This window comes from Dermacentor andersoni, chromosome 2 (genome assembly GCF_023375885.2).
Source record: "Dermacentor andersoni chromosome 2, qqDerAnde1_hic_scaffold, whole genome shotgun sequence".
Classification (NCBI taxonomy): Eukaryota; Metazoa; Arthropoda; class Arachnida; order Ixodida; family Ixodidae; genus Dermacentor; species Dermacentor andersoni.
Genome location: NC_092815.1, coordinates 109,275,891 through 109,347,979, shown reverse-complemented (window position 1 = coordinate 109,347,979; position 72,089 = coordinate 109,275,891). Strand labels below are relative to the sequence as shown.

Sequence of the window (72,089 nt, the reverse complement as noted above, 5' to 3'; positions counted from 1 at the left end):
CTGGCCCCATCTTCGACGTGCTTTTGAACCGGGACGTTGCTGTTCCGCATGCGCTGGTCACGGTTACTAATAACAACGTCGTTCAACCGCTTCTGAATTTCAGCCTGTGCCCTCAAGTAATTCTGGCCGGCATGTCCTGGGTCAGCGTTTCAAGTGGTTCCGGATTTGACAATGAGAGTCTGATGCCGAGAGTGGTTTATTAGCGCCAATTGCAGCTCACAGTTCTGATTCCTTAACGGATGTCTTCGCGAAAATGATTGAACCAGTTCTCACCTCTGCACAACCCATGGACATACGTCTCCTGCTCGAATCCTACAGTGACATCATTGATTTCGGCGACAGGCCTTTAGACCAAACATGTGTTGTTCGGCACCGTATAAACACTGGAGACAGAAATCCTATTCGTCGGCGTTCCTATGGTGTATCGCATGCTGAACGTCGACTCATCGAACCAGAAGTGGACAAAATGCTCCGCAAAGGGGTCATCGAGCCATCAGCCAGCCCTTGGGCTTCGCTTATCGTCCTTGTGAAAAGGAAAGATGGTACCTGGCGGGGGGCTTTGGCGGCGATTATCGTGACTTAAACAAGATCACGCGAAAAGACGACTACCCACTACGGCGCATCGATGACGCCTTGGACTACTTGCACGGAGTTAAATAGTTCTCGTCCATCGAACTCCCATCCGCCTACTGGAAGATTTCAGTTGATGAAATGGACCGAGAGAAGACGGCCTTCACCACGCCGAATGGCTTATATCACTTCAAAATGATGCCATTTTGCCTATGTAATGCTCCTGCGACATTTGAACACATGATGGACTCTCTTCTGCGAGTCTACAAATGGACCACCTCGCTTTGTTATCTTGACGACGTTATTGTTTTTTTCTCCCAAGTTCGGCAGCCACCTTACAAGACTCGCTGCAATTATTGCGGTCTTCCAAAAAGCCGGCCTGCAACGGAGCTCCACGAAATGTCAATTCGGGCGCCGTTAGATTACCGTGTTGGGACGATTCACTGACGTATTGGTGTCCAACCAGATCTGGAAATATTAGCGTAGTACACAGTTTCCCTGTGCCTCGTTCTGCTTCTGACGTGCGCTGTTTCGTCGGCCTTTGTTCTTACTTCCGCCGTTTCGTGAAAAACTTCGCCGACGTTGCTCGGCCTATAACAGATCTTCTAAAGAAGAACAGGCCATTCTCATGGGGCTCGGAACAGGCTCACGCGTTCGCCGCTCTCATCGTGTTTATTAGCCCCCTTCTCATACTTGCCCATTTTGATCCATCTGCACTGACCGAAGTCCACACTGATGCAAGTGGTCATGACATCGGCACTGATCTCGCGCAACAGAATGGTACCGAATGCGTGATAGATTACGCCAGCCGCCTGCTGTCACCTGCCGAGAGAAATTACTCCACCCCGAGTGGGAGCGCTTGGCTTTAGTTTGGGCTGGCACCAAGTTCTTGACGTATTTGTACCGCGGCACGTTTTCGGTCGTTACAGAACACCACGTACTATGCTGGCTGTTTTACCTCGGGGACCCGACAGGGCAGCTTGGTCGCTAGGCTTTGCGGCTCCAAGAATTTTCATTTATCGTCAATTACAAGACTGGACGCCTACACAAAGACGCCGACTGCCTCTCGCCTCACCCCGCCGATCCCCCTGATCGTGCTGCGCATGATCCGGTGACCTGCGTAATGGCTATTACTCACAACCGACATGACCGGTATGCGCACTGAACAATAACGCGACGAATCTTTACAATCCATCATCGCGAGGGTGCAATCTAGCAGCACTGACAGCACGTGCCGCATGTTCGTGCTGCACGACGGCATCCTCTACCGCCGCAAGATCAATCCTGACGGCCCTGAGTTGCTCCTTGTCCTTCCTCGTCATCTGCGATCCGTCGCTCTCGAACAACTTCCCGATGCATCGACGGCGGGACACCTTGGAGTTTTGCGTACATACGAGCGCGTACGACGCCGGTTATTCTGGCCGGGTCTCTAACGCTCTGTGCGTCGCTATGTCACAACTTACGAATTGTGTCAACGGCGGAAGAAACCTTTCCTGGCACCGGTAGGACGACTCCATCCAATTGAAGTTCCCTCTGAACCGTTGTTTCGCGTAGGCCTTGACCTGCTTGGCCCTTTTCCGACGATGACTAGAAGGAATAAGTGGATCGCCGTCGCTACTGATTACGCGACACGCTACGCGATAACAAAGGCGTTGCCGACTAGTTGTGCAGCAGACGTCGCCGATTTTCTCATCCACGACGTCATTCTCAGGAACGGTGCACATTGACAGTTACTTACAGACTGTGGCCGCTCGTTTTTGTCTCGAGTTTTCGATGACTTCCTCCGCTCTCTTGCCACTGAGCACAAAATGTCCATCGCCTACCACCCACAAACAAACGGTCTTAAGGAACGTCTCAACCGAACTATCACAGAGATGTTGTCGATGTGCGTCTCCAACGATCACCGCGACTGGGACGCCAGGCTGGCCCAAGTGACGTTCGCGTTTAACTCGTCCCGACATGACACCGCAGGATATTCACCCTTTTATCTTTTGTATGGTCGTGACCCTACATTGCCGTTTGGCACCATCCTCCCTTCTGTGCCACTTGTTGGAACTGAGTACGCTCGTGAAGTCATCGCTCGCGCTCACATGACACGTCAAGTCGCCCGATCTCGTTTATTAGCCTCGCAGCATATACAAACAAAGAGGTATGACCGGTGCCATCACGATGTTAAGTTCGCGCCAGGTGCTTGGGTTCTCCTTTGATCCCCATGTCGTCGGGTTGGCCTCTCCCAGAAGCTTCTCTCTCGCTACACAGGGCTTTATGAAGTCCTACGTCAAGTTAACGACGGAAATTACGAGATTTCCCCCCTATATACAGTTTGATGCATCCTCAAGGCCGACGCCTGTTGACGTCGTGCAGGTTTCGCGGTTGAAGCCATACTTCGCATGCAATTCTTCGCCTACCATGCGCCGAGATGGCGCTTCACCACCCGGGGCTGCTGTTACAGAAGGGAACTACTCTGCCTAATCTTATATATATATATATATATATATATATATATATATATATATATATATATATATATATATATTGCCGATTTGAAGCAACTGGGACACAGAGAAAACGCAAGCGATGGCGTCCGCATCAGCCGGTTTGTCGACGGGGTAGCGGGACAAACAATCGCCATCCTGGTGCAAGCGTCCCGTCTTATATACCGCGGAGAAGGTATATTCTTGCAGGCCTAACGCCCAGCGAGCGAGTCGTCCCGTGGGGTCCTTGAGCGAGGATAGCCAGCAGAGAGCGTGGTGATCAGTGATGACACAGAAGGGGCGTCCGTACAAGTATGGACGAAATTTCGCAACAGCCCACACATGAGCGAGGCACTCGCGCTCTGTGATTGAATATTTGCGCTCGGCGGGTGATAGAAGTCGGCTAGCGTAGGCTATAACGCGATCATGTCCACGCTGGCGCTGTGCTAAAACTGCTCCTATGCCGTGACCACTGGCATCAGTTCGAACTTCCGTTGAGGCAGACGGGTCAAAGTGGGCCAAAATTGGAGGCGTGGTAAGGAGAGTAGTCAGCTGCGAGAAAGATGAGGCATGGTCAGGACCCCAAGAAAAAGGGGCGTCTTTCTTCAAGAGGTCGGTAAGGGGACGTGGGATGGTCGCAAAATCCTTCACAAAGCGTCGGAAATAAGAGCACAGCCCTACGAAACTACGAACGTCCTTGGTAGACTTCGGAACAGGAAAATTCGTAACGGCGCGAATTTCGTCCGGATCGGGTCGCACGCCTCTGGCGTCTGCAAGGTGTCCAAGGACGGCGATTTGGCGGCGAGCGAAATGACATTTTGACGAGTTCAACTGGAGGCCGGCTCGGCGGAACACGTCAAGAATCGCTGAAAGACGGTCTAGATGCGTGTCGAATGTGGGCGAATAAACTATAACGTCGTCCAGATAGCGCAAACAGGTGGACCACTTGAACCCCTGAAGCAGAGTCCATCTTTCGTTCGAAGGTGGCGGGCGCGTTACAGAGACCGAAAGGCATCACCTTGAACTGATAAAGGCCGTCAGGGGTAACAAATGCAGTCTTCTCTCGGTCCATGTCATCGACGGATATCTGCCAGTAGCCGGACGGTAAGTAGATAGAAGAAAAATAGGTGGCACCGTACAGGCAGTCGAGAGCGTCATCAATACGTGGCAAAGGGTACACGTCTTTTTTGTGATTTTTGTTCAGGTGGCGATAATCTACACAAAAGCGCCACGTTCCATCCTTCTTTTTGACAAGTACGACGGGAGATGCCCAGGGACTACAGGAAGGCTCGATAAGGTCCTTTGCAAGCATCTTTGTGACTTCCTGTTGGATAACAGCTCGTTCTGACGCAGAAACACGGTATGGACGTCGGTGAATAGGGTTCGCATCGCCAATATTTATGCGATGAGTCACGACAGACGTTTGACCTAAGGGTCTGTTGTCAAAGTCAAAAATGTCGCGATAGCCTTCAAGAACGCGGCAAAGAGCTTCAGCTTGAGCAGGTGTAAGGTCAGAGGAGACCATCTTCTTAATGTCGACATCAGTACCGTGCGATGACGTCACGGTATGGGCTGAGCTGTAACGATCTTCCACTGTGAATGGCTCGACCTCATCATCCTGCAAAGCGCGAATTATAGCCAAGGAAATCCCCTGAGGCAGAACTTGCGCGGTTAGCGCGAAATTGACAAGTGGAAGGCAGGTGCGGTTGCCAGTCATTTTCAGCACAGTGTGCGGCACGGTAACACCATGTGTAAGCATAACGGCCGGAATTGGTGCGGCCACGTAATTGCCGTCAGGTACAGCTGGAGAGGACAACAAGTCGTCGTGGGTCACAGAGTGAGGTGGTAGGCGAATAAAATCTATGCAGCTCAGATGGTTTGGAGGCGGGTCCACAGGGTCGGCAAGGAGAGGCAAGTCAAGGCGAAGTGAGCCGGCGGAACAGTCAATGAGGGCAGAATGATGGGCAAGAAAATCCAGACCGAGAATGAGTTAGGGAGGGCAATGCTCGATGACGGTGAAGAGAACGACGGTGTGTCTCTCAGCAATGGTGAGTCGGGCAGAACACATGCCAACAATAGCGACAGTCCCTCCGTCGGCGACTTGTACAACTCGGTTCGGGGCAGGAGCCAGAACTTTCTTGAGCCGAAGGCGAAGAGCAGCACTCATAATGGACACATGCGCCCCGGTGTCAATCAACGCGCACACAGGCACATTGTCGACGAGAACGTCCAAAAGATTATTGTGCGTGGGTAAGGTGCAGCGAGCATTTTGTGCCAATGTCGTCAATGCAGCTTCACCTCCAGAAGCTGCACTGTCTAGTTTTCCGGTCGGGGGTGCGGCGAGTAGGTCGGAGAAGGAGCATGGCGTGACGGGGGCGAGCGAGATTGGCGGCGGGAGGGAGAAGGCGAGCGGGAGTAGCGGGGTCGTGGCAAGGGTGTCGCAGGGTCAGATGATGGAGCGGGCATAGAAGGGGGCGAAGGAAAAGGATGCGGTATAGGGGCGAGGGGGATAATCAGGATAATAGCGCGTCGGAGAAGTCCAGCGGCTGCGGCAGTGGCGAGCGACATGTCTAATGCGTCGGCAGTTAAAACAAATCGGCTTGTCGTCCACGGTTCGCCATTCCGAGGGGTTGCGCTGTCTATAAGAGGAGTAAGAAGAACGCGGTGGGGACGTGCGTGGAGACAAAGCTCCGAGCGTACGGGACGAATGGATTGCACGCCGACGTTGGACAACTCTTGATGGACGACGGCCTGGATCAAGGAGATTGTCACCGGAGAATGTTCAGGTAACGGGAATGAAGGGGCCGCCGGTTGTGCCGCTTCGACCTCACGACGAATGATACGGGTCAAGTTGTCACATCGCGACGGCTGGTGGAAGAGGTCGTCACAGGATGACGTAGCAGCTGTGTTGGGAAGTCGCGTGATGTGCTGGCATACCCGGCGGCTTTTAGCATGCTCGAGACGGCGGCACTCCTTGAGGATGGTATCGATGCTGGTGACGTTCGTAAACACCAGTAAATTGAAGGCGTCGTCAGCAATGCCTTTGAGGACGTGATTAACCTTATCCTCCTCAGTCATGTTCGGGTCAGCCTTGGCACAAAGGGCCAACACGTCGAGAATGTACGACACGTAGGACTCGGTCGACGTCTCCACACGTGTGGCAAGGGCTTTCTTGACTTTGACTTGTGGACCAAACGGATTGCTTGAAAGGTCGCGTAGCTTGTCTTTGAAGAGATCCCAGCTCGAGATCTCCTCTTCGTGAGTCTGGAACCACGCCAATGGAGCTCCGTCGAGGTAGAAAAGTACGTTGGCAAGCATAACAGTCGGATCCCACCTGTGACTGGTGCTGACACGTTCGTATAAGCGGAGCCAGTCGTCAACATCAGGACTGCCGACTCCGTTGAAAACACCAGCATCCCGAGGGGGGAAACGGCGACGTAGGTCGGGGCTGCAGGCGGAGACGCTTGCGCAGATGAAGTGCCGCCAGCAGGAGCCGAAGTTGCATTGTCGCCGTTGCGACCGCTGCGAAGCTCCATGACGGGTACGGGGAACGTCCACGTCCACCAAATTAATGTTACGTGAAGCTGAAGCCGAATACTATTTACAATTTATTTACAGGTAAGCTCACGGAGGCCAAAATGGCGACGTTATATCAAACCGGCACACACGTCGTCTTCATCCTCCTCAGTGCAGCCACACTGTGGCGGCTGTTTCGTAGCAATAACAGATATATATATATATATATATATATATATATATATATATATATATATATATATATATATATATATATATATATATATATATATATATATATATATATATATTGTATTTACAGTCTTTCTATACTCCCAACATCCCCGTAACCATATATTGCCTTCATTTCTCCATATACCAAGGTATTTATATTGCCGCGACGCCATCTTTGCCCGACCCCGCTGACAACAAAGACGTCGACTTAGTGTGTGCATGAGAGGTGCTAGAGAACAAGGAGGCTGAACCCTTGTCCTAATTCTCTCTGTTAAAGACCGCTATCTGCTCTTGTCTCCAGTAAGCCGTGACAATATTCTTTTACGAGGTATTTCCTGGCCCAGTATAGTCACTGTTTATTAGCTATTTTCATTGAATACCATAACACCTAATTTTAAATGCTAAATTTCAGACCTACCTTATCGCCTTCCTGTGCACAGATATAGGCCAGACGTTGCATATCATTTTTGCTTGTTATCTAGCAACACAATGTCGTCCGCATAAAACAAACCTGGAAGCTACTGCTCTACTACTGTACCCACATGTTTGCAGGAGAGGTTAAACCCGATATTACTTCCCTCTAGCGCCTTTTCCGTCCTCACCATGTACATCATAAAAAAGTAGTGTGGATAAAAGGCACCCCTGCCTCAGCCCCTTGTTGATTTCAACTTTCTCCTCGCTCCTCATCCCGTCCCATTCAACGCAAACGGTATTTTCTAGGTAAATCTCTCTCAAGAGCTGTAGACAATCGTCGCCTAATCCTTTCCTTTACAGAATATACCGCAAAACATTGCGGCCTACGTTGTCATACGCTGCTCTAATGTCCAAAAAGGCCACATATTACGGTCTCCTTTCTACTCTCGATATTTCTATACACTGAGTAAGTAAAAATAAGTTATCATCGAAACGCTACCTACTCCGAAGCAATTCTGAAGCTCTCCCAAGATGCCATTATTCTCTGCCCATGCTTGAAGCTTTAATTTGATTGCCTGCATTGCTAGCCTGTATATTACAGATGTAATGGTCAACGTTCTATACGAATGAATTCTATCATTCTCCCCCTTACCTTTATAAATTAAATTATTTTACTTTGTCGCCCACTGCCTGGTATTCCTCTGTCTTTCAGAGTTTTTTCTACTGCTTTCAATAGAGCTTCCGTACGTTTTGTTCTAGTTTATTAATCAGCCTAACTGGAGCCTCGATAAGCCCTGTGCCTGTGCGCTTCGAAATTTTCTCATCGGCTTTGTTCCAGTTTGAGTTTGTCAGCACCAGCTCCTTTTCCATCTGGTTCTCGTTCTCGCTTCTTTTTTCTGCAACTGAAACCTCGGCATTGCCGTTGAAAGATTCGACTGCTTTTTTTCGGATATAATTAATGCTGCGTCTGCTTCCAGCTTGGTTCCAACTTCGTCTAGGATATGTTGTTGTATTGTTCCAGACTTGCTGCCTAATAATTTTATGCGGTTCCAAAATTTCTGGGTGCGGCCTTCTCTTCCTCACGTATTTCTGACAACCAACGTTTACTTTCACGTCTTATTTTGCTTACACCAGTATTTAAATAAATATATTTTTTCTCCTGGTATATTTTTTATTTCCCATTTTCTGGTTACTTCATCCTGGGGCAACTGCGCTTTTTTTGCCTGCCTGTGCTCTCGGCATGTTTTCTGTCGATCGGCAATCCTTCTTGTGTCTCCCTGTTCACCAGTTCTCGGTCACATTTTTCCTTTCCAACGAACATATGGCTTCTCTTTCCGTATTTCTGTCGGTATTACATTTAGAAACTCAGTATATTCCCACTCTTTCCTTGGCCATTTGCCAAGTTATTTCTCGACTCTTGCGAATATATGAGTAATTAGTTCAATGTTCAAATTTGGATTGGCCATCTTGCGTTTCTTGCTCTCTTTCCCAACTGCATATCCGGTTTTCAAAATGAATCGTTTATGGTCACTCCGTATGCTGCTATACCATTCCTCATCAACGACTATTTCTCTCAACTCAGCATGAATTCCTTCAGTCATAAGACAGTAATCAATGGTCGTTTGTTCCCACGTGGTCTGCCCATCACACTTAGGTCTTGTATTCACGATAACGATGTTATGTTGCGCACAAAGATCTAGCATTGCCTTGCTGTTGTTGAGGGTATAGCCATCAAGATCCTGTATATTGACATTCAAGTCACCTGATAAGACAATTTCGGCATCATTAGAGACACCCTTAATAAGAACACTTAAGCATTCCACTAACTCTTGATTATTCCCTGTCTAATTATTTCCGGTCCACAAGTTCCCTGAATACTCTAAATTTTTTCTAATTTTGCAATTTCATAGGCCTCAAAAATTAGAAGAAAGGTGCGTGAACAACCCATCAGTGTCGCTATCTGAAAAATAAATATGATTCGTCGGTTTATCGTTTTAACTATTCCAGTGTATGTTTTTTTTAAATATGGCGTTTTTCGTGCCAAAACCACTTTCTAATTATGAGGCACGCCGTAGTGGAGGACTCCGGAAGTTTCGACCACCTGAGGTTCTTTAACGTGCACCTAAATCTAAGTACACGGGTGCTTTCGCATTTCGCCCCCATCGAAATGTGGCCGCCGTGGCCGGGATTCCATCCCGCGACCTCGTGCTCAGCTGCCTAACTCCATAGCCACTGAGCAACCACGGCGGGTGTGTATGTTTTGATCATGCTATGGACACTAGTACGCTTCATCGACATGCAGTACGGAATGTTCTTTCTTGTCTTGTTTGTTTCTGTCGTTCGGTATATATTTATCGATGCGTGCGGAAATAAAATGAATAGTTGCAAGTAGCGCTATCTCTGTGTATCTGTTTCCTTATACGTCCTCGTTCAGGGGCGCTTAAAAAGCATATGATCAATTCAAACCAACTAGCCCACCAACGTGTTTTAACGTGGTTCGTAATATCTTATATAGCCGGTTGTTTCCGTTTGTCGAGCCCCATCCTTAATTTTTGAATCCCCTAACGTAATAGACTGAGCCTCGCCCCTGCAAATTGTTTTAATTTTCATCTCGGATATTAAACTCAAGTTGTTTCTTTATAAAGCTGACCGCGGATTAAAACTGAACCGAACATAAAAGTGTCTTATTTGCATAGTCAAATTGTCGATGTACATATATTGTGGTCTTTAGAAAAAAAAACAGCGCAGTTTATAGTCACTGCTGAAGCAGGAACTCTGGCCAAGATTTGCGTAAAGTATATATTGGCCAATATTTGCGCAAAACATATACTATATATATACTATAACTATAACTATACATAATTTGTGTACCGAGCACCTTCGTATAATTAAACACCCACAAGTTTTGCACTACTACCCGATATTTTTAATTCAAACTTCGGCCACTTTTCAATATTGAGAAAATACAGTAAGATATGCGGTTCAGTTTAGCTTTGGTTCACTAAGCGTACTGTATATTCTTACAAATATGGCCATGTCTCTCTTGCCTCCTTTTGCTCATTATTTTACATTCCTGTAGTTTGTGTGCGCTGTTTACTGAGAGTACGAAATGTTGCTGTTAGTTCTGCAGGTATTTCGTAACTGGCAAATGTTGTCTAACTTGTGTAACTGGAACCAAGCTACTGTGTTCAAATCACTGTCTACAAAGGGATTATTTTGTGAAATCAACACTGCTGCTGTTACGCCTAGCCGAAGCGAAACCACGTGAGAAAATTTTTTTCGTGACCCCCTAACGTATGCCAGTCACGCTAGAAATTGCTCCGAGGGGGTCACCTTTTTGCTTAGGAGCAACGCGGCTCGAGTAATTGTCCAGGCCGTAACGCGGTGTTCCCTAAGTGTTGTTAAGATGCATGTATGGCGCTTTACACTCGCTTCATTCCTTTACCGCATTGTTGTCCACAAAAAAAAAAAAAAAAAACACTGTGCAACTATTTTTCTTGCCCAAACATACACAGGCTCATTGAGCGTGCATCCGCGGGGCGTCGCTTGCATGCACTCACGTGTCCTCGACCAACAATCCTCGATCCTCGATATGGAAGAGCTTCATCAGGTGACACAGGCGGTACATCGGCGTGGCGGTCATACGCAAAACGTTCATTTCAATCTCACGGCAGGCGTGGTTGGCATCGCCATACGTGGTGACAGGAATCGGGTTCACTATGTGGCAGTAGCTGGCCATAGGCCACGTCGTAAAGTACACTGCAAGAAAATTTACACCCATACATGCGTATTCGTGAGAAAAGCAGGCTTTTATTAACCCACTCTTCTCATAAGAAATTAGGTAGGGTAGATAACTTGTTAAACACCTTTTCTATATAGTCTTCCGAAATCACGCGAGCGTGAGGGAAAGTTGAAGTAGTCGACCCTTTCAGCACGCAGTCGTCTTAGGCTGCTGCTGAGGCCATGCTATAGGGGCGCGCATTCAGTGACCAGAGCGAGTGATACATACACGCGTGCTTCGATAAAACAGCCGCCAGATGCTGTCGCCATGGTCCCCCTAGCCGAATAAGATTTTCATAAGATATCGCTTCATTTTTAACCAGAATTCATCGGCGTCTTTAGAGTCATGCCTGAATGAATACTAAACACGGTCCCATATTCGCCTAACACTGGACCGAAGTGCGCGATCTTTATGCGTTTCGCATAGACGACAGATATACCCGGCAAATGCCAGCCACGGCCTCGCCTTCACAGCAACAAACTCACCGCCAACCGGTTCCTCCCATTGCATATTTTTTTGCTTCGGTATTTTTACTCACACGTACCCTGGCTGTGATGTCATGGTCTGTCTTCTCACAGATGTAAAAGTGTTAGCCTGAATCGTACGGGTAGAACTTGCGGCGTTGTGGAGAATATCATGAGTAAAAGTTAAGTGTAGTAAAGGCGAGCCCACGCGCCAAATCTTAGGGGTCGCCATGTCATCCCTGCGCCACCATTTCCCTTGAAATAAAACGACTCAATTTAAGACAAAGATTATCCGTATGCAAACATGAAGAACACTTCCCCTTCTGTATGTACTGTTCCTTCTGCTATATTATTCGTCGGAGCAGTTACTAAACACTCATTTGCTAACCTAGCGTTATGTCGTGGGGCTTCTTTCCTGTTGTCCATGTCACTGTTTTCGCCTGATAATAATGTGTGATAACTGTAGGCTAAAGCGTATATCGTGTTACACTTCCTCTCTTTTACGACAGACGAATACTACCACCAACATAAATGATGCACCACCGTAAGATATGCACCTTTGTGATTCTTTGCGTCTATATGGATAAATGCCTTATATTTTCTTTCGTCTGCATGTCGCATCTTCGCATTATTCTGTTTGGATGTCTGTGAAATGTTATCTGGCATATTGGTCCACCTTGTATGGACAGGCTTACTGGTCATACAAGAGTTCTGGTCATAATAACAGGCTTACTGTTCACACTAAGACTCACACCTGAACAACAGCCAGCAATGGGGATTCAGTAGCGACTTCTAGCGCAGTTTATACGGGTCATTTGCAAGGCACTTCATGAGTGCATGCGAGGAAGCTAACATAGTATTTCACTGTACTTACTGGTAATTATGGATAGAGTGAGATATGCATGGTCCTCATATGCGTTCCTGGATCCCCGTAAAACACTTGTAAACGGACACACAACTTGTCCCCAACCACCCAGGCCTGTACGCCGACATGTGGTTCTTTGTGATTTCAGGCTACGAGCCGTGATTCCTAAAAGGAATCTTTAAGGTGTTGCGAAAATGTCTCCACAATCTCTTTCTCTCTCGAACTTTCTTACATGTAAGGCACATACAAATCTTAGAGCCACTCGCGACAGGTGTTCTGCGGGCTGAATAGACATTTTACGTAAGGGGCAAGCACAGCTCAATCTTATGCACCGACGCCAGCGCTTGTATTTATCCTAGGCAAGGCGCGCTGACGGGTGTGATTTGAACTTTGCTTCGCGTTCTATATAGCTCTATCGTGGTTGCGTTACACGGGGCAACTTCTTTGCTCAGTTTAGCAGCCGGCCTCTCTCTCTCTTTATTTCACAAGAAATGGCAAAGTAGAGTTGAGACAATAGATATCCATAAAAACAGCGTTTCGGCAATGCGACTTGTATTCTTCGCCACGACTTCTCGACGTACCATCATGGAGCAGCACTGCTGCACCTACATTGGAGCAGTGACGTTTACCTTTTGACCAGCCCAATCTGTCCGCATTGCTTCCGTGGGGTACTGCGGAGTGGCTCATGGGCGCGCACTCCAGCCTTCGACATCTATCTTGTGGCATTGTGGTCTGCAGGGCTTCGACGGGAAAGGAAAATGGCAGTCGCCTTCCAAGGTGGTGCTCGCGGAGCTTGAGACGACGCGCATTACACGAATCGGTTTATAAGTAAAGCCATCTGTGCTACCGCTACGCGTGTGCTGTTTAACGACACTGTTCTCTGCACGATTACGCGATGAAACAACCTCACTTAAATATCATCACTGTAATGGTTTGGCTTCGTTAGGCTCACCATTCCTTTAATCAAACGAATATCTATCTAAGGCGTGTTCGGGTATTCGCTTACGTTGAAAATGAGATCGATGGTTTCTTGACAGTTGCTATTAATATTAGTATTTCGACGAGTGGCTCCTATAATTTGAGGAGCAATATTTCAGCGTTTGAAGAAGCCCGGTAAGGCTGCAGAAACAGAGGTTCGTGGTAAAAGTGCATAATTGAAATATGAAGAAATAAACATTTACACTTACAGCATTTCACCCTCGGTTTTGGAAAATAATGTGCGCGCCCTGAAATGAGGAACGATAGCGCGCCAGGTGTAAGTCACCGCCGTGCAAAAAAAGAAAAAATTATGAGCAACATCTTAGGCGTTATTTGTTGTTCAAGCACGGGTGAAGACTAGCGAGAGATTTTTTTGCATGTAGTGAAGTCGCTGTACGCGAATCTCAGTGCCCGGCGTTTGTAACCTCTGGCACGCTCTGCGCAACCTATCACGCCGGGTGCATATTCAAGAGCTGCAAGTCGCCACACCATTTCAAAGATTGATTGGTTGAATGATTGATTGATTGATTGGTTTCGTCAATAATACGTAATAAGAATGTCTGGCGGGAACCATCTCAGGTCGACGTTAATGCGACGAGCTTTGAAGCAATGTAGCTCCCCAGCGTATTATCCCCGCCGAATCGCGTCATGCATGAGGCGTGCACTGCAGCCGGACTCCTCTCTCGCGCTTCCTTTTAGACTCGCTGCGCCATCTACGCAGCAGTGGCGCCACGACATCCGCGTGTGGCGCGGGCCTGAACACGTGACGCCACCTCGAATTCCCCAGCACAGCGCAATTCCTTTTTTCATTGAATACGCAGTCACACGTACCGAGTTACCCAAGTTGGCGTGAATAAGTTCAAACGCAGACAGACATGCAGACATACCGCAAACACAGTCAGCTCAATGCGTGCACAGGGGCGCATTACAATTAGATAACAGGATACCGCAGCGATGATTCGCACCGATACGGCTTCCAGCAGTGACGTACCTTCCAGTTCAGAGGCAACATTCCTCCGAAGGAGTGTTCTCTGGTGCGCATTCGCCTCGGTGGTGTCGAACAGGCATAGCGACGCTACTGCGCACAGCATGAAAGCCAAGCTGAGCGAGACTCGAGGACCTCTGAATCGCAGAAGCGGGGACGAAGAAACCAGACGAACTGAGCCGATGAGTGCATTTAGAGCATGCATGTCTTCCTTGAATCGGCCTCGACTGCTGTTGGCCTACGCACGAAAACGCCTTCGCATTCTTCTTCTTTTTTCAAAATTATAACACGTACCCACGAGGAGGGCATTGGCCATGGTTCTCAATGGAGACTTGTTCTTGCTCTTGTTCCCTAGTGAAATGGTGCAACTCAATCTGAGGGATTGGCCATGAATAGGAAACTTGATCCGATGGAGTCTTGTCTTCTTCAGCGCTCGTGTAATCTGCGATTCGCACTTCATGTAATTGACTATCCGGTGCTGCTGATTTTCGTAGCTTCTGTGCTTGGACGCTGACACAGGGATGTATGCAAGCCATAGAGAAATTCTTTTATAAACCTAATCGACTTCATCGTCAATGGTATTAATCATTTCATTCTTCTCTAGTTATCTCACTTATACACACATATATATATACCCATTTCCTTTGTTTTTCTGTGCTCTATCAGAATGACTGTTTACTAAACAGTCTTTTACTTCGCTCGCTTTAATTTCTACGTCAAAAGTATTGATTTCCAAGTTTATTCCTTTAACACATACAAAAATATGTGCCCGACTCCTTGCGAATCCCCCTCAATGGGTATGTGCCAATGACTTTAGGCTCATCACCATCAACATGCCTTTCTTGTCGTTGTTCGCAAAAAAGAAAAAAAATTAGACATATGCACAATGATGCATAGGCCAAGAATTGGCTTGTAGTAAAGGTAATAGGCAAAAGACGTGCACTAAGACTGCCAGAACAATCTCCCCATTTGTGGTTGCTAAATATCTCACCGATATGAAAAAAATCTCCAAGCGACAGCAAACATTAACATGGTTCTGTCCAGCTACGTGACATTTGCATGTATTTTGAAAAGTTCGGTGCTCCATGGATGTCGACGTTGATCGGATTAGCATTAAAGCAGCATAGTGGCGCACCATACTGCCCAATTGCTGCGCGACTGGCCGCTCGAGCCACTTTGCGTGTGTTGGCGGGCCTCTTTCACGCTCGGAAAAAAAAAAAAACCCTTTTATGTAGTACGTATCGGGCAACAAAAAGCTCTATCGGGAGTTTTTTTTTATATGTTGCTCTACAGTTTTCTCGTTGACGCTTTTAATCTAATCGTAATATGTGAGATGTTGAATAAATAATTAAGACTAATCGTACAATTGGGCGGAATGCAAAAAAAGAATACTCTCAGTATCTCCATGAGACGGCAAACTCAATTATCGTGATTCTGTCCAACTCTGGGCGACCCAGCAGGCCTACGATGCGGCGAAGAGGCAAGACCTCGACGTCCCATCATGGGATCTCGAGGCCTAGGCCCAGCCGACTAAACTGCTGGTGCTCATTAAAGTTCACTCTCTCTCTCTCAGTATCTCCAAGCAACGGCAAACAACATTACCATGATTCTGTCCAGCTATCGTGACATTTGCTTGTTTTTTTTTAAAGTTCGGTGCATGATAGCTGGGACACCCTGTATATTCAAACAATGTTGCCTGAATGCAATACATGCACATGGGTTACGCGCGCGCTAAACGGTGGCGGCGCGCGATGGCGCAACCTGTTCAGAGGGAAATAAGAGAAAGGAGTCCAGGCCGCATAAAGGCCTCACACTAAACATACCAGCATCCATCCCGTCCATAACGAGGGCAGACGCAAGGCCAGAGCAGCAGCCATCCTCAAACAGATCAAGCAACTCGACATTAGAGCAAGCTTCCTCGACGCCCGGAGTACAGCGACGGGAAGACCTTTGCCGTCGTTGTGGTCAACTCGAGCGGCAAGATTTCCAATAGCGCCTCGATTCGCACTTCAGACCCCGGAGTCGTCGAACAAGTCGCCATCGCCCTCGCCCTGCTAGACGTTCGTGGGTCCGAAATCTATAGTGATTGCAAAATGGCAGTTAGGGCTTCTCAGAAGGGTTGCATCGCCAAGGAAGCTGTTCGTCTTCTTAGCGGCTCGAGTCCATATGCTCTCACAAACCATCCAATTCACTGGTTTCCCGCTCACGTAGGGTCGGTCGAGGGTGCTCCCCCGAACCTCAGCGAGTCTGCTCACGAGGCTGCGCGTGACCTCACCGACCGCGCTTTCTCTGTAAGGAGCACTGACACCCCTCCTCTCTACGGTCACAGGGACGCTCCCGCTAATCACAACGAGAATATTAAATATTTCTACATGTCCAGAAGGGTCTCTCCACCCCCTCACCCCAAGTTGAATAGGGCGCAAGCCGTTTCGCTTAGGCTTCTACAGACCAGCACATATCCGTGTCTGTCCGCTCTCCACGAGGCTTACCCCGACGTGTATCGCGACGACGCCTGCCCGTCCTGCTGGCAGACCTCCACTCCACCTCACATGCTCTGGGAGTGCGGGTCGACATACCCCAAGTTCATCAAGGAGGAGTGGGACTTGCTTCTGCGTAGCCCCGCTCTAGAAAAGCAAATCCTGGCCATCCGGCGTGCCCGCGACCGGGCCGGTGGGCTAGACCTGCCGGTCCCGACGTGGGACTAGCCGGGTGCGCGACGAGTTCGCGTCCTCGCCGGACCTGCAATAAAGTTTCTTCACTCACTCACTCCATCCATCCACCTATGAGGTGAGGCAAGCATTTGACCCCCCCCCCCCCCCGCCCACACCACCCCCATTCACCTCTGAAAGAGAATTCCGAGTGCTCAACTCTGCTTGCTCTGTTAATGTAAATGAAAGACTCAAGGGAAAGCAAAAGCTCGTCGTTCCTGGCGAAGCTCATAATTATGTAGGGATCCCGTATCAAATGCTGCCGTCAAACGAGTGTGTCCGCGCGTAGAGATCAGGGAAGGTTACGTCAGCTACACGTGTAGAGGGTTTTCTTGCGCTTCGCGAAAGAGGCCAGATACCCGCGTGAAAAAATAAAAATCTGAAAGTATGCTTTGCAATAAAATCATGAGAAGTTTCGAATACAAACAACAAATGAGATGATAATAATAGATGATAACCAGAACTCATCTCACCATGAATGTCGACGTTAATGCGATGAGCGCAGAAACAATGTAGCGGCGCACCAGATTGAAAACGTAGACGCTCACGTCACGCGCGGAGAGGAGATGGCTTTCCATATGTGAAGCCGTGCTCACGAGCACTTATAATGGAGGAAAGCAAGCGCTTTCTTCTCACGCCATGAAAGTCTGTTCACAAATACTCTCAGCGCAGACACTTGTCTGCGTATCTGTCTGTCACTGGTTTTTGAGGATGAAGTCTGAATGCCTCGTCGAAATTGACGGGAAATCACGATATGAGTGGCTCAGCCAGAACTATGAGTTTAGCCAGGAACGACAAGCTTTTCTTTTTCCATTGAGTCTGGCATTCACATTGACAGAGCAAGCAGACTTCAGCTCTTGGAATTCTCTGTCAGAGATGAATGGGGGTGGCGGGTCAAATGCTCGCTTCACCTCATATATGTATATGAATGGATGGATGATGATATGTTTTGTGTGAGCCTTGTATGCGGCCTGCGCTACTTTCTCTCGTTTCCCTCTGAACAGGTTGCGCTATCGAGCGCCCCCACCGTTTAGTGCACGCGCATCCTGTGCGCATGTATTGCATTCAGGCAACATTGTTAGAATATACAGGGTGCCCCAACTATCATGCACCGAACCTAAAAAAAAAAAAAAGCGAGCAAATGCCACGTAGCTGCACAGAATCACGGTAATGTTGTTTGCCGTCGCTTGGAGATACTGATAGTATCTTTTTTTTGCCTTCCGCCTAATTATAGGACTAGTGTCAATTAATTATTCAACGTCTCACATATTATGATTAGATGAAAAGCTTCAACGAGAAAATTGTAGAGCAACATAAAGAAAAATTCCCGATACAGCTTTCTGTTGCTCGATACGGGCTACAAGAAAGCGTTTTTTTTTTTTTTTCCGAACGTAAAAGAAGCCCGCAAATACACGCAAAGTGGCTCAAGCGGCCACTTTGCGGCCACTTCGCGTGAACGGGCAATTCGGTGCACCGCGGCGCTGCTTTATTGCTAATCGGATTAACATCGACATCCATGTTGTACCGAACTTAAAAAAACAAAAAAAAAACATGCAAACGCCACGTAGCTGGACAGAACCAAGGTAATGTTGTTTGCCATCGCTTGGGGATTTTTTAACATGGGTGAGACAATGTGCAACCAAAAATAGCGAGCTTGTTCCGGCGGTCTTAATGCACTCATTTTTTTTTCTTTTGCCTTTACTACAAACCTATTCTTGGCCTATGCATCATTGTGCATTTGTCTGATTTCTTTTTTGTTTTGCGGACAACGACAGGCTAGGCATGTTGATGGTGATGAGCCTAAAGTCATTGGCGCATACTGTTAGAAACTGACCTTTTTCCCCGACCACATCCAAACGCCGCCGCATTCCAATTATGGTGCGCCGGGGCGCGTCTACCACGTTATCGGACCCGACAGTCAGGTTGGCGAAGCCTAACCCATGCGCCGCACGTCGAGCTATTGGCTCCCCCATCCCCCCTCCCCTGCTTGACTCTTCCTGAAAGTGCAGCTGCAGGCTGGCACGGTTCCAGGTAGTCGATCTTGGTCCGGAGTAAAGAGGTTTTGCCGGCAGTCTTCTTATTTAATATTCTCGTTGTGATTAGCGGGAGCGTCCCTGTGACCGTAGAGAGGAGGGGAGTCACTGCTCCTTACAGAGGAAGCGCGGTCGGTGAGGCCACGCGCAGCCTCGTGAGCAGACTCACTGAGGTTCGGGGGAGCACCCTCGTCCGACCCTACGTGAGCGGGAAACCAGTGAATAAAGCTGTTTTGCCGGAAGGTCGTTCGAGAACAAACCGTCTCGTCCAGCTGAGCGCTTCCAGGCGGGGAGGCAACGCCGGAGGCAAGTGAACCATCGGACAATGGAGCCATGGCCCCATTGGCCGAATGTGACGGCACTTTCACGGGCGCCTACCACTGGAGGCGAGTGATGTCACCTGAGCTGAATCGACGATTGGCCGAAAATGACGTGTTCCCAAGAGACTGAATGGGTTAAAAGCGAGAGACAGGGAGAAGAGTTTTTCGTTATTCTTGCCACCGCATTCCGATGGGGGCGAAATGCGAAAACACTTGTGTACTTAGATTTAGGTGCACGTTAAAGGAGTACTGACACAAAAATTTGAAGTCGAGATAACTTGTGAGATCGGTTTACTTGGTCACACACACATCGTCTATTAGATATTAGCGGCGAATATCGCTTAGAACATATTCAATATCAATTTTAAAGTACGTGCGCGCAGCCTACCGCAAAACAGCACCTCGCGACATTGACATCAACCGTGATTGTAAATAGTCTAGAAAACGCTACGTCATGTGGCTACGTCAAGAATTTTCGTTGGCTGCCATGCGGCTTACATGTGCTCTTCTCCTCTGTTATTGCTTGTTCTAGCTGTTGTACTTGTAGTGGGACGCTCTCCGTGTCGCTGCAACTGCAGTTTTTGTCATGTCCATCCGGATATTTCCCACACTATCAGCTTGACTGCGCTGCCACAACGTTCAACGCCGATTTGTTGTATCTTACCATTGATCGTGGCCGATGCGAGGGTTTTGTTGAGGTTCGTCCTCGCCATCGCTGGCCGCAATATCTGAGTCGCTAAGTGATTGGCCACGTCTAAAGCGCGGGACACATGGTGCGATTTTCCGTGCGATCTGTCGTACGGCGCGTCGTGTGCGACTTGCCGCATGCGGCGATTCGGGACACATGGTACGGATGAGCGAGCGGCGGGTAGCTCCGCCCAGAACCGGCGCCCCTGCGTGGAAGTTCGGAATGCTGCGTAACTTCGAACAGAAAGTTAAAGCGACCGTATTTGCACAGCTATCTTCTTTGAAACAAACGGTGACAATATAAACACGTCTATGCGAGCACTGTAGACGTGTTTCGATCACTGTAGACGTGATCCGCGTTAGCAGCATCGGATCCGTTGACAGCCGCCGATGGCCAGGAGCCGGCTGGCATAGCTCGCTGGGCCATCGAATCCGATATCGGTTGCACTTGTGACTCCATCGCTTGCAGCTCGTATAACGAAGCGCCTATGTTAGTCGGCACAACGTGTACACAGTTGTGTCACGCTTAAATTGCAGCACATTTGATTTCATTGGCGCCGACAGAAGCGAACGAGCATGCCACGCGAGTTTGCAATCGCTGGGAGATAATGTAGGCCTAGCTCGCAGGCCGTCTATCCGGGACCGAGGGTCCTTGCGATGCGTCGGCAGCTCGTAATAAAGCGCCTAAATTCGTGCGCACAATCAATGCCTGAACATTTATGTTTCTCTTAAGTGAAAATACAGTTAGTTTTCCAGGTGCCGTTAGTAGCGATGAGTAAACACGCCGCTCAAGCGAGCCGCTTCGTATACAGACGATTGCTGGCGCGTCTGCGCTTACCGCGTCCGAGTAGAAATTACGCCAACGATTTACTATTTCGCACAACATTTTATAACTCGCACTCTTTCGAGGTCACTTTATTCTAGTAGTTATTTCGTGTCAGAAACAAAGTGTAGCCGATTTATGTGCCGCTGTCAGCGGTGAAAGAGGCCCGCGTTTCGACCAGGGAGAGCAAGAGCGGCGAGGCGCCCGCTCGCCGGCCCCGCCCCGCCGGGTCTACCACGTGGCCATGACGTTCACGCTATCGGCGCTGTCATTGGCTGCGGTTGTCCGACCGATGCGGCAGTCGCACGACAATATTCAGTAAGTTTGTCGCGCAAGCTGGCTGCGCGTCAGAGGATACGTCATGGATTTTTGCGAACACGTGACCACTTTGTTTACATTCCCGTTTCTCCCGTCTCGTTGCTCTCTGGAACCGAAACTTCGACTGGTCGCTACAAAAAAAGACTGCAAATAAATTACCTGTCGCGCTCTGAAGTAAATGAGGTTTCGTGCCGTGATTACTGGGTCATTAACTGATTATTAAAGCAGAAAAACCACGTAGATTTCTTTTTGTGTCAGTATGCCTTCAAAGAACCCCAGGCGGTCGAAATTTCCGCAGTCCTCCACTACGGCGTGCCTCATAATCAGAAAGTGGTTTTGGCACGTAAAACCCTATAATTTAATCTTTAATGCAAAGAAACCGTCAGTTCTCGAAATCCTCCTCAACGCCGGCCAACTCCGGCACTCAACGTCAAGATATAGCCACCGAAGGGGATGTGCCTGGCGTCGGGCACGTTTTTTATATGTGTTAAGGGAATAAACTTAGAAATCAGTAATTTTGATGACTAAATTAAAGCGGGTGGAGTAAAAGACGGTTTAGTAAACAGTCATTATGATAGAGCACAGAGCAACGAAGGATGTAGGTATATATATTTATAAGTGAGAGAATGAGGGAAGAATGAAATGATTAATACCATTGACATTGAAATCGATTAGGTTTACATTATACAACGCCATAAAGAAATTGGTGATGTATACATACCTGTGTGATTGTCCAAGAATAGAAGCTACGATAATAAGCAGCACCGGAGAGTTAATTACATGTAGTGGGAATCGCAGATTACACGGGCGCTGAAGAAGACGAGACTTCGTCGTATTGTTTCCGATTAATGGCCGAAACTTAATTCTTCAGCGCTCGTGTAATCTGTGACTCCCGTTACATGTAATTGACTCTCTGGTGCTGATAATCATCATCATCATGGCCGATCCCAAAGAGTAGGTTGCGCCATTTTACTATGGAACAAAAACAAGAACAAGAGAGTGAGAGAAGTTTAATGATGCGAAATGCAGAGAGGTCGCCCAGAGGTATATTCCTCTAGCCAGCTACTATGCGTGGTGAGAAGGGGAATAGGGGAAGAAAGAGAACAGAAAGAGGCGCATGATGGGTGACGATGACGAGAGAAGGAGGATGCCAAACATATGGCAAGCAATTTAGCATGCTCAAAGCCTACAGTCCAGGCCCGTACTTTTTAAAAAGTTTAGTAACGCCAGAATGTCCTTGAAACTCGATTGAGCGTCTGGCCAAAGAAGAAGAAGAAGACGTTTTCGTGCGTAGGGCAACAGCAATCGACGCCGATTCAAGGAAGACATGCATGCTCTAAATGCACTCATCGGCTCAGTCCGTCTGGTTTCTTCGTCCATGCTTGTGCAAGTCAGAGGTCGCGGACTCTCGATCAGCTTGACTTTCATGCTGTGCGCAGGAGCGTCGCTATGCCTGTTCGACCCCACCGAGGCGAATGCGCACCAGAGAACACTCCTTCGGAGGAATGTTGCCTCTGAACCAGGAGGTACGTCACTGCTGGAAGCCGTATCGGTGCGAGTCATCGCTGCGACATCCTGCTGTCTAATTGTAATGCGCCCCTGTGCACGCATTGAGCTGACTGTGTTTGCGGTATGTCTGCATGTCTGTCTGCGTTTAAACTCTTTCACGCCAACTTGGGTAACTCGGTACGTGTGACTGCGTATGTGCCGCTATTCAATGAAAAAAGGAATTGCGCTGTGCTGGGGAATTCGACGTGGCGTCACGTGTTCAGGCCCGCGCCACACGCGGATGTCGTGGCGGCACTGCTGCGTAGATGGCGCAGCGACTCTAAAGGGAAGCGCGAGAGAGGAGTCCGGCTGCAGTGCACGCCTCATGCATGACGCAATTCGGCGGTGACAATACGCTGGGGATCTACATTGCTTCAATGCTAATCGCATTAACGTCGACCTGAGATGGTTCCAGCCAAACATTCTTACGTACGTATTATTGACGTCATCAATCAATCAATCAATCAATCAATCAATCAATCAATCAATCAATCAATCAATCAATCAATCAATCAATCAATCAATCAATCAATCAATCAATCAATCAATCTTTGAAATGGTGTGGCGACTTGCAGCTCTTGAATATGCACCCGGCGTGACAGGTTGCGCAGAGCGTGCCAGAGACTACAAATGCCAGGCACTGAGACTCTCGTACAGCGATTTGGCTCCATGGAACAATATGGCTCGCTAGTCTTCCCCCATGCTTGAACAAAAAATAACGCCTGAGATGTTGGTCATCATTTTGTTGCTACTTTTTTCCACTGTGGTGACTTACACCTGGCGCGCTATCGTTCCTCATTTCAGGAGACCCTTGGCCTATTCTAATATCGCGGCTGAATTGCTGTAAGTGTGAATGTTTATTTCTTCTTCATATTTCACTTATGCACTTTTACCTCGAACCTCGGTCCCTGCAGCGCCTTAACGGGCTTCTTCAAACTTCAAATAACCGAACGGGCCTTAGGCAGTTATTCGATTGATTAAATCAATGGTGACCCTAACGAAGCCAAATCATGACTGTGATGATATTTAAGTGACGTTGTTTCATCGCGTAATCCTGCAGAGAACAGAGTCGTTAAATAGCACACGCGTAGCGGTAGCACAGGCGGCTTTACTTATAAACTGATTCGTGCAATGCCCGTCGTCTCAAGCTCCGCGAGCACCACCTTGGAAGGCGACTGCCATTTTCCTTTACCGTCGAAGCCCTGCAGACCACAATGCCACAAGATAGATCTCTAAGGCTAGTGTGCGCGCCCATGAGCCACTCCGCAGTACCCCATGGAAGCAATGCGGACAGATTGGGCTGGTCAAAAGGTAAACGTCACTGCTCCAATGTAGGTGCAGCAGTGCTGCTCCATGATGGTACGTCGAGAAGTCGTGGCGAAGAATACAACTCGCATTGCCGAAATTCTATAGATATCTCTTGTCTCGACTCTACTTTGCCATTTCTTGTGAAATAAAGAAAGAGAGAGAGAGAAAGAGGGAGGGTGGCTGCAAAGCTGAGCAATGAAGTTGCCCCGTGTAAGGCAACCACGATACAGCTATGGATAACGCTAAGCAAAGTTCGACTCACACCCGTGAGCGCACCTTGCCTAGAATAAAAAGCGCTGGCGTCGGTGCATAAGATTGAGGTGTGCTTGTCCCTTAGGAAAAGATGTATTCAGCCCGCAGAGCGCCAGTCGCGAGTGGCTCTAAGATTTGTGCGTGCCTTACATGTAAGAAAGTTCGAGAGCGAAAAAGATTGTGGAGAGATTTTCGCAACACTTTAGACATTCCGTTTAGGAAGCACGGCCCGTAGCCCGAAATCACAAAGAACCACATGTCGACGTACGTGCCTGATTGGTTGGGGACAAGTTGTGTGTCCCTTTACAAGTGTTCCACGGGGACCCAGGTACGCATATGAGGACCATACATATCTCACTCTATCCATAATTACCAGTGTGTACAGTGAAATACTATGTCAGCTTCCTCGCGGGCTCTCATGATGTGCCTTGCAAATGCCCCGTCTAAAGCGCTAGAAGTCGCTACCGCATCCCCATTGCTGGCTGTTGTTCAGGTGTGAGTCTTAGTGTGAACAATAAGACTCCTAGTAAGAAAAGCACTCTTAGCATGACCAGTAAGCCTGTCCATACAAGGTGGACCAATATGCCAGATAACATTTCACAGACATCCAAACAGGGAATAATGCGAAGATGCGAGGTGCGGAAGGAGTTGTTACCATGTGGTTCTTCATTTCAATGAGAAAAGACAGGGCATTTATTCATTGAGACGCAAAGAATCACAAAAGTGCATATCTTATGGTGGTGCGTCATTTATGTTGGTGGTAGTATTCGTCTGTCGTAAAAGAGAGGAAGTGTAACACGATCTACGCTTTAGCCTACAGTTATTACAGATTATTATCAGGCGAGAACAGTGACATGGACAATAGGAAAGAAGCCCCACGACATAACGCTAGGTGAGCATTTCAGTGTTCAGTAACTGCTCCAACGAATAATATAGCGGACGGAACAGTACATACAGAAGGGGCAGTGTTCTTCATGTTTGCACACGGATAATCCATGTCTTAAATTGATAACATGACCTTGCGCTATGAGTCGTTTTATTTCAACAGCAATGGTGGAGTACGGATGACATGGCGACCTTTAGAATTTGGCGCGTGGGCTTGTCTTTACTACACTTAACTTTTACTCATGATGTTCTCCACAACGCCACAAGTTCTACCCGTACGATTCAGGCTAACGGTTGTACATCTGGGAGAAGACAGGCCATGATATCACAGCATGGGTATGTGTGACCCAAAATACCGAAGCAAAAAAATATGTAACTCGAGGAACAGGTTGGCGGTGAGTTTGTTGCTGTTGAGGCGCGGCCGTGGCTGGCATTTGCGATGTATATCCGTCGTACCCGTACCAGTGGCACCCACGACGATAATGGAAGAGAGAATAGGCTAGAGTAATTTGACATCTCACGAGTAACGCCGGAAGAAGTAACGAAAGCCTTGGGAGCTATGCAAATGGGGAAGGCTGCTGGGGAGGATCAGGTAACAGCAGATGTGTTGAAGGATGGTGGGCAGATTGTTCTAGAAAAACTGGCAACCCTGCCAATACGCAATGCCTCATCACCTCGAGCGTACCGGTATCTTGGAAGGACGCCAACATAATCCTAATCCATAAGAAAGGGGACGCCAAAGACTTGAAAATTTATAGAGTGATCAGCTTACTGTCCGCTGCCTACAAAGTATTTACTAAGGTAATCGCAAATAGAATCAGGAACACCTTAGAGTTCTGTCAGGCAAAGGACCAGGCAGGATTTGTAAAGGCTACTCAACAATAGACCATATTCGCACTATCAATCAGGCGATTGAGAAATGTGCGGAATATAACCAACCCATATATATATATATATATATATATAAATAGCTTTCATTGAATATGAGAAAGCGTTTGATTCAGTCGAAACCTGAAACCTGAGTCATGGAGGCATTACGGAATCCGGGTGCAGACGAGCCGTATGTAAAAATACTGAAAGGCATTCATAGCGGCTCCACAGCCAGCATAATCCTTCATTAAGAAAGCAACAAAATCCCAATAAAGAAGGGCGTCAGGCAGGGCGTTACGATAGAGCCTTGGATTGGGAAGAATTGGGGATAAGAGTTCGCCGATGATATTGCCTTGCTTAGTAACTCAGGGGACCAATTGCAATACATGCTCACTGACCTGGAGAGTCGAAGCAGAATGGTGGGTCTAAAAATTAATCAGCAGAAAACTAATGTTTAACTGTCTCGGAAGCTAACAGCAGTTTACGATAGGTAGCGAGGCACTGGAAATGGTAAGGGAATACATCTACTTAGGGCAGGTAGTGACCGCGGATCCATATCATGAGACTGACATAATCAGAAGAATAAGAATGGGCTGGGGTGGTTTGGCAGGCATTCTCAGATCAAGCATAGCAGGTTGCCATTAGGCCTCAAAAGAAAAGTGTATAACAGCTGTGTCTTACCAGTACTCACGTGCGGGGCAGAAACCTGGACGCTTACGAAAAGGGTTCTACTTAAATTAAAGACGGCGCAACGAGCTATGGAAAGAAGAATGATGGGTGTAACGTTAAGGGATAAGAAAAGAGCAGATTGGGTTAGGGAACAAACGCGAGTTAATGACATCATACTAACCGATGCTGATTAAGGGTTAAAGGCTGGGTTCCAAGAGAAGGGAAACGTAGCCGGGCGCGGCAGAAAGTTAGGTGGGCGGATGAGAGTAAGATGTTTGCATCGACAACATGGCCACAATAAGCACATGACCGGGGTAATTGGAGAAGTATGGGAGACGCCTTTGCCCTGCAGTGGGCGTAATCAGGCTGATGATGGTGATGATGATGATGATTATGATGATGACTATGATTATGATGATGATCATGATGATGATGATGATGATCCATCTATGCAAAACGCGTAAAGATCGTGCACTTCGGTCCGGTGTTAGGCGAGATGGGAGAGTGTTTACTATTCATTCAGGCAAGGCTCTAAAGACGCCGATGAATTCTGGTTAAAAATGAAGCGATATCTTATGAATATCTTATTCGGCTGGGGGGACCATGGCGACAGCAGCTAGCGGCTGTTTTGTCGAAGCACGCGTGTATGTATCATTCGCTCTGGTCACTGAATACGCGCCCCTATAGCATGACCTCAGCAGCAGCCTAAGGCGACTGTGTGCTCAAAGGGTCGACTACTTCAGCTTTCCCTCACACTCGCGCAATTTCGGAAGACTATATAGAAAAGGTGTTTAACAAGTTGTCTACCCTACCTAATTTCTTATGAGAAGAGTGGGTTAATAAAAGCCTGCTTTTCTCACGAATATGCATGTATGGGAGTAAATTGTCTTGCAGTGTACTTCACGGCGTGGCCTGCGGCCACCTACTGCCACATAGGGAAAGCCACTCCTGCCAACACGTACCATGCCGAATACGAGTGCTTGGTTTGGACGCGCATGTCCGTTTTGAGTATGACCACCACGCCGATGTACCGCCTGTGTCACCTGATGAAGCTCTTCCATATCGAGGATCACGGATTGTTGGTCCAGGACACGTGAGTGCATGCAAGCGACGCCCCGCGGACGTGGCGTAGCGAGGCCGTGTATGTTTGGGCAATAAAAACAGTTGCACAGCTTTTTTTAGTGGGTAACAATGTGGTAAAGGAATGAAGTGAGTGTAAAGTGCCATATATGTATGTATCTTAACAACACTTAGGGAACACCGCGTTAGGGCCTCGACATTTAATTGAGCCGTGTTGGTTCCAGGCAAAACGCTGATCCCCTAGCAGCAATTCTTAGCGTGACTGCTACGGACGAAATACTATCATGGTGGGTCGCTTGGGCTGGGCCTAACAGCAGCAGTGTTGGTTTTACAAAATAATCCCTTGGTACACAGTGACTTGAACACAGTAGCTTGTTTCCAGTTAGAGAAGTTAGACAACATCTGCCAGCTACGAAATACCCGCACAACTAAAAGCAATATTTCGTACTCTCAGTATAAACAGCGGACACAATATACAGGAATGTAAAATAAAAAGCAAAAGCAGGCAAAAGAGACAACATGGCCGAATGTATAAGAAAATATAGTACATTTACTGAATCAAAGCTAAACTGAACCTCATATCTTACTGGATTTTCCTAATATTGAAAAGTGGCCGAAGTATGAATTAAAAATACCGAGCAGTAGTGCAACAATTCTGGGTGTTTAATTACAGGAAGGTGCTCAGTACAGAAATTCTTAATTTGTTATCGTATTGTTTGCCTATTGTAATTTGCGCTCGCTTTTTGTACAACATTATATATTTCACGCAAATATTGGCCAATATATATTTTACGCAAATCTTGGCCAGAATTCCTCTTTCGTCAGTGACGATTAACTGTACTGTTTTTTTTTCTAAAGGCTTTACTAGATATGTACATTGAAAATTTGACCTTGAAAATAAGACAGTTTTATGTTCGGTTCAGTTTTAATCCGTTGTCGACGAATCATATCTCTTTTCAGATAGCGACACTGATGGGCTGCTCACGCATCTTTCTTCTAATTTTTTAGGCCTATGAAATCGCAAAATTAGAAAAAATTTAGGGTATTTAGGGTATTTGCGGACCGGAAATAATTAGACAGAGAATAATCAAGAGTTAGTGGAATGCTTAATTGTCTTTATTAAGGGTTTCTCTAATGAGGCCGAAATTATCCTATCAGGTGACATGAATGTCAATATACAGGATCTAGATGGCTATACCCTCAACAACAGCAAGGCAATGCTAGATCTTTGTGCGCAACATAACATCGTTATCGGGAATACAAGGCCTAAGTGTGATGGGCAGACCATGTGGGAAACCGGCAAACGACCATTGATTACTGCCTTATGACTGAAGGAATTCATGCTGAGTTGAGAGAAACAGTCGTTGACGGAGGAACGGTATAGCAGCATAGGGATAACCATAAAGGCATCATCTTGAATGCGGGATATGCAGTTAGGAAAGAGAGCAAGGAGCGCAAAATCCCCAATCCATACTTGAAGAGTGAACAAATTACTTATATATTCGCAAGAGTCGAGGAAGAAATTGGCAAATCGCCAAGCAAAGAGTCTGAATATAGTGAGCATCTAAGCTTAATAACTACAGAAATACGGAATGAGGAGCAACATGTTCGTTGGAAAGGGAATAAGGGCCCGAAAAGCTGGTGAACAGGGATACACAAGAAGGATTACCGAACGACAGAAAACATCACGAGAGCACAGGCAGGCAAAAAAAGCGCAGTTGCCGCAGGATGAAGTAGCCAGAAATTGGGAAGCGGTCTTCGCTGGACGGATGAAAGAAGAAGAAGAAATGGGCTACGGGAGAAGTGGGAAGGAAGAAGTTGGAATAAAATGGCGGACGACACCCGTCTCACTTAGATTATGTCATTTCTGCTGCCGTTCGAGTTAGGAACGCTACATTTTGGTGCAGTCGACACTTTTCAAAGACCAGCCATGCGGGTGACGTTTTTCGTCGACCAGGCGTCATCGGAGTCTGTTGTGTTCACCCGATACCAAGTGCACGGTGAGCCAGCGACGGACATTCTTCTCAAAGTTAGTTCTACCGCGCTGATCAACGTGGTGCTGCAACAAGCTGCAATCAGCCGCCAAGCCCTCGTGCGAACAGGATCACTGACAGGGAATCTGCAACTGCAGACACTGAGCGAACTCGTTCTGGAACCCGTACGACGTGGCACCCTCAAAGAGGAAACGCCTGCCAGAAAGGTGAGCCTAGGCTTGTCTGTTATGGAACTGCAAAGGCACATTATACAAAAGATTGAAATAATGAGAACTTTCGTCCAAGCGCTTAGTGGAGAGCAATCATCACGAGGCACTGTTGAGCCAGATGTTTTTGAAGAAAACTTGCAAAGTGCACACTACTGGCTGTGGTTTTTCGAGTATGCCTGTGACAAGAATATGTGGCACTCCGACGACACAAAGATTTTGAATATGCGCCGCTATTTGGGCGGTATAGCCAGAAAATGGTATGATGTGCAACTCATGGATCATGGAACATGTTGGGAAATGTGGAAAAGCAACTTTTTAGCGGCTTTTGAAGGCAACGCAGTAGAAAGATGGGATGCGGCACTACGGTTCAGTTATACAGGTGGCTCTCTGCTTCAGTACTGTCTTGAGAAGCGTCGCCTACTGTATTCTGCAGAACCGAAGCTATTGTCTTCGGCTGTTGTAGCTTTGATAACGCAAGGGTTATGTATCGAGATCCGTAGTCATGTCCAGCTCAAAGGTCCAAGAACGTTTGATGACCTTCGGAACTTTCTACAGACGTGAGTGCCAAGAATTACATTGAGAAGACAGTCAGGTGGTAGAACAGAGAAACTTGATTCTCGTAAGCTCAGTGAACACCTAGAGTCGTTGCCGTAAAATGAATGTGAAGACAGCTTCATAAACAAATCCCTGGGAAGCGTAAATTATTACTGTGAGGATGCTGAAGAACCAATTACCGCAGTTCATGGCAACCTACTTCCACATAATCTGTCTACGGTGCATCACAAGCCCCAGAAAAAGAGCTTCAGTGAGACAGTGTATTTGGTGTCGTCAAGCTTATTGTACACTCCCATTAAGGTAGATGGCATTGAAGTGAAGGCTCTCTTTGACAGTGGAGCTTCGGTATAAATTATCAACAAGACTCCAGTGGATGCCGGTAGTCTGCACGCGGGTAGAGCATTGTGTGTCCAAGCCTACGATGGGTCAGTGACCATGCATAGTGATTGGGTAACCCTGGCTATTGAATTTCAAGTACATGCTTATTACCAATGACGTATTGGCAATTCCCAATGTCATCTACGATATTGTTTTCTCCCGTCCAGACATGAAAAAACTTAAGATAAACTTCTATTGGGATGACAAAGTAATGGCCGAAGACACGATAAGAACAGAAGATCCTGGCGAAGAACCTAGTGTATCAAGACTAATTTTTCACCAGGAAGACATCGAGACTAATTACCCAGAGCTTACATGCATGGGTAGCTACCCTCTAGCAATGAAATCACATGTCGTTCCTTTCGAACTCGCAGATAAAACAGTGGTTCCTAGAACCCCCTATGGAATGTCCTGAGATAAAAACGTGTGGCTGAAAAAGGAGTTGCAAGGAATGTTGGACGCAGGTATCATCCGGCTTTCTGTATCCCCATTTGCTTCTCCTATAACTATTGCACCAAAAGAAGACGGGACATTCCGCCTCTGCACAGCCTACCGGGCTCTCAATCGTCAAACTGAGTTGATATCTTATCCAATGCCGAGAATCGAGGACATCATTGACGAAACTGGTGGGCGCCATTGATTTTCACGAATAGACCTCTGCAAGGGCTTTTGGCAGATTCCACTAAGTGAAGAAACCAAGAAGTACACCGCGTTCATAACCCCATTTGACTTGTTTGAGTACAACAGCCTACCATTTGGTTGGAAAAACTCCCCTGCGTGGTTTCAGAAGATTATGACGGACGTTCTGATACCTTACCTGGGCATATTTTGCTATGTGTACATCGACGACATCATCATCTACTCAAAGACAAAGGAAGAATACCGTAGTCATCTTTCAAAAGTTCGTCATGCCCTCAGTCTTGCCCAACTCAAAGTCAACTTCAAGAAAAGTACGTTCTTTCAATATACCGCAGCATTTCTTGGCAGGGTGTTTGATGGACACACTAAAAGCACTAAGCAAGAATCGGTAGAGAGACCAGCCTTATGATGTGCACTCCCGGCGCGTTTTTCTTGGCCTTGCAGGGCACTTCCGGGCGTTTATCAAAGACTATGCACTGAGAACAAGGTGCCTCACGCGTTTAATTCAGAAAGACGTGCCTTTTTAATGGGACGAGAAGTGCGAAGCTGTCTATTGTGAGCTTGTAACACTAATATCGTCGGACCCCATCTTGCAAATACCATATTTTTCTCTGCCTCTCGTGCTGAATACGGACGCATCACATTATGCTACCGGTGCAGTTCTATACCAGAAACGCTCCAAACAAGCTGTTCAAACCAAACACTAGGTTGTGGGGTACTACAGCTATACCCTGAAACCCGCATAAATCAATTGCTCTATCACAGAAAAAGAAGCTCTGGCCGTCCTCAAAGCTGTGCAGTACTTTCGTACTTACCTGGACGGTGCCAAATTCATACTTTTCACTGACCATCAAGCACTGACTCAACGCCTGAGCATGACCCAGCCAAGAGGCCGCATTGCTAGATGGGTGAACTATCTGCAACAATTTGATTTCGTAATTTCGCACCGTCATGGCCCATTCTTCAATGACGCTGACGCACTATCAAGATTACTTGTACAGGAATCAAACAAAAAGGCAGAGGCAATCAACCATATTATGCTATGGGAAGGTAAGAAGAGCTCCACCTTATCAGTAGAAGGTATCACGTACCACCAACTATGATTCCAAGGATTCTTCAGCTATACCACGACACTCCTGGATCGGGTGGACATGATGGCTTCTGGCGCACTTATAAGAAATTGCTCATGAGATTCACATGGCCGGGCATGAAAAACGACGTCAGCCATTATATCCGCACATGCCACCTCTGCCAGGTGAACAAAGTTAAATTCAAGCAATCGACAGACGTTATGACAAACCCTGAATATTCAAGCGTCCCGTTCGAAGTAATTCATTTGGACTTCGCGGAGCTCAAAAAGAAGGGGGGAGGAGTCAAGCGAACGCAAGATTTCTTGCTCTCCGTAGATGAGTGCACAAGGACGATTGCGGCTGAAGCTGGCAAAGAAGACGCCAACAGCGTAATAGATCTCCTCAAAGCTGAATGTTTTAAACACACATAGACGCTCGTTTGCGACAACGGGCCGGCTTTCTGGAGTGCCAAATTATCAAAGTGTGCACAGGAGCACGGCATAATGATAAAGTATTGTTCTCCATACCACCCGGCAGCAAACGGCTTAGCGGAACGTGCCATACGAGACATCAAACAGTATCTGAAGATGTATCCCAATTTTGCCGGTGGCTTGAAGTGCTGTCTCGAGGCCGCTGTGAAACATCACAACAGATCGTACACAAATGGTTTAGGCTGCAGCCCTCATTTTGCAACTTCGGGTACAGCGCCGATAGTTCCTGCAGATCGTGATCTAGGCCTCCTAGAGAACCTCGAACTTGCGGAAGTAAGGAAAGCTGTCAAAAAACAGGAGGTTTAAAAGCGCCCCGTGAAGCGAAACTGATGAAAGGCACAGTAGCGAGACACCTGGACACACAAACTGGAGACTATTTCCTTGTAAGGAAAGGGACAATGCCTTCAAATTCAAAATTTTGCGGACCATTTCAAGTGATTAAGACTGCATGCCAGCATGGAATATTGAAGAATGTCTAGTACACCGAAGCCTCAGGTCAAATGGAGTGCGCCTCTATCGGAAACATATTCAAGTATTACCCCAGCGGGTGTAATTAAAAGAAATCTGGAAGAGTGAAGCGGTCTGCGTTGGACGCATGAAAGAAGACGAAGAAATGGGCTAGGGGAGAAGTTGGAAGGAAGAAGTTGGAATAAAATGGCGGACGACACCCGTCTCACTTAGATTGTCATTTCTGCTGCCGTTCTAGTTAGGAACGCTACCAATTATACCGGGAGAAAAAAAATATATGATTCAAGTACTGGTGCAAGCGAATATAAACGGTGAAAGTGAACGCTCGTTGTCAGGAATACGTCAGGAAAATAAGGCCGCACTCAGAGTATTTTGGAACCACATAAAATTATTAGGCAGGATGTCTGGAACAGTACAACAACATAACCTTGACGAAGGTGGAAACAAACTGGAAGCGGACGAGGCTTTAAATTACATCCGAAAAATAACAGTCGAATCTTTCAAAGACAATGGCGAGGTTCTAGTTGAGGAAATAAGAAGCATGAACGAGAACCAGGTGGAAAAGGAGCTGGTGCTGACAAATTTCAACTGGAAGAAAGCCGATGAGAAAATTTTGAAGCGCACAGGCACAGGGCTTAACGAGGCTCCCGTTAGGCTGATTAATGAACTAGGACAAAAAGTACGGATGCTCTGTTGAAAGAAGTAGAAAAAAGGTTTAAAGATAGACGAATACCAGGCAGTTGGCGAAAAAGTAGAATTAATTTATAAAGGTAAGGGGGAGAAGGATAGAATTCACTCGTATAGACGGTTGACCTTTACATAGCTAATATACAGGTTACCAACGCAGGCAATTAAGCTTTAGCTGCGAGCATGGGCAGAGAATAATGGCATTTTGTGAGAACTTCAGAATGGCTTCGGAGTGGGTAGGTGTTTCGATGATAACTTATTTCTCCTTACTCAGTGTATAGAAATATCAAGAGCAGAAAGGAGAGCGTAATATGTGGCCTTTTTAGACATTACAGCAGCGTATGACAACGTAGACCGCAAAGTTTTGCGTGATATTCTGTAAAGAAAGGGATTAGCCGACGATTGTCGGCAGCTTTTGAGAGAGATTTCACTAGAAAATACCGTTTGCGCGGAATGGGACGGGATGAGGAGCGAGGAGAAAGTTGATATGAACAAGGTGCTGAGGCAGGGGTGCCCTTTATCCCCACTGCTGTTTGTGCTGTACATGTTGAGGATGGAAAAGGCGCTAGAAGGAGGTAACATCGGGTTTAACCTCTCATACATACAGGTAGGTACAGTAGTAGAGCAGCAGCTTCCAAGTTTGTTTGATGCGGACGGCATTGTGTTGCTAGATAACAAGCAAAGTGATATGCAACGTCTGGCTAATATCTGTGCACAGGAAGGTGGTAAGGTAAGTCTGAAATTTTGCGTTAAAAATTAGGTGTTATGGTATTCAATGAAAACAGCGAATAGACGGTGACAATACTGAGCCAGGAAATACCTCGCGTTAAAGAATATAAATACCTTGGTATATGGATAAACGAAGGCAATATATTGTTACGGGGATGCTGGGAGTATAGAAAGACTATACTCACAATATATATGCAAGATTAGTCGGAGTAATTAAGATGGCTGGACGCCAACAACACGCAGTAGCCAGTGTCTCGCGATCTTCTTCTTCCTCTCTCTTCTTTTACCCTTCCGTAACAGGACCCCGAGTGGTGAAACGCCGTCTCGGCGCATGGTAAGCGAATAATTGCTAATGAAGTATAGCTTCAGCCACGAAATGTGCACGACATCAACAGACGTCGGACTTGAGGATACATCAAACTGTATACAGGGGTGAACTATCGTAAGTTACACCATTAACTTGACGTAGTACTTCATAAATTCCTGTGTAGCGAGACAGAAGCTTCTGGGAGAGGCCAACCCGACGACATGGTGACCAAAGAAGCAGCCAAGGTACTCGGCGAACTTAACATCGGAATGGCACCGGTCATAACGCTCTTTTTGTATATGCCGCGGGGTAATAAACGAGATCGGGCGACTTGACGTGCCATGTGAGCGCGAGCGACGACTTCACGAGCGTACTCAATTGCAACATGTGGAAAAGAAGGTAGGATGGTGTCAAACGGAAATGTGGAGTCACCTCCATACAAAAGATAAAAGAGTGAAAATCCTGCGGTGTCATGTCGCGACGAATTATACGCGAATGTCGCGTAGACCAGCGTGGCGTCCCAGTCGCAGTGATCGTTGGAGACGCCCATCGACAGCATCTCTGTGATTGCTCTGTTGAGACGTTGCGTAAGACCGTTCGTTTGTGGGTGGTAGGCGTTGGATAGCTTGTGCTCAGTGGTACAAGAGCGGATGAGGTTGTCGGCAACTCGAGAGAAGAAGCAGCGGCCAAAGTCTGTAGGTAACTGTCGATGTGCACCATGGCGGAGAATAACTTCGTGGAGGGGAAAATCGGCGACGTCTGTTGCGCAAGTAGTCGGCAACGCCTTTGTTATCGCGTAGCGTGTCGTGCAATCTGTAGCGATGGCGATCCACTTATTCCCTCTAGTCGTCGTCCGAAAGAGGCCAAGCAGGGCAAGGCCTACGCGAAGCAACGGTTCAGAGGGAACACCAATCGGATGGGGTCGTCCGACCAGTGCCAGGGGAGGTTCCTTTCGGCGCTCACACAATTCGCGAGTTTTTACATAATGACGCACAGAGCGGTAGAGACCCTGTGCCATGGCCGCTTGCATCAGTGTGGACTTCGGTCAGTGCAGATAGATCAAAGTGGGCAAGTATGGAAGGGGTGGTCGTAAACCCGATGAGAGCGACGAACGCGTGAGCCTGCTCCGAGCCCCATGAGGATGGCGTGTTCTTCTTTAGAAGATCTGTCAAAGGGCAAGCAACGTCAGCGAAGATTTTGACGAAGTGGCGTAAGTAAGAACACAGGCTGACGAAGCAGCGCATGTCAGAAGCACAACGGGGCACAGGGAAGCTGCGTACCACTGTAATTTTTCCGGATCTGGTTGGACACCGGATGCGTCACTGAGGTGTCCCAACACAGTAATCTGACGGCGCCCGAATTGACATTTCGTGGAATTCAGTTGGAGGCCGGTTTTCGGAAGACCGCCGGAATTGCAGCGAGTCGGATAAGGTGGCTGGTGAACTGGGGCGAAAAAAACAGTAACGTCGCCAGGATGAGGAAGACAGGTGGTCCATTTGTAGCCTCGCAGAAGAGAGTCCATCATACGTTCAAATGTCGTAGGAGCATTGCATAGGCAAAAGGGCACGATTTCAAACTGATATAATCCATCCGGCGTGGTGAAGGCCGTCTTCTCGTGGTCCATTTCATCAACTGAAATCTTCCAGTAGGCGGATCGAATTTCGATGAACGAGAAGTATTTAACTCCGAGCAAGCAGTCCAAGGCATCATAGATGCGTGTTAGTGGGTAGACGTCTTTTCGTGCGATCTTGTTTAAGTCACGATAATCACCGCGAAAACGTCAGGTACCATCTTTCTTCTTCACAAGGACGGCAGGCGAAGCCCAAAGGCTGGATGATGGCTCGATGACCCCTTTGCGGAGCATTTTGTCTACTTCTGATTGGATGACTCGATGAACATCATGAGATACACCATAGGGACGCCGACGAATAGGATTCGTGTCTGCAGTGTTTATACGGTGCTGAACAACACATGATTGGCCTAAAGGCCTGTCGCCGAAATCAATGATGTCACTGTAGGGTTCAAGCAGGGGACGTATGTCCGTGGCCTGTGCAGAGGTGAGAACCGGTTCAATCATTTTCGCGAAGTTATCCGTTAAGGAACCAGAGCTGTGAGCTGCAATTGGCGGTAATAAACCACTCTTGGCATTCAGACTCTCAATATCCAATTCGGAACCACAAGAAGTTCTTGGCCAAGAACATGCCGGCCAGAATCACTTGAGGGCACAGGCTCAAATTCAGAAGCGGTAGAACGACGTTGCTATTCGTAACCGTGACCAGCGTAGGCGGAACAGCAAAGTCGAGGTTCAAAAGCACGTCGATGATGGGGCGAGTCACATATTCACCGTGAGGAACATGTGTCGTGGCGGTCAAAGTGACGCAGGTGACTGACTGCCTTGGGTGACAGACGCAAATCGTGAAACGAACATAAGTGTGGTGGGGCAGTGCTCGGAGGATCGGCGAGTTGATGCAGTTCCACGTTAAGAACGCCGGCTCCGCAGTCGATGACAGCAGAATGATTGGATAAAAAGTCCACCCCAAGGATAACGTCCTGAGGGCAGTTGTCGATCACAGCAAAGAGAAAAGAAGTAGGGCGGCCGGCTATACCTAAACGCGCAGTACACATTCCGAGAACAACCAGCACACCGCCGTCAGCCACATGAAGCACTCTGGATGCTGCTGGGGTGAGGACCTTCTTTAGAGGTCTACATAGGCTAGCACTCCACAGGTGCGTGGGCTCCCATGTCGACGAGTGCTTGGACAGGTACGCCGTCTATTTTGACGTCAAATACTCTTCTCCTTGTGTGCACAGACAGAGGATATGCTGCAGTAGTAGGCAATGCTGCACCACCTCCAAGGGCTGCGTTTCTCAGTTTGCCGAAAGGGCGCAGCTAAAAGCCACAGGGGACTAAAGGCGACGTGGCTCTGGCGAACGGGAAGATTGGCGACGCGTTTGTGGTGAACGAGACTCGTGTGCGATGGTGAGCGACTAGAAGAGTTGTCGGCGCTGTTACACTCGGCGGTGGGCGAAACGTTGTGGGCAATTCCATCAAAACGGCTCAGGTAAGTCGGCCTGCGAGGTGTTTAGGGCCGCGAGTTGCGTCAATATTGGGCGACATGACCAATGCGGCGACAGGTGAAACATATGGGCTGATCGTCTGCAGTTCTCCACTTACTCGGGTTGCGATAACGCGCAGAGAAGCGTCGGGGTGGAGCGTAATTAGTAGAAGGGCGTTCGTTAGTTCTGGGATTAGCGACAGCACAGACAGAATGTAAAATAATGTTTTCGGGATCCTGGCGATCGATGGCTTGTTCAAGGGGAACTGAAAAAGTGGTAGCATCAGGGCTACGCGAACAGAAAGCGGCGGGCACCTTCGCATCCAGTTCATGTCGAACGATTCGCAACACGTCCTCTAATGGCGATGCATGCTTCTGTGCGGGTTGATCTTGAAACGTCGACGTTGCGGCAGTATTGGGAAGTCTGGCGAATGGTTGCAAGACGCGTCGGCTTTTAGCCTGCTCGAAGTAGTGGCACTCTTTAACGATAGCGTCAACTCTAGAGCACCTTTTGCACATGCCAAAATTAAAGCCATCGTCAGCAGTGCCCTTCAGCATGTACCAGCCATTCTCAGCTTCTGTCATGTCGTGATCGCCTTTACGAGAAAGTACCACCACGTCGTGGATGTAGGAGACATAGGTCTTCGTGGGGGATTAGGCACGGGAGGCCAGTTCGTGCTTTGCGGCAATTTTACGGCAAGTTGGTTTGCCAAACAATTTTGTCAACTTCTCTTTGCATTGGTCCCAGCTGGTTAGCTCCTCTTCGTGGTTTTCGTAACACACCTTTGCCGTGCCTCTTAGTTAGAACAACAGGTTATCTAGTATAAGCGTAGGGTCCTATCTGTTTATTCCCCTCTCGCGTTTGTACATAGCCATCCACTCTTCACTGTCGGCGCCATCGGTCCCGCAGAAAGTTCCATGATCCTTGGGTTGCAGAACCACAAGCTAAGGCGACAGCGACGTAGCTGGCGACGGTGACGTTAGAGGCTGCAACGACGTTGATGCCGCATGCTCACCATCATTCATGGTGCGGAAGGTGATGCGACGTCCACTGCGGAGTTCCGTTTCCAGCCGTGGTAACACGCACCTCCCACCAATATGTTACGGAAATGTTGGAAGTATAGGAAGGCTGTATTTATATATGCAAGGTGAGTCAGAGTAATTAAGATGGCTGATCACCCACAACACGCGGCACCAGCGCGTGGCGATCGTCGTCGTCTTCTCTCTTCTTCCATCCTTCCGTAACAATATATATGGAAACACAGGAAAAAACAATAACAGTAAAAGGGAAGACAGAGGCGGCCATAGTGAAACAAAGAGCGTTATGGGGATAGAATAGGCACGAGGTGCTTCGGTGCATGTGGAAAGCTGTAATGGGCCCAGGAGTTATATTTGGAAATGCAGTTCTTTGCTTGAAATCAGTGGCACAATCAGGACACGATGGCAACCAAAGGACAGTAGGACGCCTCGCATAGGACGCTCACGGGAAAACTACAGATGGAGCTGCGCAGGGTGATATGAGCTGGAGATGTTTTGAAGTGAGGGAAGCTCACAGTAAAATTAATTAAGAACGACTGAAGTATATGGAAGAAAGTGAATGGGCTGGTTGAGCGTTCAGGTATTTCTACAAGAATAACATTGATTCACACTGGAGGAAAGGAACTAGGAAGCTTCCCATCAAGTATGCGGCCTGTATGGTGAGCAACATGGCAACAAAGAACGTCTAGCGGAAAATTATAGAGGCTGAGAGAATCTCATGGGTAGCGGCGATGGAATATCAACCTGTTATGAGTAACTACATAGGAGGAAAAAACAAAATCTGGAAAGAAGCACTTTATCATAACTTAAAGAGAGCCTCAGAACTTTTCGAAGCGAGATCAGGGTGCCTGAGAACGCGCACTTATAAAGCGAGATACAAGAAGGAAGAAGAAACATGTGCTTGCTTCGGTAAAGCTAGGGAAACGAAGGAGGATGTTTTATTGTAATGTGAAGATATATGCCCGGCCGTTAATTTAGGAATGACTGGCCTCCTTGAAACCATTGTGGTCAGCGAGAGCAGGGGGAAAGTAAACATGTCTGCAAGAGATATGAGTAAGAGGCGATTGAAAAATTCGTGGAAGAAAGGTTATTTGGGCGACAAACCGCGGAGGCGTAGAAAAACAAACTTCACATTAGGGGTACAGGTAAATAAGAGGTATCCCTCTTATTTAGTAAAACGTATGTAAAAATTTTGTGGGCGCTTAAGCTTCGCCTTTAAGAGTGGAACGCGATAGCATTCAAAGATACCTGACTGCTTCTCACGCTTCCCGGCACCTGGAGCGTATGTAGCCGCAATGCTTACCGGTAAACGCTCGCCGCGAACGCTATGCACGAACACGAGCTTTGTGGTAGAAACACCGCCTCTTACGTGGGGCCGGATGGGTGGATGGATGTTATGAGCGTCCCCTTTGGAACGGGGCGGTGGGTTGCGCCACCAAGCTCTTGCTACCATACTGCTTCATATTGTACCTAGGTTAAACAATGAAAAAAAAAAACCGCTAAGAACTACCGCACCCAAATTTTCTGATCCCCTATTGCGAACTGCGCTTTGGTACGTCTCCGTCTTTTGTCGTTTTCCCACTTTTGTTCCACCAATCCTCCAATCGCCTCTTACTAATGTCTATTGCGGACATGTTTGCTTTACCACTGCTCCCGCTGAACCCAAAGGCTTCAAGGAGGCCAGTGGTGCCTAAATCGACCGCTGGGTAGACGTCTTCACATTCTAATAAAACATGCTTCGTCGTTTCCCTAGCTTTACCGCAGCAAGCACATGCTTCTTCTTCCTTCTTATATACCGCTGTATAGGTGCGTGTTCTAAGTCATCCCGATCTCGCTTCGAAAAGTAATGAGCTTCCCTTTGAGTTATCATAAATGGTTTCTTTCCTGATTTCGTTTTTTCCTCTTAAGTAGTTACTCCTGGGCAGGTTTCTTTTCCATTGCCGCCATCCATGAGTATAATTCAGCCTCTCTGACTTTCCGCTAGACCTTCTTTGTTGCTGTGTTGCCCACCCTACAGGCCGCATACTTGCTGGTGAGTTTCCTAGTTCTTTTCCTCCACTGTGAATCAATATTTTTCCTGTACAGATACCTGAACACTCTCCCAGCCCATTTACTGTCTTCCATATTCCTGAGCCGTTCTTCATACTCAATTTTACTGCGAGCTTCCCTCACTTCAAAACTAGTCCAGCCAATATCACCCTGCAAAGCTTCATTTGTAGTCTTCCTGTGAGCGCCCAACCGCATTTCCAAAAGTAAGTCCTGGACCCAATACACCTTTTCACATACCTCGGAGGACCCCGTACATATTGTATCCCCATAGCGCTCTGTGCTTCATTATGGCTGCATTTCTATTCCCCTTTACTGTTATGGTTTTTTTCTTCTGCGTTTCCATATATCCATTGCCTTCGTTTATCCATATGCCAACATATTTATATTCTGTTACCCGAGGTATTTCTTGGCCCTGTATCTCCACTGTCTCTTCACTGTTTTTATTGAATACCATAACACCTGATTTTCTAACACTAAATTTCAAACCTAAATTGTTGCCTTCCTCTCCGCAGATATTAGGCAGACGTTGCAAATCACTTTGCTTGTTAGCTAGCAACACAATGTCATCCGCATAAAATAAACCTGGGAGTTGCTGCTCTATTACTGTACCCTCCTGTTTGTATGAGAGATTAAACCCGATATTACTTCCTTCTAACGCCCCCTCCATCCTCACCATGTACATCATAAACAGCAGCGGGCATAAAGGGCACCCCTGCCTCAGTCCCTTGTTGATATGAACTTTCTCTTCGCTCCTCATCCCTTCCCATTCAACGCAAACGGTGTTTTCTAGGTAAATCTCTCTCAAAAGCTGTAGAGAATCGTTACCTAAGCCTTCCCCTTCCAGAATATCCCACAAGATGTTGGGGTCTACGTTGTCGTAGGCTCGTGTAATGTCTAAAAAAGCCACATACAAACGGTCTGCTTTCTGCTTTTGATATTTCAATACACTCAGTAAGAACAAACAAGTTATCATGCAGACGCCTACCTATTCTGAAGCCATTCTGAAGCTCTCTCAAAATGCCATTATTTTCTGCCCATGCTTGAAGCTTTAATTTGATTGCCTGCATTGCTAGCCTGTATATTACCGATGTAATGGTCAATGGCCTATATGAGCGAATTGTGTCTTTCTCCCCTTTACCTTTATAAATTAAATTCATTCTACTTTGTCGCCAACTGTCCAATCAATGCGGCGGAGTCGAGCGCCATCTGGAGGTATTGCGAGGAAGCTGGCGCGCCGCTCCGTGGCCCCCGAGACACCCGTGCGCCCGCGTGCGCAAATGGCAGACTTCGTGTAAATGTGTGCATTTATAGAGTGCATGAGAAGTTGTACTTGTCTATTTTTATGCTCAATACTCCTTTTTTTGAGCGAATACTTGTCGGATTTTTTACACCGTGTTCAACGAGTAATGTCGTTTCTATCTCGATGCATAGATTGCTACAGATGGACACACTGACGTGGGATGATTGCTACTTTGATGTGCGGAATGAAACGAAACCACCTGAAAATTGTGCCACTTGCGAAATCGCCCTGGTTTGTGCCAGTAAGTCCTGCTTCAACATTTGTATGCGATGATTCTAGGGCTGACGGAGGAATCGCGTGAGTTCATCGCTCTACCCGGGAAAACTGTTCGTCGACCCGCGTGCAGTACTACAGAGGTAGACTTAGTTGTACAGGTCTCGGTCTTTTAGCCTTGTGTGTTCGTGTGTCCCCCTTCACTGTGTCCTTGTCAAGTGTGCGCGCTAAATATTTTACTATGAAAAAGTGGTCTGTTTCGCCCGAAAGGGGAAGCATTCATAGCGATAGCAAATTAGTAGACAGCTATAATAAGTAAGAATAGTAGTTTTATCACTCGTAGAAACTTGTAAACATTCGCTTACTAACCGAATTAACAAGCACGGTGTCAACCGCGCACCGGTAGACATGAACACATCTCACTCCATGACCGCGGACATTCGCTCTCAAAACGCAGGAGTGCGGAAGCGTGGCAGCAGCAGCGAGCGAATTTAGCTTCGTGCTGTTTGCCTTCAACGCGAGCTAAGCGTCGAAAGCACAGCGCATACGAAGCTACCAGCACTCGGCGCACTGTTTCGAAGTCGCAGGTTGCTTTGAAGATGATGCCTGCGCGACCACGCGCTTCGTTCACGCTCAAGCCGTCGGACTAGAACACCCCTCCTCTCCCCGTCACTTGCCTCTCCCGAAGCTTCGCGTGCGACGGAAGACGGTGCGCTTCCTGGCCGCTTTCCTCACTGTGCGCACGAGATATAGCCGCGATCATCGGTTCCCCTCGCAAAATTTCAATCGCCTATACGACATGCGGCGCACGGCAACACGGTTATCGCCGTTGGTCTTTACATGGAACTTCACGGTGACGGCGACGCCGACGGCAGAAAGCCATCTGGAGTGTCCGTATAATTGCTGTCACAATAAAACTTTCCACTTGTATTTCAACTCAGTGTAGAGTAGATTACAGCACCACTTCTTTTTTCTGCTGCACTCGTAAATTGGCTGTGGACGTCATGCAGTAAATTTGGTACGATGACAGGTAATCGCTTATATTAGAATGTAATCTTAATTCTTTAAACATCAGCTTATGGAAAAATATTGCTGTTGGAGAAATGAAGTCGGTCATTATTTAAAGCATCTCGAAATGCTCGATAGGCAGAGAGCTGCGGAAATGTGCAAAGTAGAGGGCAAGAGTCTGTTTAAATAGTTTGCTTTGTTCTCCTTTGATTCTGCGTAGGAACGCACATGCGTTGTGCAGATGGATGAATATGAAGAAGCGCGCGCAGGCGCGCACGCACCCACGCACGTACACAAACACACACGTACGCACACACGCGCCCCCCCCCCCCCCACACACACACAGACAGATCCTCCTTTTAATTAAAGATAATAGACACAAAATAGAAGAAGGACTACGCTACCGCGAAGCAGTGCTCTTTCCCTGTTGAAGGCTAAAAATTTAACAAAATAAGAACAAAGCCTTGTGCCATTCTCTCGCTAGCGTGTTATTGCTGTCCTCCGTAAACCTCCCTTTTTACATTACGCCTCATGAGTGCTAGCTTCTAAAATACGTTTATAGTACCAGACATTCCTATTTCAAGTCTCGTTGTCCCGTCTTGAATATCTAAGCATCATGCACATCAACATGTTCAGTCTGAACTCATTGGCGCTCGCGCATGCTAGTCGCCTGATGAATGCACCTGTGTAATATTTCGAATCTGATACGAAAAATGTCCGCGTGTACGTCGAACCGCGCATGTTACCGTATGACATTCATAATTAATTTTGCACTGCAGTATATCTGACAAGGAAACCAACATTAATTATTGACAAACAGCCTGTAGAATCTGCAACGGTACGTCTATTTAGGTCAATTACTTACAGGGGACCCTGATCATCAAACGGAAATTCACAGAAGAATAAAAATGGGTTGGATAGGATATATGGCAGGCATTGAAAAATGACCGGCAGCTGACCGTCGTACTTGGAAAAAAGAAGTAGAAACATTGCATAATCTGCACTAAATACGGGACTTAAGCTTAGGGGTTAACAATGAAGCTTGTTAAGAATTTTCGGACCCCTCAACGAGTCATGGTGAGAAAACTGTAAGGCGTGGCGTTAGGCGCCAGGAAAACCACGGTAGTTAATATCTAGTTGACATTAAGAGAGAAAAAATTGAAGCTTGGTAGGCCATGTAATACTTATGACAAATATCCGGTTGTCTATTAGAGTTACGGAATGGATGCCATGGGAAGGGAAGCGCGTTCGTGGATGGTTGAAAATTAGGAAGTGTAAGGAAGATTCGCAAATTTGCAGGCACAACTTGGAATGAGCTAACGTCGCTGGGAGAGGCGTTCGTCCTTTAGTTGACGTAATAATGTCATGACGATGATAATTCCCGTATTATGAGGGCGAATCAGAAAGTATTTGCCTGCCTTTTCTTAAGTCAAATTTTGGCTTTGAATGCGAAGTCAACATAACAATTACCAGCAGTTTACGTTTCTTAAGACCGGCCCGGCTTTATCTGCCGATAACTCCGCGGCAAGGTGCTGCTGTCAATTGTTGAAGACGGCGGTTATGCTTCACACGTCCACGGCATACGAGCAGCGAAGTGCGATTCGTTTTCTATGGCGCGAGGGAACGAACGCCAATATTGGAATCCGCAGGGAAATGTAGCCTGTGCAAGGGGAAGGTGTCTCGCTTTGAGAAGTGTGAGGTGGTGGTGCTGTGAGTTCGCAAAAGTGCGTGAAGACTTGTGTGACACAGTCAGCGAGGTTCCACAGTCAGCCTAACGAATTCTACCACCGGGGGACCTCGAGTTTAGTGCTGCGATGGGACAATTAAATGTCATAACCAGTATGGGGACTATGTGGGAAAATTGTTTAAGATACGCAAGAGAGTAGGTACATTTGTAATTACGTGTATGCACGTCATTCTGGCTAATAAAAAGTAGGGCCAATACTTTTTGATTAAATCTCATATTTGCCTTTTCTGTTTGCGTTTTGTTACCCTGTTCATTCGCAATGTGAGAGTAAAATGCCGTGAGTGTTGTGTCCTAAATCCTGTCAACCAGTGTTTCACAAAATTATTTTCTTGTTATAGCTCATTAAAAGTTCACATGTTACTTTTGTGATGATTTCATATTGTCGCCCAGCTATTACAACTGAAACAGTTTACCACCGACAGATTGGCAAAGAAACGTTTGCCTTTAGCGATGGCTGGTCCTCGGAGAGCGCGCGCGCAACCTCGAACTTCGTCGTTCTCGCCTTAACGGTCCCGTGTCACCATATGCAAACTTATTTCGCGTCGTTGCTCCCCTCTCAAAAGCGACAGGCCCGGTCATTTCAAGGGCAGCGGGCGCGCACCATGGGCAAGAGTGCCAACATGAAAAGACAAAAAACAAAAACAAAAAAAAACATACAGGAATGTACACAATTCTGAAGCGGTTTGTGAGGATTGCTTATCCCTCGCGCGCGTAGTACGGCTACATCCGGACTACGTGGACGACTTCAGCTCGTGGACGGCGTCGGTTCATACCAGAACCACCTCGTAGTTGATATCAATGAGGCGGCGTACAACTTCATAGGGGGCTAAATAGCGGCGCAACAATTTCTCTGAGAGCCCACGGTGTCGGATAGGTGTCATACCCACAGGCGGTCGCCTGGTAAGTACTGGACATTCCGTCGGGTCCGGTTGTATCGGTAGGCGTCGGTATTCTGCTGGGTGCGGATGCGATTCCCAGCAAGCTGGCGAGCTTGCTTGGCTTTCTCGACAAAATCTTCAGTGGTGTCATTCCTTGTGGTTCCGTGGTCTACCGGGAGCATGGCGTCTAAGGGGGTAGTAACGCGACGTCCGTAAACAAGCTCGAATGGTGTAAACTCGGTGGTCTCCTGCACAGCGGTATTGTAAGCAAACGTGACGTATGGCAAAATTTCATCCCATGTTTTGTGTTCCACATCAATGTACATGGAGAGCATGTCGGCTAATGTTCTGTTTAGGCGCTCTGTTAAGCCGTTAGTTTGGGGATGATAGGCCGTGGTCTTTCGGTGGTCGGTGTGCGTCAGTGTGACGACTTGTTGCAATAACTCCGCTGTAAACGCTGCACCGCGGTCAGTAATGAGTACAGCGGGTGCACCGTGGCGAAGCACGATGTTGTGAACGAAGAAGCTGGCGACTTCAGCAGCAATTCCCCGCGGCACAGTTTTCGTCTCCGCATAGCGAGTTCAATAGTCAATTGCCACGATTATTTCGCAAGGATGACGTGGGGAACGGCCCAAGAAGGTCCATTCCCACTTGCTGGAATGGCGCCGGAGGCGGATTCAAGGGCTGAAGGAGGCCGGCTGGCTTGACGGGTGGAACTTTACACCTCTGACAATCACGGCACGTTCGCACATAGCGCTGAACCGACGAAAATAGGTGTGGCCAATAGTATTTTTGCCGTATACCCGCTAATGTCCTCGCGAAGCCTAAGTGGCCGGCACAGGGATCGTCGTGACACGCCTGTAAAACTTTCTCGCGCAGTGCCGTCAGAACGACGAGAAGGAACGTTTCCTGGCTGTTCTCGAAATTTTTATTGTACAGGACATCGTTTCGCAGGCAGTACGACGTCAATCCTCGTGAAAGTGGGCGTGGGACAACAACGTCAGCTCCCTCGAAATATCGGATGACTGGAAGACGCTCAGTGTCTGCACTATGATAGTTAGCCATGCGCACCACGTCGACGACACCAAGAAACTGCAAATCTAGCTCCAAGTCGGAGGATGTCAAGGGAATAGGAGAACGTGACAAGCAGTGAGCGTCGCTATGCTTATGGCCGGATCTGTAGACAACAGTTATGTCGTATTCCTGGAGGCGAAGGCTCCAACGAGCAAGGCGACCTGACGGGTCTTGTTGATTGGCAAGCCAGCAGAGCGAGTGGTGATCGCTGATCGCTCGAAATGGCCGGCCGTATAAGTACGGTCGGAACTTGCTGATGGCCCACACGACTGCTAAGCATTCTTTTTCGGTCGTTGAATAATTAGCTTCTGCTTTTGTCAGACTACGACTCGCATACGCAATTGCACGTTCTGCGCCATCTTGCCATTGAACCAGAATGCCCCCGAGTCCTACGTTGCTGGTGTCGGTGTGTATTTCAGTTGCCGCGGTGTCATCAAAATGCGCCAGCACTGGAGCCGATTGAAGGCGTTTGCGCAATTCGGTGAAGGCCTGCTCTTGGTCTTCCGTCCACGCAAAGGGCACATCTTGTCGCGTCAGTCTCGTGAGCGGATCAGCAATCCTTGAGAAGCCTTCAACGAAACGACGATAGTAAGCGCAGAGGCCCAGGAACCGCTGAACAGCCTTTTTGTCTTTAGGACGAGGAAGCTCGGCAACGGCAGCGAGTTTTTCTGGGTCTGGTCGTTCTCCTTGGGAGCTGACCACGTGGCCTAGAAACTTGAGTTCCTGGAAGCCAAAGCAACATTTTTCAGGCTTGATGGTGAGGTTGGCCTTGCGTATTGCGGTAAGGACACTTCGTAGCCGGGCGAGATGTTCATCGAACGTGCTGGAAAACACAACAACGTCGTCTAGGTACACTAGACACGTCTGACACTTTAGTCCAACGAGTACAGTGTGCATCATTCGTTGGAACGTAGCAGGAGCGGAACAGAGACCGAAAGGCAGCATTTTAATTCGTACAGCCCATCGGGAATCACGAAGGCGGTTTTTTCACGATCATGCTCGTCCACTTCGATTTGCCAGTAGCCTGACTTTAGGTCTAACGAAGTAAAGAACTGAGCATGACGCAGACGGTCCAAAGCGTCATCGATGCGTGCAGGGGATAAACGCCGCGTTTTGTGACTCGGTTAAGCCGTCTGTAGTCAGCGCAGAAGCGGAGTGTGTTGTCTTTCTTTTTTACTAGTACGACAGGCGATGCCCACGGACTTGTCGACAGTTGAATGACGTCATCATTTAGCATTTCTTGAACTTGACGCTTAATCGCCTCCCGCTCCATAGGTGACACGCGATACGGATGCTGACGAACAGGCCGCTCCGACTCCTCTGTAACGATCCGGTGTTGCGTGATGGAAGTTCGCTGGACTTTGGATTCCGTGGAAAAAAAGCCGGAGAATTCTGTCAGTAGGCCCAGCAGCTGATCCTTCTTTACATCTGCTAAGTCAGCATTAATGTGGACGCGGGTATTCAGGCTGGCGGGAGTTGTTGCATCCGGTGAAGTCACTTGTAACGTGCCGATGTCGGAGAAGTCAGCAATGTCGTTCAGGAATGCCACCGCTGTACCTTGAGGGACGTGCTGATACTCATGGCTGAAGTTTGTCAACAAAACTTGCGAGCACTTATGCTGTATTCGAACAAGGCCCCGGGCGAAGCAGATGTGTCTTTCGAGCAGCAGCGGGATATTTGCCTCGGTAATACCCTCATAGCCGTCGAATGCGTCGCTGGTGACGAGGGTCACTACGCTGCTCTTTGGCGGCACCGTGATGTTCTCGTCAGCAATCCTCAAGGCGTTGACATACGTGTCGTCAGTGCTGCTCCCTGCTAAGGCCTGCGCCGTCGAAAACGTTACCTGCGACTTTTGTAAGTTAATCACAGCTCCATAAGCCTGCAGAAAGTCCATTCCCAGAATTAGGTCCCTCGAACAGCTTGGGAGGATAACGAAATATCCGAGGTATGTAAACCCACGAATGCTCACTCGCGCTGTGCATCTTCCTACCGGGGTTAGCAGATGGCCTCCTGCAGTGCGAATCTGCGACTCAGTCCACTCGGTAGAAACTTTCTTCAGCTTGCAGGCAAGGTCCATGCTCATAACTGAGGTGTCCGCTCCAGTGTCGATTAACGCCGTTATTTCTTCGTCGTCTATGGTGACGGGAATGTTCGACGTTACTACCTCTCGTAAGGTGTTTGACTCCGTCTGTACGTCTGCGTCCTTTTGTTTTCGTCGTTGTCGTCGTAGTGGAGGATCTTGCGTACGGTCGTCGTCAGTGGCCTCACTTCCGGAGGTCGCTGAACTCAGTTTTCCCGACCCGCCGGGCTGGGCGAGCGGCGTCTCAGAGCGCCGCGAGTAAAGGCTTGGCTTGGTGATGGTGACCTGTAACGAGCAGGAGACGACGAACGGGGCTCCTGCCATCGCTGATCAACATTGCGACGATTCGCGACGAAACTCTCTATTTCCGGCGGCCGCACACCAGGTCGAGGACGAGGTGCATTCGGCGAGAATCCACGGAGCTCCACATGACGATAAGGACACATTCTGTAGATGTGTCCGGCTTGGCCACAATGAAAACAAACGGGCTTGTAGACTGTGGTGCGCCATACATCGCTCTTCCTAGTCCTTGCTTCGGCGATGTGCGGTGGGCTGCGAGGCGGCCTGAAGCTTACGTCCCTTTGTTGAGTGGGGTGTCCCATGCTGCACGCACTTGAGGGTGGCGGATGGCGTACTGCTTCAGCGTAACTGATTTCGGCGTTCGGTCTCTGCCGTGGTGCCTCGTACTGTCCAGGAATATGGACGGCCTGTCGAACCTCGGCGCGCACCATTTCCGCAATGGAAAGTTGTCCCACAGGGGCAGTGGTCGTCTGCATCTTCTGCAGTTCCTCCTTGACGACAGCCCTGATGAGTTCTCGCAAGGAGCCAACGTCGTTACCGAGGGTAACGGCAGAGAGCTCCCTTGAAATCATGGCGTCGCGGTTGTTTTGCCTGGCCCGCTGTTGAAGGGCCTTTTCCATAGTAGTGGCTTCGTCATGGAACTCTGCAAGTGTCGTCGGCGGATTTCGAATGAGGCCAGCAAGGATTTCCTTTTTGACGCCGCGCATGAGATGGCGCACCTTCTTTGTTTCAGTCATAGAAGGGTCCGCACGTCTGAAAAGCCGATTCATGTCTGCTACGTACGCCGTCACTCGCTCAATCAGGCCTTGAATTCCTGCCTCCAACGCTAACTCCCCCCTCTCCTTCCTGTCCGCCCTGGCGAATGCATTGAGGAACTGCCTACGAAATTCTTCCCATGACGTCAGTGTTGCCTCGTGGTTCTCAAACCATGTTTTCGCGGAATCCTCAAGGGCGAAGTACACGTAGCGTAGCTTACGCTCGTGGTTGCAGTCGTTGAGGTTGGCAACACGGTCAAAATGGTCAAGCCAGTCGTCGGCATCCTCTGAAGAAATCGGCGTCCGGATGTGATTGACGACAACGTGCGATGCTGCAGGAGTGGCAGGAGGTGGTTGATTCGTCAGTCTAGTTCGTTCGGGTAGCAGACCGTGCTGTGGCTGGAGTCCCTGGAGACGTCGGCTGGCACGTACGTGCACAGGGGTAAGCTTGGCTGAACTACTCGCCGGGCTTAGGTCTGGGGTATGCTCCGGAGATCTTAACATCGACCGTACCCCGCACGTCCACCAGAAATGTCACCCAGCTATTACAACTGAAACAGTTTACCACCGACAGATTGGCAAAAAAACGTCTGCCTTTAGCGATGGCTGGTCCTCGGAGAGCCCGAGCGCAACCTCGAACTTCGTCGTTCTCGCCTTAAGGGTCCCGTGTCATCACGTGCAAACTTATTTCGCGTCAATATAATGTACACTATTTTGTCAAATTGTGCGGGCTACGATTCCTGCGATCCCCTTGCTGATTAAGATTGTTTGAGAGAGTTCATGAGTTATGTCAAAAGTTCCAACTGCCTTGGGTTTAAAAAGAACACTGGAATGCACATAATTCCAAAGTCTGGAGTGCCAGAAGCATCAAGGAACTGTACCACATGCTCAAATGACACATAAGGTGAAGGACCCCAGTTATTGTATACAATGTGCCATTTCGATTATTACATTTTGTTGACCCACCGTGGTTCCTTAGTGGCTATGGTGTTGGACGGCTAACCACGAGGTCCCAGTATTGAATCTCGGCCACGGCGGCCGCATTTCGATGGGGGCGAAATGCGAATACACCCGTGTACTCAGATATACGTGCACATTAAAGAACCCCAGGTAGTTCAAATTTCTGGAGTCCCCCACTACGGCGGGCCTCATAATCAGAAAGTGGATTTGGCACGTAAAACCCCATAATTTAATATATTACAGTTTGTTAAAGGGCCCTGAATGGACCCTCTGGCTTGGTGAAATAACATAGTACGCGAGTAGCATACGCTACTGTGAACATCTCAGACTTAACTTTTACTGTCGTGCCATAAGCGGATCGCAAAGTCACCTTTCTCACCAACGCTCTGTTTTCAACACAAGGCCCGCTCCTCACTCTCTTCTGGACGCTTTATTTCGTCATCGGACGCTTTATTGCGTCATTCCATCAGACGGCTGCTGTTGGCCGATAACTGTCATCAAGCTGCTGTCGGCTACATGGCGTAGATACCGCGGCCGCCGCGGGGTGCCGCCACGAGTCCACTGGCAGAGGGCCCTGCGGCTCCCTCAGGACAACCGCGTTTTGCTTATGTTTAGCGCGTCGTAGGCACCAAAGGCGGAAGTCGTGGCGTCTACGTCAGCGTTCGAAATGAAAGTTGAATTGCGCGCCACGGTGACATTTAGGAGGAGGTGGAGCGTTGTGGGCACACTCCACTGCGCCGTAGTCTTCGCAGTGCAAGTCATTCAAGAAGGAACGGGAGCACTGCGTAGGCCGGCGTTTCTTTGCCAATAATTCCGATTCTGCTTAACGCATAGAAGTACTTTCGGCGACAAAGTATTTTTGAAACAGCCTATTTTCACTTCAAATGCATTTCTACACTTCGATAAAGAGTGGTTAAGGGCCGTCTTAAGGTAAGCGTTTACGTGAAATATTCGAATTTACCGCCCATATTTGTTGTTGTATTTGTGAATTATTACCATTCTTCATACGCTTTATAGTGTTTAAGAAAGTTTACTAATTTTCGCAGATCTAAATATCCGAAAGGCTTTTCGGATATCTAAATAAAAGCTAATGCAAGCACCTGAGAACCTGCGCCTGGTGTCAGTTCAGACGTGCCTTTTGCAAATATTTTGCGCTTGCATTATCGTAGGTAAAGTTCAGCGGAAACTTTGATGGTTTTCGTGATTTCGCCCGCAACGAAGAGGTCTTGGCGGGTTATTTATTGCCGAAAATGGTGCCGAACAGAAGATCATTCTAGCATCTTGGCGGGTTTCAGCTAATACGGTTTTGTTCGAGAGCCATTTGCTACAACCAAAGCACCAATGTTTCTACATTTTTTGTTCTCTTAATTACCTTTCTGGTACTGCTGTTTATAAAGGAAAATGTGGTATTGTTACGTCTGCAAATGCTGGTAGAGGACGCAAAACTCTAAATTAGCGTACGCTATACGTAAGGGTTTCTACACACAGAAACGGCATAACGCATGTTCTTTTAGCGCTTTTAACACCAACCAGTGCGGTTGGTGTTCTGGAATTGAGGAATTTCCACATAAGCGGTAATACGTTCTGTATTATAATCAGAGATACGGCGCGCGTCAATATCAGCAGGACGCACCGCCATTCGTATGGCGGTGCATCCGTCATATTTATGTCACTTGTCAAAATCATATGTCACTCTTCTTTCCTCTCCCCCTTTGAAGTGACCAAAAATGTTTCTCCAAAAATACAAGGGGGTACCCTGCTGCATTTGTTCAGCTACAATGGGAAGCACATAAAATTGTGGAATCTTCGGTCTCGTGGCTTCAGACGCTCTAATGGTGGAAGTTAGTACCGCCTTATCTTTAAACTTTTTTCTCTTATTCATATGTTCTACACATAAACATGCAATAGGTTTTTGTGCACGTGCATAAATATTACAATTCACTTCATTCAAGCACGTCATTTGAAAATGTTCAATTTGCAACGCCAGAAAGGTAGTTCAAGCCTGAACGAAATTTATGTACTACGCATATTTCTCAGACTCTAATTTCATATTTGCACCTACAGCAGACACAAGCGGCACACTTTCCCCTTGTAATTTTTGTTGAAAGATCAATGGCCGTGGAGGAACAATGGGGGCGTGTTACTCAACTCGCCACGTGACCAGCCAGGCAATTAGACGGGACACTGCATGCGTGCTTCTCGGAGGAACCCCATGCATTATTGCACAAGAAGGGTGATGGTGGGGGCTTCGTGCGTGCAACCATGATTTTTCGCGTGTAGTAAATTAGAAACATAATAAAATTGTCCGGGAGAATCTCAGTGAATCAGAAGTGCCAACTTTCGTATGTAGAACACAATGAATACGACATAAGCACAATGACATCAACACAATGGATGCGACATAAACATGTTGTGGAGTGCTCACTTATATGCATTCTACATTTGACAACACGTCCGTACAGGTTCTCCCAAGTCATTGCCAGTGCAATTGCTCATAGCTCTCAACAGCTAAGCCTCACATTGTCAATGTCTGGAACACCAAAGAATGACGAAGGGCGGAGTCAACCGAGTGATGCGACTACGGTGACAGATAATGCGAAAACAACTGAATCAATGTAAAATAGCCGTGACTAAATACTGCCTACTATAGAATGTATACAGTGAACGGTAACATAATTCTCGGGTAATAAAATCTTGAACGCTATTCCTATTGTATTACAAATTTCACCTAATTTTTCTAACGCGCTAGCGGTACACTATGTATATAGAACAATTAAGTCATTGACGTAATCAAAAAATAAAGAAACGCAACTCAGTTGCATTCTTTTTGCATGTATATTGCTTATTCCTTCACCAACTTCGTCTCTATTCTGTACTTGATATTATTCTTCATTTCATTGTACTTCATTGATATTATATATAATATTATATTTGACTACTGTTGTACAGTTTATCGTTGACGAAGTGTTGATCAAGTTAGTTGATTATCGCATATTTGATATTGTGCAATGTCGTTTAGCCTATCCGCATGGACCTTTCCAGAAATGGGCGTGGACCTTTCCAGAATCACGCTGCTGCTGCCGCTGACAGTGGGCTCGCATATCTGGAAAGGTGCATTGCCAACGTAAAACTTTGTTTTTGACACAAACTAGCCTAGGGCTTGTAAACTTGATGTAAAGAAATAAATAAGGAAATCGATGAAACTAAATCAATTATTCAATCTGTTATTCGATCATTGAGTCTTTCAAATGTACCGTATTTATTAGCGTTCCATATTCTAGATTGTTTTCTGTGAGCTCGAAGGCGTTGCTATGATCTTTGGTCGCTATCGATGTAAGTGTCGACACTTACTCTAATAAACTGAACGTGTTGCACTTGTGTTGCAGCTGAGCTCCACTACTCGAATGGACCAGAATGTGGTGAGTGGAAGAACGTTTGCAGTGCTTATGTATCGAATGTGGGTCTATTGATCATTACGGCAACATTACTGAAGGGCTACTTACATCGTGGTGCGTGCTTCTCTTGCTGCTCATGCGGGATTAAAAATAGGGACGTCATTGTTAATATCGATTGCCTCGGAAGTGATTGCCCATGAGTATTGGATTGCTTGTTATTGTAGCAATGTTTTAAATGTCGGTGTTCGAACAAGACGGCAGTTTACAAGAAAAAGCAGACAAAGAAACTTACCGATGATTACAATACTCGCTATGCGAAATTTGAGCGCAGCCCTATAAGTGTTTTCATTTCGCGACATATTGGCTGGCCTGGACAATGCGTCTAGTGCGGCATGCTGCAAACGGAGCGAAGTGTGGCGCGACTGCCTCGCTATAGTGAGATCGCCAGAGCCAGCGCGTGAGTGACACGTCGGTACGATTCACAGCAGCCGCCGCCACCGCCGGACCTACCAGACGGCCTCTCAGACTTCCCAGTAGCCTTCGTCGCCGCCGTACGCTTTTCTTCTCAAGCTTTCGCCATGCCCTCCTCCGCTTTCTGCCTCCTGGGTCACGGCGGCCGTTGTTGTGCCATTACCACCAGGCCAGAATCCGAATCTACAAGATGCAGAATTTATCCTGCGAACGCCCTTTGGACAAACCCGGGGCTGCGCCGAAAGGCCCAGCGCCCTAACTCTCCCTTGACAAGTCAAGATGCTGAGCCGTCAGGCAGCGGCGTCCTGAGGAGAAGCATCGACAAGCGAGATGTCCAAACGGGCAACAAAGTGCTAGACAGCCCGGCGCCGTATTTCCTTTTCCCTGGAGGTCACCGCGCGCGGTAACTTTCAAGCGGGGGGCCAGCGCGGTCGCTGGTTGGACCTCTCGGACGACCGTCGAGTGCTGGCTTTGTATTGGGCCGTTTGAGTGACAATCGTTTCTCGGGGCTTTATAAGCCCTGACGCCGCCGCCGGGAGAAACGGATCCACCGACCCACCGGGAGCCGAGTGCCGCTCTCGAGCGAAGTGAGATGTGTCACGCGTTGGAGGCTCACCGGACGTCGCCGTGCGGGAACAGTCGCGTTTGCTGTTAGCTCTCGGCCCCCGTGCCGATCCGATCTTGTCCTGTATAATGACCTGTATATCGTGTATAAAGTCCCTTTTGTTATTCTCACCGACGCCTGATTCGGAGTCTTCGCTACCAACGCTCCGTCACGAAACGGGTGACGAGCGCTACGGCACCACCTCAAAGTCGTAACACCGCATTTCGATGCGGCCGAAATGCGAGAACACCCGTGTACTTAGATTTACCTGCACATTAAAGAACCCCATGCGTTCAAAAATTTCCGGAGTCCCCCACTACGTCGTGCCTCATAATCAGAAAGTGGTTTTGGCACGTAAAAACCCCACAATTTTTTTTCTGTCTCCTGCTTGCGCTGCACCCTCCTCTCCACTCTCCTCCTCACGTCTTGCATCCTGCGCTACGCTCGGCGTTGGCTTTCATTAGAGTGTTTTAGTTGAGCGTCTTTACGGTACGCTCCGCTCCAAGTCGCGCCGCTAAGCCACCGCGGAGCGGCGGGCGATTTAGCGCAGCGGAGCAGACCTTTGATAGTTGCAGAGCCCTCTGGCCAAATTAAAGGTAATGAAAGAAAATAAAAAACCCCATTGATCACTTTTATAATGTACGACGTATATATATATATATATATATATATATATATATATATATATATATATACATAACGTATTTGTCCATGAAGCATCTAGGCGTGCGCTTGCATTGCGTTACCGGGCCATTTTATCCGGTGAAAAATAAACGCCGTCGCGGGGAACGCCACGTTATAGCCAGCGAGCTTGGTTTCTGCTTCCAATCCAATCCTTTCTGACGCCAACGCTAGCCAACGTGCTGCGCAGCCCGCTCCGCTCAGGCAGCTTGTAGGCGGACCGTGTTTGTCGCTCCGCTAGCCCGCTTGCGGCTAATCGGAGGGCGCATGCGCATTCGCGCTTTCTTTCCGCTTAGCTCCTGAGCGGAGCGTAAAGCGCCCAACTAAAACCCTCTATTTTTCGCTGTGCTCGTTCGCTCGGTTACGCTGTCGACAAAGCCGACGCCGAAGCTCGCCGCAGGAACGGGTACTTAAGAACGGGTACTTAAGAAATTCAAAAGGGGGGAAAGAAGCGAAGCCTCAGCTCGTAGCTAGCATTCCAAAAAAGGTAACTTGACTTCTTCATTGCAACATCTGAGTGGCAGCTTTATTGACATTACTCGTCTTCTTCGTGGCAACGGGAAGTTTCCTTGGCGGATTAGCAAAAAGAGGACCAAACGTCGTTTCATTCAAAGCAGCTTTCATTGCAGGAGTATGGATAACAGGTGCCGTCCCCTTCAGGGAAGCAGGTTCTTTATTTCGCAGGGTTACTGTCGTGCCCGCTGCCAGAGCGGTGATGCGAGCGAAAGGCTGAAGACACTCCGATGTAGCCACGTACCCAAAAATCCCCGTGTTTATTAGACAGCCGCATTTTATCCCTTTTCCTCAATAACATCAAAGAGCCTGTCATCACGAGTATTGGTCAGATCAGAGATAACCGATAACACTACCAGTTACTTACAATAAAATGGGTCGTCAGGGCAGCAAGTAGTTTCTTTGGCGTGGTTATCAAAAGGGGGACTCTTTTCGCCAAGCCAACTGGTACTTTCCTTGGCAGGACTATCTGCATAAGGACTCGTCTTTGTCAGGGTAAACCTACATTCATTGGCATGGTTACTGACAATAAAACTCGTGTTGGTGAAGTCAGTATGTATATTTTCGCAGAGTTGTTATTATTGTATCCTTTGCAGGGTTATTGTCAAGACAACATCTCTTGTTTATAGCAGGAAATACTTGCTAAGGTTAGCGACGATTGCACTCGTCTCCAATAGTGCAGCAGCTACTTTCATTGGCAGGTTTACTGAATATGAAAGTTCGACTTCGTCAACGTAACAGCTGCTTTCCGTAACAAGGTTACCGACAAGACGACTCGTCTTCGTCAGGGCAGCTATTACTATTCTTTGCAGCGTTTTCGAAAAGAAAGTTATTTTTTTTTTTGTCAGAACAGTAGCTACACTCATTGGCAGGCTTATCCACAAGATGACTTGTCATCTTGAGGGTAGTAGGGGCTTTCCGTGGCAGAATCACTGACACGAAATATAGTACTCGTGAGTTTAACTACTCGTTTGACAGATAGGAGTGAAGAGCACTTGTAACTAATATCGAAATGTTCATACCGTGTGAGTATTCGCTGTTTTACTAGTGTGAGTAAACTCTACTGCACATTTTCGTTGACGCCTTTATCTTGGTCGCTCCTTTATTTAAGACATGTTTGCACAATTTTCGCGTTATTGCGCTAAAGAAGGTCGTCAAACTCGGCCAGGCGAAGTATTTCTTGCCTTTAGAAAGTCGTTTAGGTATTATATATCAATGAACAAATAACTGTTGTCACGCTGCTGTTGGCAGGCAACAGAAAGAAATGTTTCAGTGAAGGTGCTTTTGAGGAGGCCAAGCAAAGGTAATTAATTCTCACTGGCTACATTGCACGGGAGTGTGGAAGGACGGACGGAAGCGGCAGTGGCAGAGGGTATTACTTATGCGCTAGGAAGTCAAACAAAGGTGCCAGGAGTATATTATGATTCTCTCTGCAACCTTTATATTTTAAATAAGTTCGCAAGAACACTGGCCGATTTTGCATTGCAGCTGTTGAGTCTGCCAATCGCTTTTTAAAGCGGAGCTGTTTATGGCTAACCTTCCGTAAATTTTCATGTGCGCGAGCAAAGACTCCGGTCTCAAACGGTCTCAAATTCGTTATCAACAAGCACCATTTTCAAGATCACTGGACTCTCAGCTAGACAAAAAAATGTTTGCCAAACATTGACAGCTATGCAACCTGCGTCGACCATGCCTACGCTCTCACCGCCCTGTCTTTGCTGTCATTCTAATCTAATGCACACCTCGTTTCCTTCCGATTTCACGGGGCGGCGCCACCGTCATGCGTGGCGTGCTTACGTTGCGCCGGTGGCCGTTCGCCTTTCTCACCGCGCGTGTATATACATAAAACTACACAAGAGAAGCTGCCGTTTTACATTTTCATTTCGCCTCCCTCGTCGTCATGGCAAAGCCCCGTGTAGTGCCCACTCCCGAGAAGCAACGGAAACGACAACGACGAGAATGTGATCGGCGGCGTCGGTCGGCAAACACCACCGATGAACAGCGTGCAAGAAACACCAAGCGCATGCGGCGAGTCAGGAAAGACGCCCAACCTCGTGAGGCAGAGAACGCATCACAAAGACGTAGGTACCACGCGGTTACATTGCAGAACTTCATTAGAGCGTACGCTATAACTTCAAAGGGTACTTTCTGGACAGGCAATTTGTGTGTGAAACGCTAAAAGTCTCCCCAAACCACCGTAGAACAGTGTCACCGAATGTGCCGATGTGAGTGCCGTGCGGACGACTGGCGGGATCGTGGTATACACTTCGTATATATCGCCGGGTGCAACAAAATGCCACATCGAGATATTTATTCATGTCGTCGCCATTCGTTTGGATCAGGGATGACGACACCTCGCCCATCATCGTCGTCATCGACTGAAACATTGACCTATCGGGGCCGGAAAAGAAGTGGTTTCCACATGATGTGCTCAAACGCTTCGACTTGGACTGGCACACAAATTGTTGGACTCCGACCACTCACCACTGGTCGCGCACAGACCTCACTCTGGCAAAGAATCTTTCTACGGTTGTGCCCGAGCCGATCAGTGTATGCCACAGCGACTACAAGAACATCGTCACCACCATCACGACCAAATTATGGGCACCGATTCAGGCTATCAGCAAAGTCCGCCGACGATGTACACCAACTAAATCCACCTGCTAAGACCCCGACTAAGACCACCGACTAAGACGCAGCCATCAAGAAAATGCGTGTGCGTTCGTGTGCCGCCGATCTTAAATGTGTGTGTGTGTGTGCGTGTGTGCGTGTGTGCGTGTGTGTGTGTGTGTGTGTGTGTGTGTGTGTGTGTGTGTGTGTGTGTGTGTGTGTGTGTGTGTGTGTGTGTGTGTGTGTGTGTGTGTGTGTGTGTGTGTGTGTGTGTGTGTGTGTGTGTGTGTGTGTGTGTGTGTGTCAAGACCCGCCGATCAAATATGTGTTCGTGGGGCGCGATCAAGGCCGCCGATCAAACTAAGTGTGTGTGCGCGTGTGTATGTGTATGTGCGCGTGTGTATGCGTGCGCGCGCGTGTGTGTATTCGGGATGGCCACCGTCACCGCTCAACAAAATATAAAATTTGCTTATACCTTTTACCTACCTTTTGTGTCACATCAATGTCGTGTGCTAAACCAGCTTCGCTGGTAACCCACCTTCACTGCAGAGGAATGGCGCAGGCTTTTTATGAGTTCGTTTTCCTGCCTTTATGAATAGTTGTTCGTGTCTTATTTCCAGTCCTTCTTAGGGTAAACCCCGTCTCTCAGAACTAAAACGACAGCAATCATTAGCGTTCCACCGAACGACTAATACGAGCTTTTCGTTATGAAATTACAGTAAAATAGAATAACGTTTCGATGTTGATGTTTATCTAATTTTTATTCATATGGTGAAAACTCACGTGGATCGTTGTACACTTGAATGATGTCCACACAGTAAACATCACTGGTGCGTTTGCAACGCTGTTGCGAGCAAGAGGGCACTGTAAATGTTTTTCTTTTGGCCGCCGCCACTTTCTTCGTTCGCAGTCACGAAAGCAGAAGGCAACAACGATGTCCAGTATTGCTACGGAAAAGATAAAGTCAACGCTACGGAGGCCAGCAAGCGGTGCGCAGAGAAGTCATCGGCGCTGGTGGAGATAGAGGAACTGCCCAGACTACTACACGAGACGCTCGCGAATGAGCCTTTGCTCAACTGGGAGTTCTGGGTAGACCTGACAAAGGAAGACGTGAGGTACGCGTCAATTCTTCGTTTGAGCGTTGCACCTTTGTTCTGTTTATAGCAATGACGTACTCTCAGTAATATTTATTTGGGTGCACTTAACGCGACGCGTGCCAGACAACACGCGCAAAGCTGTTAGGAAGCTAAGATGAAACGGAAAAACTGACGTCCACCCTTCCTGTTGCCCGAAGCTATAGAGGAGAGCCGTACGGGTTTCTCAGACAGAAAGCTTCGCATTTGAAGAAAAATTCGTCTTGGTCCGGAATTCGTACCCGGGATGAAGGCCTTTCCAGGCTGGTGACTCTACTATCTGAGCTAACCAGCAGGCTAGGAGATCGCAGAGAGATGGCGAAATAATCGGCAACTCGAAAGACTGGCATACTGAATATGGCAAAGAAAGTTCTGCGGAAGCACACAAGGTGGAGGAAAGTTATTGAATAGGAAAAATTGACATCCACCCGTCTTGTAGCATGAAGCTACAAAAGGTACCCATACGGGTTTCCCAAAATGAAAGCGTCACAGTTGGAGCAAAATTCATCCTGGGGTGCTATGCAAAGGAGGCCTGAGTTTGGCGAAATTCGGGACGTACGCGAACTGTGGCGACGCCTACAGATGAATGACTTAATGGTACCAAGACGTGGTATCTCACGACGACTCTCGATGGTAATGCGTTAGCATTGTATCAATATAGGGACACAACGTATTGCCACCGTCGAATTGAGTCATGTATGAGGCGTGCACTACGACGGGACTTTTACTGCAGGCTTCCCTGAGGACACTAGGCGCCACCAGGCGCTGCCGCCGGGAAGCCTGCACGTAGCCTCCAAAATGCAATGCGCGCCGGTGCATGGTGAACGCTGAGAAATGCGTTTTTCGGCAACTGGGCTCCTCTGTCGGGCGTCTTTCTGGACAAGCTGCGCCATCTAGTGGCACTGCCGAGCACTCCATGCGTGGCCTCCAACACCTGAAGTGCGGCGCAGCGCTGCCTGCGAACGCTCAACATTGTTCCTTCGCTCAGTCGCACGTACTCAGTGACCCTAGCTGGTGAGTGGTTTATTCAAGAGCGGCCCATACAAAGGGCCACTCGTGCAACCCTAAAGCGTTGGCGTGAAAGGCGTTCATCGAAAGTAGCACATACCTAATGTCGTTGTGGCGCAGGCTGATGATGCGTTGGGTTGCTGTCGTTGATGAACTTTTCTGACGCGAATTCTATTACGCTCAGCTTCGGAGAAAGTCAAAAGATCTTTTGTGTCATTGTAGAGCGGCACATTCCCAGTTACCCATGTTGGCTTCAAATGCGTTCATTGATGACGGCACCCACCTTCTGCCACACACCCAGTGACCCGACTTGGCATCAAAGAGATTCAAGAGACATCAAGCGGCATCAGAGCGGAGCAGGAGGGTATGGCGAAACAGTGAAGAAAAAAACCTAGTGCGGCGACGATGCTTACGACATGGCGCCAGCTGGAGTAGTGGGCGTCGTCTGAGAGGTCTGCCGGCGGTGGCTGCTGTGAATTGCGTCCATGCGTCACCCATGCGCTGACTGTCTTGATCTACAGATCAGCGAGGCAGTTGCGCCATGCTTTGCTCAGTTTGCAACGTGCACGAGATAGAGATTGTGAGCGCCAGCCAATGCATCATGAAATCAAAACACGTATAGAGCTGCACTCAAATTGCGCATTAAAGGATATCGTAATCGTCGGTGAAATTTCTTTTTGCGCATAGGTGACGACCAAGGATTTGGGAAGGCTGAATGACTCGGCGATGCAGCATGTCGTTCGCTTGCTCCGTGATAATTTGGCGCTCTCCCGCGGAAACGCGATAAGGGTAATGTCGCAAGGAGGCTTGTATCAAACGAGTGTCGATGTTATGAGACACATTTGTCGTGCGGCCCGGTGGTGATAGATGACAGCCAAAGGAAGAGAAAAACTTTTGAAGGGGAGCTAGAAGTTGGGCGCGGTGAGCCGAAAAAGAAACATCAGCGTCTATGGGTAAGTCGAACACGGCTGGAAGCGAGGGCTAGGGACAGACGTAATGGTGTCAGCGTGAGAACAGGTGGAGGTAGCTTGAACATGTCCTAATCGCTCTCCACTGAGAAAAATGACTGGGTACAGGTAGTGGTTGTACACCAGAACCGATGCGGCCCCACAGGTAACAGTGCGGACGGTAAACGCGAGATAAATGCCTTTGAGTTGAGCGAGCACGTCCGATGGCGTAAATATTAAGGTGCCACCTGGTTCGGCAGCACATGACAGAGCAATAAGCGCCCATGTTTAAGGAGCTGTATTTGTGTCGGCATCATCTAAGATTTGCTTGTACTGAGACAAGGGCCGGCCGATGGCGAAAGCGTCACTTCCGTCCGAAAACAATAGTTGACGACCTTGTCACTTGACAGAAAAACGCATCGGAGAATCAGTTCATAAACCAGGACGGCAACAGGAATAACTCGATGATGTAAAGAACGTTTTCGATGACGACACGGGCCGTGCACGCGGCTGATGACTAGCAGGGGAGAGTACCATGCCAGAAAGTAACGTGGTAACGTTGCTGAGCTTGCGAGAAGGCCAAGAAGAAAGCGATCATCGACGAGCAGAAGGAAAAGTAGAGTGCCTTGGTGGAGATCGGAGTCAAAGGGTCAAAGCGCCCAACATGAAAGGCGATTCCACAGGTGAAGCAGATGGGTCGGTTGTCTTGGGCCCTATAACGTAAAACTATTACAATTTTTTTTATTCCAACATCCTGGCGTCAAATTCCCGAAGCCACGGACGCAAGGAGTTGGCGGTGACCCGCGGCATTGCCTTAAGAGCCCAACCAAACGCTCTCCTCGTTTATAGGCGGTAACTTTTGTTTGCTTTCAAAACGAATAGAATTGCCTACATTGAGCAGTTTTTCAATAAGCGAGGAGCACGCTCACGTGCACAGGGTTTCGATGGCGCCGAGTCAGTGCACTCAATATAGATAACCGGATAAATAGGGTGGTGCCGGCGTCTGCGATTGGTCAGCTTCCCCTTACTTAGCTTGCTTTGGCTAATCGAAAATCAATGCGGCGTGCAACGGAATGTTTAGAATACCGAAAAAACGGATACCCAGCAAAACAAATGTTGGTAAAGTAATGTGATAAACGTGCCGACAGTGCTCGATAATGTTTCACGGCCACGCAAAACGTTTTATTATATGCAAATAAACCACTGCTCTCCGGGAGGTGCGAGTAGCTAGTGCCTGAGCGATCAGAGGCAGCCATCTTCTATTCCTCTAGGAACGTAGCCGTCTTCGGGTACTAAGAAAAAAAAAGTTTTTTTCGGCATATTAATACATCTTTAACACGTACACGTCACTTTCACGCGTTGAGTTCTCGCGGTTGTGCGACGTCGCGTGACAGTCACGTGAAGTAGGCGCGGCCCGAAAACTTTTGACGATTAGCTGAGGGCTAACAGAGAAAAGCATGGAATCAAAAATAATTGTCGTTCTTTTGTTCGGTCTAATCATACATATCATTTTCTACACGCCATATCAGATGGGTAGCTATCGCGGTTTTCGTGACAAGGCGTGACAGACAGATGACATATGGGGGGGGGAGGGGGTGTTCAAAAAAAAGTTTTTTGACCCATCGCGGTGGGCTGATTGCAGAGTTGGAATATGAAATTTTGGAATAGCTTTACGTTATAGCGCCCCTAAAGTGTGCCGTGCGTTCGCTGGAAGAAAAAAAAAACTGTGGTGTCTGCCTGGGAACTGGAAATGGTGCTGGATGCATGGGCGATGAGAAGAAAAATGCCAAAGGAGGTTGTGGTATCATTTTAGCGACAGAAGTGAGAAAGACGGGGAGGGTTGTCGGCATAGGATAGTGGCGCCGTCACAGTAGGTTGTTCGTGAACGTTGGGACCAGCAGCAATAGCCTAGAAAATCTGTGTGTGGATGGTTGGCTCTAGGGTCGGACTCAAGGTTGCGGCAGGCTTCTGGCTATGTCGCAGCAGCGAAAGCTGTCGGGCCACCTTGTCATCAATGAAATATTTTATGTGATCAAAGAGCGAGGATCGGTGGGGCGGACGGTAGCAACAGCAATGCCCGAGATAGGATCAGCGTCGGATATGTTTGGGCAGACGATGTTGCATTGGCGGCGATGTTCTTCAAAGCTCTGACAAAGGCTGACGAGCGCGATGACACTCGCTAGGTTCTTGGCAGCAACATCTGAAATGCACCGTACGCGATTACTTCGAGAATGTGCTCTATTTTCTCGTCTTCTGTCATGGTGGCATTTACCCGGTTGCAGAGGTCGAGCACATCCTCAATGTGTCTGGGAAATGTCTCGCCCGGGTGCTCTCTCGCCCGACAACTAGGGGCGCATCTGCTTCATTTCACTGTATATATCTCTCTGCAAATGAAAGCATTTCTCCGTATAATGTGCTGCTGTATGATAATGGTATTCATTGCGCGGAAACCACAATTGATAAACATATGGTTGACGAGCCAATCATGCCAATCACGCATTCGCTTTCCCTAGATATGAAATGGATTGTAATTTGCCTGTTTTTCATGTGCCCAAGTATACAGAAGAATCCCACTTTTGTGAACTTCCTGGCTGAACAATGACTTTGATCAAAGGATTAGCTGGCGTCGAGCTGTCGGAGAGCGTGGATTTATGAGCAGCTGGATATGCTGCATTGAGTTGGAGTCGGGGAATATGCGTCACGTCGTCAGATGTAGACGGTTGACAAGAGGTTTCTTCGCAGGTCAATGTTGCAGTTCTGTCTTGCAGACGCGTGAAGTAATGAGACATGCCATGGATGCTATTAGCAGCCGCATTCTTTCATCAGGCTGTCAACGTTCGTCACGGTGGTAAGGACGAGCAGATCGTACACGCGCTCGGTGGTGCCTTTGTGTACGTCAGTCTCGGACATCTGACGAGTTATTGCATAATGGGCCAGCACGTTTTGTACATAGCAGGGCTCTGTTGACACCTGGGCACGTACCTCCTGTTGCTTCTGGGTGGCAAGCTGTCAACAGGACGGGCTGCCCAGAAAGTCGTGGAGCATGCTGCTTGAAGCCGTCGTTGCTGAGTGGCCCGTTCCCGTGGGTCTGAAACTAGACAGGAAGAGTTCCGCCGACGTAGATGATGGTATTCACCACCATTACTCTTTGGTACCAGCGGTTATGTTTGCTGACATGCTGATGCAAGATGAGCCCCTCCACTTGAACGTGGTCTATACCTGAATGGGCAACGAGGAAGCGGGGATGTTAGAGGGCGACAAACTGGGTGGTCGCAGACGTGGCTGGCGGCGACGTGTCTTCTTACAGAGGCTCGGTGGTATACTCGAGGTGGCGCACGCTGCGGAGCTGCGTTGTCAGAAGGTCCGCCGCCTCTCCGCAAAATATGTTACGTGGAAGTATGTGGAATTTCCCGCGGTACATTTTCAAGTCTGGAAGTAGTAAGCACTGGCCAAAATGAAGACCTACTCACGCACACGCACACGTGTGCACACGCACACGTCTTCTGTTCTTGTGGTGGCCGCTCTCTTCTTCCAGCAGGCTAACGCAGCGATATAATATTTAATTAAAGCCGCGGCTCCCAAAGCGCGGTACAAGGTGGCATAATAAATTTGGGAGATGGCCTCCCAAAACTTCGGGCGCCACGCCTAGTGGGTTGCCAGAGAGCACAAATTGCGGATTCCCAGGACAACTTGGAAGTAAGTTATGTAGCCCTCGGTCAAATTATTAATGCCACTTGTGAGTTCGCTGCGCAAAATGCTGTTCGAGACGTGCTTGTCGCCTTTGCCACTGTTACAGTGACGGGTTGTTGAATTGAAGGTATCCGTAAAAGGACGACGAGCGGTTGTAGGAATGCATTATTGGCTATTTGAGACATGGAATTCGGTAAACGTATGCGCAGATCTGGGGACTTGATTCTCAATTTTTAAACATCTTTTCGCAACGTATCGTAATTTATGATGTCATGGACATTTTCTTTCCACGCAACAGAGAGCTCGCCGGCGTGGTTGCATTCGACGTGGATGATATTGACTGGAATATGCCTTGCATCACGGTGTGGTTCGGCGCTTGGGTACCGTGGTTTTACAAGCGCAACTGTAGCCAGTTATATCATGTGATATGCGAGAACAGCATACAGTCTAAGAGTAAGTTGAAACAGCGTACACGTACGGAGCCTCAATGGGTTTTGTAGGAATGTATATATAACATGGCGTCTGTATACTTTCTTCAGGTGGACGATTCTCTGCCCCTATTAGCATTGAAGTTTACTGTGGTGAGTACAAGTACTCGTTCGCTTTTCGCAAAAAAATCTTTTTCAAGTTAGGCATGCTAAGGACCCCGTTCGGGCTCAAAAGATAAAAATTTGCCATTTGCCAATGTTTTGTATGACTCTCAGAAAGTGACATATTCAGAAGAAACAAAGCTCTAATTTCTGTCCCTATTTCCGCTATATCGTAGGGCAGTGTCAAAAGGTTGTGGTGATGTATGTAAAACATCCTCTGTGTAAAAGGCCGTGAAAAGTATCACAGCGGTGTAAGTGGCAAAAACAACGGCAAATTCACACAAACGCCTGGGCGTTGTTTTCATCGCGGGAGCCATTCGGCCCGCGATTGAGATGACGTCACGCATTTGTCCCTTCTTTTCACTGGCATGCCGCTTGCAGCGTGCAAATAGGCAGCCGCAAAAGAACCCGTGGATTCCTTTGGAAGGTACATCGCACTACGTAGTACAGCGAGAAAGAAGTGAGATTGAAATAAAATAAAATAAATAAATAAATGCTAATTTAACAAGCATAGTGTCACGCTCGCGTGGGTCAATATGAACGCATCTCGCTCGGTGACCTCGGAAAGTCGCTGTGAAAACGCGAGAATGCGGAAGCGCGGCAGCAGGAGCGACCAAATCGACCTTCGTGCTGCCTATCACTTCAACTCGAACTATACGCTAAAGCACAGCGCATACGAAGCTACCAGCAGTCAGTGCATTTTGTCCACTTCGCAGATCAGTTTCAAGGCGCCCGCGACGCCGCGGCCTCTGCAGGAGTTGCTGGAGTAGAAACCTTCTGAATTCCTTCCCTCTCCCGGGTGCCTCGCGGGCGACGGAAGACGGCGCGCTTCCTGCCCGCTTTGCTCGCTTGCCATTTCTAGCCTTCGCTCGTACATACAGCGTAGGGCGCGCGGCGACGTTGTTGTCGTGCTCGGACTTTCATAGGAACATCACGGTGACGGCGACGATGACGGCGGAAAAAAGCTTTGAGTGTCCGTAGAGTTGCTATTGCAATATTAAACAAACTGTCAAGAGGCGTTATAGTTCAATTGATAAAACGCTTAGATAGCAGAGCACCGCAGCGAGAGGATAGAGAGCCTCGACAACACATGCGCAAAGCTTTCAACCCCTCCTTGTCGTCGTCTTTCTTCAAGCAGAGCCTGCTCCTCGTTCTTCTCTAGTACAATTGCCTCCCCGGAGGAGCCGTTTCGGCGACCTACGGGCAAGATAGCACAGGTGGATCAAAGTATGGCATGAGCCGCTGAACGTGCACGATTTCGCGCCCTCGGCGGCGCTCATCGGAAGGCGGCTCAAGGGGTTCTACCAAATAGTTCACAGGAGATGTTTGACTGACGACACGGTAGGGATCCTGGCACTTGGACACAAGCTTGGGTGAAAGTCCAGGGCCGGTAGCGAGAACCCAAAGCCAGACTAGTGAGTCAGGGGCATAGGGTGCCGGAGAAAAGGGAATCGGGTGTCGCTGCTGATCTTCCGAAATTAATGTGCATGCGAGCTTTCGGCACTCTGCCGCGGTGCAGCAGCTTCGAACAGGGTGGTAGCCTCCGTTGTGTCAGGACGATACGGAAGGATGGCGTCCATTATGCAGGAAGGCTCGCGTCCGCAAAGAAGAGAGAACGGGGAAAATCCTGTAGTGGTTCGTGCGGCGGTATCATAAGCGTTCGTCAGGAAGGGTAGAATTCGGTCCCAATTGGTTTGGTCAGATGCGACATACATGGCTAAAGTGCGGTTATAGCGCTCAGTCATGCCATTAGTTTGCGGGTGGTATGCAATAGTAATTACGTTGCATTCCTTGAGCAGGGCTTCTATAACATGAGACAGAAAGACGCGGCCTCTGTCGCTCAGCAACTCTCTGGGGGCTCCATGGCGAAGAATGATGTTACGCAGAAGGAACCAGGCAACATCCCGCGCAGATGTTTCGGGCAGAGGCGAAGTTTCGGCGTAGCATGTGAGATGGTCTATCGCCACTATCACTCACTGGTTTCCATCTGAAGTAGTCGGAAGGGGCTCATAAACATAAACTCCGACCCGGTCAAAGGCCCGTCCTGGACAAGGCAATGGTTGCAGTGGAGCAGCTAAGGCACGAGGGGTATTCTTGCGGCGTTGGCAAGCGAAGCAGGAGGGGACATATTGGCGGACGAATCGGTACATCCCGCGCCAGTAATAACTAATTCGCAGGCGGGCGCACGTTTTTAGTACTCCTGTATGTGCGCATTGCGGGTCATCGTGAAACGCTGCACATATTTCCGAACGTAGATGCCGAGGTACCACGAGTAACCATTTGCGCCCATCCGAGAGGTAGTTACGGCGGTATAGGAGCCCGTCACGAACAGCAAAGTGGTGTGCTTGGCGACGCAATGTACGGCCAGTAGAAGGCGCTGATGGATCTGACAGAAAAGCCAGCATAGCAACAATCGATGCATCCTTCTGCTGCTCCGAAAGCAAATTCGTGGCTGTGAGGGAGGACTCGCATATTCGTACTTTCTGATGATTGGGCTGGCCTGACACTGGGGGGCGAGACAAGGCGAGACAAGGCGTCCGAATGTTTACGGCCAGAGCGGTAGAGCACTGGAATATCACACTCTTGGAGGCGAAGCGCCAATCTAGCGAGGCGACCTGAAGGATCTTTCAAGGACGAGAGCCAGCAGTGTGCATGGTGGTCCGTGATGACGTCGAACGGGCGGCCGTAGAGTAAAGGCGGAAACTTCGTTATGGCCCGAATTATAGCCAGGCATCCTTTTTCTGTAGCGGAATAATTTGCTTTCGCTGTCGTGAGTGCGCGGCTAGCGAAGGCAACAACGTATTCATCGAAGCCAGTTTTTTGTTGCTTAAGAACAGCGCCAATGCCGGTGCCACTGGCATCCGTGTGTATTTCTGTCGGTGCGCTTGGGTCAAAATATCGGAGTATAGGGGTGAGGTTAGAAGACGACGCAGCGTCGTGAAGGCGGCATCGCAAACTAGCCGCCAGGCCAAGAGGTCGTCGTTAGCCGCGAGAAGCTGCGCCAAAGGCGCAATTATGGTGGCGAAGTTGCAGATGAAAGAACGAAAATAGGAGCATAATCCGATGAAGCTGCGGAGTTCTTTGCTGGTCTTTGGTCGTGGGAATTCTGCAACGGCTTGGAGTTTAGTTGGATCTGGGAGCCCACCACCTTTCGAAACAACGTGGCCAAGGACGACTGGCTGCCGTGCGGCGAAGCGACACTTCTTTAAGTTGAGCTGGAGCCCACCATCGGCAAGGCATGAGCACGCGTTTGAGTCAGAACAGGTGAGAAGGAAAGTCCGGGGAAAAGATGACAATGTCACCGAGAAAACAAAGGCATGTCTGCCATTTGAAGCCCTGGAGTATGTTATCCATCATTATTTCAAACGTTGCAGGCGCATTACGGAGGCCAAAGGGCATCACGGTAAATTCATATATGCCGTCAGGCGTAACAAATGCTGTTTTCGGGCGGTCTGCGTCAGCTACCGGGACCTGCCAATAACCGGATCCTAAGTCTAAGGACGAAAATAATTCAGCGCCTTGGAGGTAGGCCAGTACGTCGTCGATACGGGGAAGATGATAGACATCTTTCCAGGTTATCTTCTTTAGTCGTCGATAGTCCACACAAAAACAGATAGCCCGATCTTTCTTTTTGATCAGCGCTACCGGAGAAGCCCAGGGGCTGTGTGATGGCTGTATCACGCCGCGTCGGAGAATGTCTCCTACGTGCTCATCGACGACACGGCGCTCCGTCGCGGACACACGGTATTGACGTTGGCGTAGAGGCGCGTGGCTGCCGGTGTCGATGTGATGAGCGATTGTGGAAGTACGTCCTGAGCATTGTATTTAGAGGTCGAAAAAAGTTCGAAATCGGTTAAGGAGGTCGACGATCTGCGTGCGCTGACTCAGAGTGAGGTTAGAATCAATAAAGGGAGCAAACGTTCGGTCACATGCAGGCGCAGGCGCAGAGACAGGGAGAGCAGTGGCGTCAACGTGAAGAGGAGTCGAGTCATCAGGCACATCGTACACAGAGCTCGTGTCGAATTCATCAGTAAAACCGAGGCACTCGCCAGGATGTAAGCTTGATGGACACGAAAACGGATTCGAAACGTAAAGTGCGCTGGAGCCCTGGCGAAAGGGAAGGAGGGCAGAGGGAAGCAAGAAGGGAAGACGGCGTGAAGAAGTTGAGATGGCGTGAAAAGAACTGTGGAGTTGTAGAAAGCAGCACAGGAAACGGGTACACGGGCGGAAGAGAAAGGAGGGATATCAGGGTCGGTGGCGACGGACACTCGAGCAGAAGGTGGAGGCAAACCTTCAGAAGGACTGCCGCAAAATGGAGCCAGCGCAAGTTCTGCACGTGCGCAATCAAAATAGCGTGATGTGATGAGAGGAAGTACCATCCTAGAATGATGGCATGAGAGCAGCGGCGAAGAACTACAAAGTCAATGTGGCATAAACAGTCTTGTATGGCGACACGGACGGTACATGTTCCTAAGGGCTCAATTGGCTCAGCGCTTGCTGTGCGTAGCGAAATGACAGAAAACGGCGTCGCGCCTTTTCGGAGCGTACGGCGAAGCTGGTCGGCAATCAAGGACACTGCGTCACCCGTGTCGACAAGCGCGTGAACGGCGACACCATCGGCCAAAACTTCAACGACGTTCGTAGGGAATAAACGAGGGCTTCAGCAGTTAGAAGAGATCG

The 72,089-nt window shown here is 48.3% G+C and overlaps 1 protein-coding gene across 1 annotated transcript; it reads left to right on the top strand.

Annotated features, from left to right (window-relative positions):
- The first annotated feature begins 22,497 nt into the window (after positions 1-22,497).
- LOC126541223 (uncharacterized) lies at positions 22,498-68,190 on the top strand. Its single transcript, XM_055076637.1, has 9 exons — positions 22,498-22,696; positions 23,523-23,561; positions 27,597-27,795; positions 42,884-42,993; positions 55,154-55,186; positions 60,952-61,156; positions 67,118-67,272; positions 67,359-67,400; positions 68,126-68,190. The coding sequence occupies exons 1-9, from the start codon at positions 22,498-22,500 to the stop codon at positions 68,188-68,190; spliced, it is 1,047 nt and encodes a 348-aa protein (XP_054932612.1).
- Positions 68,191-72,089: the final 3,899 nt, after the last annotated feature.

Bases quoted from the DNA above. Each gene is read 5' to 3' on its own strand.
- LOC126541223 (XM_055076637.1), top strand. From the start codon at position 22,498: ATGCATGCTCTAAATGCACTCATCGGCTCAGTCCGTCTGGTTTCTTCG. The intron at 23,562-27,596 runs GTAAGTGTGAAT...ATTGTCTTGCAG, and splicing joins AATATCGCGGCTGAATTGCT to TGTACTTCACGGCGTGGCCT. The intron at 55,187-60,951 runs GTGAGTGGAAGA...CTTCGTTCGCAG, and splicing joins CTCGAATGGACCAGAATGTG to TCACGAAAGCAGAAGGCAAC.